This window comes from Populus nigra, chromosome 11, assembly GCF_951802175.1.
Source record: "Populus nigra chromosome 11, ddPopNigr1.1, whole genome shotgun sequence".
In the NCBI taxonomy this organism is placed as follows: Eukaryota; Viridiplantae; Streptophyta; class Magnoliopsida; order Malpighiales; family Salicaceae; genus Populus; species Populus nigra.
In genome coordinates, this window is record NC_084862.1 from 14,011,685 (window position 1) to 14,073,279 (window position 61,595).

At 35.0% G+C, this 61,595-nt stretch overlaps 6 protein-coding genes across 8 annotated transcripts; 2 read left to right on the plus strand and 4 right to left on the minus strand.

Annotated features, from left to right (window-relative positions):
• Positions 1-1,432: 1,432 nt before the first annotated feature.
• Positions 1,433-6,371, minus strand: LOC133668525 (myosin-binding protein 1). Its single transcript, XM_062088431.1, has 4 exons — positions 6,190-6,371; positions 3,381-4,822; positions 1,710-3,211; positions 1,433-1,609 (listed from the first exon to the last, which is right to left on the minus strand). The coding sequence occupies exons 2-3, from the start codon at positions 4,681-4,683 to the stop codon at positions 1,737-1,739; spliced, it is 2,778 nt and encodes a 925-aa protein (XP_061944415.1). The 5' UTR covers positions 4,684-4,822; positions 6,190-6,371; the 3' UTR covers positions 1,433-1,609; positions 1,710-1,736.
• Positions 6,372-12,663: 6,292 nt separating this feature from the next.
• LOC133668510 (uncharacterized) lies at positions 12,664-16,679 on the plus strand. Its single transcript, XM_062088415.1, has 2 exons — positions 12,664-12,968; positions 14,126-16,679. Exon 2 carries the CDS (start codon positions 14,210-14,212, stop codon positions 16,457-16,459), a length of 2,250 nt encoding a protein of 749 aa, XP_061944399.1. The 5' UTR covers positions 12,664-12,968; positions 14,126-14,209; the 3' UTR covers positions 16,460-16,679.
• Positions 16,680-21,321: 4,642 nt separating this feature from the next.
• Positions 21,322-23,741, plus strand: LOC133668319 (glucan endo-1,3-beta-glucosidase 13). 2 transcript variants are annotated; one of them, XM_062088099.1, is made up of 4 exons: positions 21,322-21,605; positions 22,475-22,813; positions 23,217-23,247; positions 23,426-23,741. In XM_062088099.1, the coding sequence occupies exons 1-4, from the start codon at positions 21,581-21,583 to the stop codon at positions 23,523-23,525; spliced, it is 495 nt and encodes a 164-aa protein (XP_061944083.1). In that variant the 5' UTR covers positions 21,322-21,580; the 3' UTR covers positions 23,526-23,741. The 2 variants fall into 2 exon arrangements, with proteins under 2 accessions (XP_061944083.1, XP_061944082.1); XM_062088098.1 differs by having other exon boundaries at positions 21,323-21,609.
• A 4,407-nt stretch (positions 23,742-28,148) lies between these two features.
• LOC133668320 (G-type lectin S-receptor-like serine/threonine-protein kinase LECRK1) lies at positions 28,149-30,601 on the minus strand. Its single transcript, XM_062088101.1, has one exon. The coding sequence runs from the start codon at positions 30,573-30,575 to the stop codon at positions 28,260-28,262; it is 2,316 nt and encodes a 771-aa protein (XP_061944085.1). The 5' UTR covers positions 30,576-30,601; the 3' UTR covers positions 28,149-28,259.
• An 891-nt stretch (positions 30,602-31,492) lies between these two features.
• LOC133668121 (G-type lectin S-receptor-like serine/threonine-protein kinase LECRK3) lies at positions 31,493-33,531 on the minus strand. The gene has a single exon (XM_062087861.1). The coding sequence runs from the start codon at positions 33,529-33,531 to the stop codon at positions 31,540-31,542; it is 1,992 nt and encodes a 663-aa protein (XP_061943845.1). The 3' UTR covers positions 31,493-31,539.
• A 14,944-nt stretch (positions 33,532-48,475) lies between these two features.
• LOC133706276 (serine/threonine-protein kinase ATG1t) lies at positions 48,476-52,075 on the minus strand. Of its 2 annotated transcripts, none has more exons than XM_062131774.1 (8): positions 51,712-52,075; positions 50,163-50,280; positions 50,004-50,062; positions 49,832-49,896; positions 49,561-49,651; positions 49,392-49,472; positions 49,201-49,312; positions 48,476-49,101 (listed from the first exon to the last, which is right to left on the minus strand). In XM_062131774.1, exons 1-8 carry the CDS (start codon positions 51,964-51,966, stop codon positions 49,022-49,024), a joined length of 861 nt encoding a protein of 286 aa, XP_061987758.1. In that variant the 5' UTR covers positions 51,967-52,075; the 3' UTR covers positions 48,476-49,021. The 2 variants fall into 2 exon arrangements, with proteins under 2 accessions (XP_061987758.1, XP_061987757.1); XM_062131773.1 differs by having other exon boundaries at positions 49,561-49,654.
• Between the last annotated feature and the right edge of the window lie 9,520 nt (positions 52,076-61,595).

A 61,595-nucleotide genomic window follows, 5' to 3' on the forward strand; every position in this document is an offset into this window, starting at 1 on the left:
TCTCAAACCCAAGATTTAAATATAGAAAATCAAGAAAAATAGCGTTTTCTTTTAACTACCATACTATTCTTTTTTATTTTTTATAACTTTAGTATTTTTAAGTGAGCTTAAACTGATTTTATTATTTCAAAGTGAATTAATTAATAGGAACACTCAATTGAAGAGGGAATTAATTAATTAGTGGATGTTATAACACTATTAATTCTTAAAAAATTATTAAATATATGGAAGTTATTTATAAATCTCATATAAGAAAAGAAATTATTTGAAAACTACCATGCAGCCTCTAAGCTGTACCTAGGACACTAGCAAGTTTACATTGTCATGCCTGTAAACCGATCTAAGATTCGGTTTGTTTTTGTGATATATTCTGTGTTTTACTCTAATCATATAATTGAAAATGTTTGGCTAATTATTTTTATTAAAAATTATTTTTTGAAATTTTATTTTTTAAAAAAAACTATAATTTATAGTTTTTTCTTAAACCTATTTTTTTAAAATGCAACAGAGCCTTGCCCTCCAACAATCTTCCCTATAATAGATGCAGTTCCCTTTACATCCTACATCATCTTAAGCAGGAACAGAAATGGATAGACTTTTGATGGATCTTCAATAGCATTCCAGCGTAATCAACATCACAGGATTGCCCTTTCTGCTTTACCAACTACGGATGCTGAAAGGTTCAGCATGCTGTATTCAACAGGGATTTCTTTACAAATTGCATGATCATAATGTTCAGCCATTGTTGATTCAAGAAAGAGTTGTTCGCAGAAAATTCTCCAACACACACATCAGCCAGCCCTTGGAGGAAGAATCTGAACTGTTGCTTTGATTGTCCTTGAACTGTAGAAGAACTCATTGTTTCAAAAAGGACAATGGCTGCACTTGCAGGTTCTTTCCTGACTCGTGAGACCACAAACTTGACAGAGTTGTGGAAGTTCGAGAAATTCACATGTATGTTTTGCAGAAACCTGTCAAAGGAATCGGAAGATGTCTATGCAAGTTTTTAGAAGTTCTGCTATATGTAGCAAAAGTTCTTTTGGAAGATCAGTCCAGGGGACTCTGGCTTCGCCTAGCTCTTCCTTCTTTGTTTCTTCCATGAATAGAAAATGCCTAGCTTGACATTGTAATAGCAAATATAAATTGGAAAACCTTTTGTTTTGGATCATGATGCCCTTGATTTAGGGTGTTCGACTGGGCGGTGCAACCAAGTTTTGCCAAATTTACATACAAATCATATTGACATGTTTTTTTTTTTAAAAAAACTTTTGTATTATTTGAATGGTCAACAATATCCACACAAAAATCAACTATGGTACTATGCATTCACTAATCACACTCAAAATCACAAAAATCAAGAACCCCCCCCCCCCCCCCCCCCCCCAACAAGCTCATGTTTGAAGCGAGCAGTGGACTGGTAACTTGTGATCACTGCAAACCAAGGAATTATAGGAAATGACACTGCTCTGACATTCAATCCTATGGATTTTGTCCAAAGAGAAAACAACCTTGTGAGACTGTACACTTGATTGCCAATCTTCATCACCATGTTCGGCAATTTTTCTTTACATTCCGGCGTATCGATGTGTCTTTTCGCATAACTGAGTACCTGGTAAATGAAAGCACAAAAGCATGAATGAGCTGCACAATCAGAGGAACTCGGAATCAAATGTCTCTACTGCAAAGGAAGAACTCATTGGAGTACTCACATTTATCGTTTGTTGTATACAAAAGCCTTAAGCAGTGATTTGCTCTCTTTGTTGTATCCCGATCTTTCGCAATCCTTTCAGGTGAGAAGCTATCTCCTGAATGAATTGAAGCCCTTCCTCTCCATATCTGATTGAGTTAATGCTGTGCTCAAGGAAATTCTGGTCTGCCTCAAGAGCTTCCACCTTCTGACTTAGATCAGAAACTTCATTTACTAGAGAATTTAGATCAATTTCTTGAGTAGAACCTAAAGATTTCTCTAGTAAGGGTCCTTGAACAGGCTCATTTCTTCTATCGGTCATTGATAATTTACTCTCTTCTGCCCCACCATTCTGTTCAGCTCCCACTTTGCTATTCAGATCCCTCATGTCATTTTCCTTGTCTCCTGAATATTCACTGTTGATCAACTCTAAGCTTAGTCCATTATTAGAAAATAGATGAAGCTTCCTTTTCAACTTCTTCAGACTTTGTGTGATATACGACTTTTCATCTTCAAAATCAAGCAATGAACTATTCACAGAAATGATATTCTTATCCGCAAGTGACGTGTTCGTTCCTTCAACTTGTTTTTCTTCAACTGAGTTTTTACTGGTGCTTGCACTATCTTCTATACATCCAGCTTCAGAGTGATCCGCTCTCGTACCTGTTGCCTTTCTGTCAGAAATTGGTGTCTCAAAGATTGCTTCGTTGGGGAACTTACTCCTATAAAACTCAAGTTCCTCTTCTAGATCTTGGACCTCTTTCTCCTTTTCTGTGAGAAGGTCATTCGTTTTTTGCAATGCTTCCATATCATACTCAGCTTGCTCCTCCATCATTCTTAGGCTCTGCAGAGCTTCCATGTGGAGTGTTGCCTTCTCTTCCTGTATTCGAGTAATCATGGCCATAGCTTGATTTACAGCAATTGTGGATGCGTTCCTTTCTTCCTCCAGTTCTTTGTACAAAGCACTCAGCAATTTCTTATCATGCTCAACCTGCCGTTTTAACCGATCAATGTCACTTTCACCTTCAATTTCACTGACAATACTTCCATCCAAAGATAGACCAGACTCATTTCTTTCTAGCGTGATTCGCTTTTGAAGAATTTGCATTCCTATGATACTAGAAGCATCAGAAGTCTTTACTTCGTCACTGTTAATAGATAATTTAGGACTAATAGGTACTCTGGGACTCATAGGGACTCTAGGACTCATATCATTCATTGACTGCTCTCTAGCAGCAGAGAGTTGTGAGAGTAAAAGCTTCAAATCTTCGCTAAGTCTTGAAGTATCCTTTACAGCCCTTTGTTCAGCAAGAACACCAGACAACTGCCTTTCCCTATTCCCAACAGCTAACTTATAAGCATCACTGAGATCCAATAAGTTTGCAAATTGCTGACCATTGTCACTAGAACTAGGGTTTATTTCTGAAGCTGTGTCAGTTCTTCTAGCTGGCTGACTTTCTCCCTTGCAGAGATCCTCACCGCCTGTCACAGATGTCTGCCAAGTTTCCTCTTCTCTGGATACACCTGTATAATGTAACAACAAAGCAACGAAAGGTTACCAAAATATGAATTAGCACCATCCACAATAGTTGAGGCCCTTTGTAGTTCTGCAAAATGAAATTATCAAAGTGCAACCTTTGCTAATAACAGAAATACCAATAGAAGTCCTGTAGGAGGAGGAGTACGAACTTACAGCTCTCTTTTAATCCTTGAACAGGAGTTTCTGCTCCATTTGTTGATGGAAGGAAATCAACAAGCGAAATGAGCTCGCTCTCCTGTGAAAGTTTGTCAGGATTTATCCTCTCTGTTGATGGACGAACACTGTCTACTGAAATAATCCTGTTCTCATCTGATGCTTCCGGTGGAGTTTCTTTCGCATTTGATGATTGAGGAACTTCATCTAGAGAAATAATCTCTCTTTCTTTTGATGCTTTTTGAGGGCTGTCACTGGCAATTGGTGATGGAGGAACGTTATCATGGGAAATGAGCTCAGGAGGTGTAGAGGAATCAGCCTTGCAATCAGCTTGTTGCCAATTAAGCTCCTCCAAATCATGCTCAATAGGAACTCTAGATGCTATTGCTGTGACAGTATGCGAGTTGATAGCATCTGATTGCACCTTTGAAGCCAAAATTGAAGGCTCAGGTGAAGAAACTGGATCGATCAGTTTCTCAGTAACAGAATCATCGAGTAGACTGGTAGTGCAAGGTTCTGGCTTCACGTATCCAACTGAAATATCTTCGTGTACAGCATTTTTGCCATCATCATCAGACAACATGACTTCAGATTCAGTATCAGAGTTGAACTTAAGTTCGGTGTACCCTACATGAGATAAATGATCAAACCCACTAGTTTTCTGTCGAGTACTTCTGATGGGTATAGATTGTTTACTCTTCTTCAGGTTGCTGCAGTCATGTTTAATAGCACCTGATAAAGGGACATCAAGATCAGCAGCCCCAGAATCAACTGATATAGCCCGCATCAGCTTTTGGCAATATCCTCTTGGAATCCATGGTTCATTGCAACAAGAACATTGTCTAGCAACTGAACTATGACCATCAAGTAGTGAGTCCTGATCTAAAACAAAGCTAGAATCCTCCCCCAACTTCCCCACCAACAACCTATACGTTTCAGCATTGGACTTATTGGTTGTGGCAAATGAGAAAAGGCAATTTTCACACATTCCATGGACATTGACAAGATTATTGTGAGCGTGACAGAAAACTAAGGATGAGATCTCTAACTTATGATTGCCACAGATCAAATCCCAATAATATTTCAACTTTTTAGAGCCCAAAATATGATCCAGTCTTGAGCATAGCAAACACGGGGTTTGCAACTCCCATTGACATGCAAATTTTGTAATTAAATACGAGAATATAGCATTGATGAAGAGCATGCACATTAGCAACCATTCCAAAGCAGCAGATGTCAATGCAGGGCTGATACTCCAGGACCTCTTCTTTGATTTAACAGATGAAACCGCGCTGATAGCCATGCTCCAGCAGGGTTAGAAATTTCTGGAATGAGATATTGATTAATCAAACGAGAAGCAACACCGACCCTCCCAAAATGCTCAAGAATCCAAAGCAAGATTCGAAACTGCAATCAACCTGAAGAATATTGGAGACCTGAAACTGATAATATAAAAAGGGTTAAAGACCTCATTTTTTCAGTAATTTTTGTGTGTTTGTGAAGCCACATGAAGTACTGTTTACAATGCAGCAAGCTGACATTCCGAAGAAAAAACAATCTCGAGATGAAAACATGCAAAAGAACTGCTCGCAACTAAAATACAATCATTTCACGTAAAGGAGCTATGGAAATTAGAAATCTGATGGCTGTTCAACATCAAAAGTCAGTAAACAAGACGTGACTAAAACCTGGGAGAGATTAAGTGAGCACTTGCTGGATGCACCTCCCACAGAACCTAAATTAGAAATTAAACATAGATGCATTCTAATAGGGGGAAAATACCAGAAATTCTTGACATACAGCATCAACTAGAAGTTAATAAACTAAATTCTGAAATTTGAGCACATAAATAGACACTTCTTGTGAGTTGTGACACATATATAGCCATGAAAAATACAGCATACACCTCTGCCTCAGAAGAAAATCAGAAAATCATTACAAGAAAATGGAAACTCAGTGCTCCAAGAACATCGTAGACATGTTTCCATACAAGCTAGCAGACCAAATTCAAGACAAAAACTTATCAGAATCCAAATCGAACTTATACTTTGAAGTAAAAGATCAGTCTTTTTTCCTTTCTTTTGATGATTTGGAAGAAAGTTCCAAATGACAATATACTAATTTGCACTCCTAACCTTAACAAGAAAAGACAAACTCAGTGCTCCAAGAACATTATAGACATGTTTCCACACAGAAGCTAGAAGACCAAATTCAAATTCAAGACAAAAACTTATAATCTGATTCAGAATCCAAATCGATCTTGCATGCTGAGGTAAAAGATCAGTGTTTTTTCCCTTCTTTTGATAATTTGGAAGAAAGTTCTAAATCAATGGAAGACAATACTAACTTGCACTCCTAAACTTGACAAGAAAAGACAAATTCAAAGAAAAAGACACATACCTATGTACCAGAAAAAAAAAAAAAGCATGAAAAAGTCCAGTTTATGTGCTAAACCAGACCTAACTAGCCATCTCAATAAAGGAAAAACTTCCCATTTTCACAGCATCAACAACCACAAAACCCCATTTTTAGAACCCAAATTAAGAGCTTACTATAAAAAAAAATATTAGCCAAAATTAGAAAATGTAAGTACCAAAAGATAGACAGCCAAAGCTAAGAAGCTAAAAGTAAACAATTAGGGCATCAATATCTGAACTTGCAGCATGAATCAGAAATCAAAAGCGATTAATTTAAGATCCACAGCAGATTAAAACGCGGAACAAAAATCTCATAACAAGATTGAAAAGACAAACATAACATAAATTATGATCAAAACATAAAAACCAAAGTCAAAGTTTAACAAACTGACCTGTTCACGTAAAGAATCCAAGAATTCAGAGCCAGAGAGTCAAATCAAAGAAACAAATCCCATGTAACAGAAACACAGACACAGAAGAAAACAAAAACAAGACAGCTCCTTCTTCTTCTTTTTTAATTCTTGAAGTATTTGGATGTGGATACAACAGTGCACGTTGCCTTCAGATGTAGACAATTTTAAAATGTTTAAAGAGAAAACAAGAGTGGAAATCCACGCCGACCATGAACCTAAAAGTGGGGCTCAGTTGAAAAGAGACAACAGACCGAAAGTATTGCCCTTTGTAAAAATTAAAGTTGAAAGGAGACTTTTTTGGCATAGGCTTATCAAATAGTAGTATCACAGAAGAGCGAAGATTCCCGCGAAAACTAACTGTCGAAACTGTTTTATTTAGGCTTGTAGTGAGATAGCCTTTACTAAAAAAAAAATTACCGGTTCTCATGGCGTCACGTCCTTGATATGTACTCCAATTTCTTTCATGGATTTAAGAACATATCTCCGATGTCTCCGGAAGATTATTCACTACTTCTGATGTGGAGTAAGAGATTTAGGAGCTTTTAAATGTTATGATTCTTGTATGATGAAATAGAAATAAAGTTGATAGATTCTGATTATCAACAATTCTTAATTCTCTTAAAGATAATATATAAATTGTTTAAATAGTAACTAAATTGACTTCAAATAACATTTTGAATCTTGTCTAGATAAAAAAAAAAATAAAGACAATTTCAAAACAACAACTTTTAGACTTTTTGAACATGATCCTAGGCTTGGCTGGTGCTAGTAGACCGACCTCATAGAAAATTGACGTGCTTGTAAAATTTCAAAACCTGATTTAATAGTAAAATAAAAGTAATGCTTATTTTTATTAAAAAAACTCGTTTAACTCATTCAAACTTTTCTTAAATAAACATCACTCAACCCCAATATGTTTAAAATAAATGTTATCAAGTAGTAAATTTAATGAGTTTTAGATCTTATGATAGCTTGTATTTTTTAAAATATTTTTTAAATAATTATTTTACCAGGAAAAATATCAGATTAATTTTTTTTCTTAGATTTTTTTTTATGATTTTGATATACTAATTTTAAAAATAAAAAAATATTATTTTAATATATTTTCAATTGAAAAGGTATATTTTCACAATATTTTGATACCAAACACATATTAAAAAACACATTATTTTCACAATTGTTCAAGACATTGTTTAATCATAAGGTTTTTAATTATAACTATGATTTCTTTCAATTCAACCCCATGGTTTTCATAAATAGCAATTAAGTCCTTACTATTTTGAATATGGGATAAAGTTCCCTTCCTGCTATTTCATTACAAACTTCTATTAAAGTGAAAATTCTAACATTATGGGCACTGTTGATTGGTTAAGAAGTTTGACTTTGATTGTTAAGTATACTGGAATTGAAGGAAAAGATGAACTTTGTTAAGAAAAATACATTTAATTCATTTTCCTAGGTGTTACTAAGGAGAGTTTGAATTCAGGTTTTTTCAAAAAATAAAAAATAAAAAGGAATACAAATATTAATTGAACAAAGTTAATTATATTATGGTGCATGTAGAATAACTAGCAATAGTAATATTATATTAATTATATTAATTACATTATATATAGAATCCATTCTAAAAAAAAGACAGACACAATAAATAGTAATTAAATTTTGTGTTGTAATTAAATTCAATTTAAACTCATTTAATAAATAAATTAAATTCACATGTTTGGAAGAGATAAAATTCAATTTATTTTATTTTCTATATTACCCTTACCACCTTTATTTTATTCCATCTTTCAAAAAAAGAGAAGGATAAATACATGTTAAAAATAAAAGTTAATTTTAACATTAATTTGTTCCTTTCTAGTGTAATAGATTAGAATAGTTGACATCTAATTTATTTTTATACTAATTTTAGAAATTAAATTCCATCTAAAATTCAATTCTTGACACTTAAAATACTTTTTAACATAAGATTTCATTAAAATTACTAAATTAAATTTAATTCAAAGGGTTACAAATAGTCTTTTAATATTCACATTAATCATCAATTAATTACAACCAATAATTTTAAACAAAGAAATTTCAATCAAAATTCTTTTTAATTGTCAGATTTTTGGGGCTCGTGGAGAATCTTTCCAATGGATGATCCTATCATAGGACAAGGATTTAGGATAGGGTTGGCACATGAGATTTGAAATAATCAAGTGATCCTGCAAGCTTGCGATATTGATGGGCTGCTGGACATGAAAATTTCAGTGGGTGGTCCAGGTAGATATAACATTGCTGTGAAATATATATATATATATATAATGTGTTTCATATATTTTATTTGAATCTTAAGAAAATAACAATTTCAAAATGGAATTTCTTTATATTTATAAAGAAAATACACAAGGAAAATGACATATTATCCCCAAATATTATGATTTTATTTTTCAAAAATACAAGTAATGTAAATTTTTTTCTTACAAACTTAACTCTAAGTTACTAGATATTGATAGTTTTATGAACAAGATAGTCAATAAATCATGATACTAAAATTTCCAATATCCAATATCATATGCTATAAAATCATATTGCCAACATATTAATTAATATTGTTTTATGTTGTAATAGCTCACCATTAAAGGCACAGATTAATTAGGAACTAAAATATATGATAATTATAGATATTTGGCAAGTTAAATCCTCCAAGATATATTATTTAAGAAAATATGTATTGTAAAGTACAAAATTTTGAAAATAAAATATTTAAAATATAGTCTTTTTAGTCATTATTAATATTTTGAATTAGAAAGCACAACCGATCAAATGCCTCTTTGAAAACCTGTGTCAGCAAGGTTAATTTGTTATAAAAAAGTTTAATCTAGTTGCTATTTTTCTTTTTATTGTCATTATTGAAACCGTATTTTCCTAGAAATAAGAAATTTTGTCATAACATTGCTGTGAAATTAACTATGGATATCAATTTACCCCAATCTCATATATTCAGTGGGTTGTTATGGTTTTCATATAAAAATTTAAAATATTAAATTAAAATAGTTATCTGAAAGTAGAAGAAAAGGAGTAGCAAAGTCATTGCAGGACGAACACACAAAAGCTGAATGCCATGATCTTTCTGTTCCTTTGAGGACGAGGGCAAAGGAATTGGAGTAGCTTCCATTTATGCGCTGCTAGAACTTTAAAAAGAAAAAAAGGATCACACGTTCAGAACCAGTAAGATTGTCAAGGCTAACAGACTAGAGTGCCCAAGGCTTCTGCTTTGTCTCGCTGTTCTTTGTTTTCAGACAAGAGATGGAAGGGTTTCACTTGACTTGTGTCGGCATGTTGGATTCGGCCAACAAATATGGAGCTTTGAGAAACCGTTCAGGGCCTAAGCAAACGAGTGGCTGCTTTTTTTTCGGCTTTCTAACTTGACTTTTGTTTCAATATTACTTTACTGTGTAATAAATTACATCATCACTGACCGCAAGGTTGGATTGATCCATTAATGGGTATTAAGAAAACACAGATAGGAAATCTGCTGTTCATTCTACTTTGCATCCACACACAATTGCATTCTGGATTCGCAACCGTGCAATTTTTGTTTTAGTTCTTTCAGCTATGTTGGTTTTTTTTAAAAAATTTTTAATTTATATTGATTTTATTTGAGGTTAGCTTTAATAGTTTGTTTTGACAAGTTTAATGTCGGGTTCTTGAAGAATAATAAAATATTTTTTTATTAGATTGATGCTGGATTTTATGAAAAATTGTTTGGATTTTTTGTTTTTCAAAGAATTAAAAATAAAAAGGATTTTAATTGAAAAATTAGAAAAAAATGCAGCCTTCTTTGTCCCTTAATGGAAGAAGAGAAGAAATCATTGGCAGAAACTAAGGAGAGAAGACACACAAAAAAAAAAAAAAGGGTCGCCGGAGCCACGTTGGAGCTACACCGCCATCAAGAATTGTTAATAAAGGAAGACCCGCCAAGATGATTTTAATTGCAACAGGGAAGGCCACCATTTGAGCTCGAAGAAAGTCACGTGTGCCTCCTCCAATGCGGTGGCCTTCCTCATGCATGCCTTTTCAATGCAGTTTTCTAGATTGTTTTTGAACCTGATAAATAGATTTGGTTATATTAATTAAATTTTTATTTAATTTAATTTAAAACTCAAATTATATAAAGAGCCGGGTCATGATGTTTTAAGATTAATTTATTAAATTAAGTTTAATAATATTATCAAAAAATTCTTCATAATTTGATATTTTTTTTATGTTTCAAATAAACAATATCACTTAAATTTTTTTTTAAGTTTGAACAACATCAATTTAAAATTATTTTTTTTAATTATATTAAATTTTGACCGAGTCAACTTGATATTTTATAAATTTATATTTATTGTTTTTTTAGAAAAAAAACAAAAATCAGCTAACAAGAACATTAATGAAACCTTGAATTCATGCCAAGGCAGGTGACCTAAGACTTCAAACCTAGCTTAAATTAGGATTTTAGATGAATCAGATTAAAGACCGAATCGATAAAATATGGTTGATTTAGTCGGGTTTATTAATTACCTGTTGAATTGAAAATCCTATGGGTCATCACTAAGAATTATTATTTTTTAAAGTCAAAACATCATAATTATAATAAATATATTTAACCTAATGATCAGCTAATTGAACCGATGAATTATGCAAATTGATATCAACAACGACATCTAGCTTTCAAAATAATAAAATAATAATAATTTAACCCTTTTTTTCTTAGGGCTGAAGGATCATGTTTAAAAACCTCCAACGACAACATTCGCTAACAAAATACATGACTTGCCTTAGTTTATTTTACATGAGGCTATTGCTTCATCTCTGGCATAAATAATGCATGCAAATGCCGTTCTATCTAATGAGTATATATTATAAAACATTTCATGATTCAAATAAAACTATGATAAATGTTTGGGAGTATGGTTGCGGTTATTTTTCAAAGTATTTTTCATGCTAAAATACATTAAAATGATTTTTTTTTATTTTTTAAGAATTATTTTTAATATCAGCGTATCAAAACGATCTAAAATATTAAAACAAAATTTAATAAAAAGGTTTTTTGAATTTTTTAAAAACGCGGGCTAACGCTCTCGATAATGTATGACTATTTAATTCAAAAGGGAATTTCACAATTATAGTTTAAACACTATGATTAAATTAATTAAAAGGAAATTTCACAATTATAGTTTAAAGTTTAAACACTTTATGAGTAAATTATTTAAAAGGGAATTTCACAATTATAGTTTAAACACTTTATGAGTAAATTATTTAGCTATTCTCTCAATTCTTGGCATTCAAATTTTATAAAATATTGGAGGAAACTAAATATATCATTTCTTTTAATATAACTGTATATACAAAAATATACTTCAATCATTCAAGAATCTTATTATTTGGTATGAAAATATTAATTTTTCTAGAGAATTTAGATATTCTTATTGAGTAATTTCTATCACTACATTAATCATTCAAGAAGTGATGTCTTTCAAACACAGTAGGAGGAAAGAAGAGGAACACTTGTCATGTTTTGATATATAACTTGAAAACAGAATCAAATGCTGAGATGAAGAGTTTATTGTACTAAGAGCTTATTTATTTTAAAGGTTGAACTCAATTTTTTCTATGGTACCATTAAAAGATTTGATGAAATATAAAATTGAAAAAAATCCAATATTAATTAATCTACCATTATACAACCAAATAAATTTAATAAACTTTATATTTTTTATTTTTTTTTTATTAACATCTTGATTCTTTTGTCACTTAATTAACACTTGTATTTGTTAAATGTCTATCCAATCTAAAACTTTTTTGGAATTATTTATAGATAAATAAATTTAACTATTTATTAAATTAAAGCATTTTATTTTAAAATCTAAATAGGTTTATATAATGCTCGGCAACAATAACAAAAATAGTTTGTTTGATTTTAAAAACACAAATGATAAATCTTAACAACACAAACAATAATAATATATTTTGATAATATGATTAAAATAAAAATAATCAAATATGTAAATAAAAATAATTTAATACTTTTTAAAGTTTAGTCTTTATCATCACAAATATTTAGTATTTATCTACATTTGAATATCTATTTATATATTAATTATCTTTATACTATTAGTTATTCAATATAAAATGAAAAAAAAACAATATATATATATATATCCAAATTTAATAATATTTATATTTTATTAATTATATGTAAATAAAATAATTATAAAAAGATATCAATACCTATCAAATTCAAGTTAAATTGAAATCCCTAAAACTTACCTGGATTTCTTACTTCCCATACAAAGTAAATACCCACAAAGCCTCAATTTCAATTATAAAATTCCCAAAGAAAAAACAGTAATTCCAAAAAACCCCAAAGTGAAAAACACCCTTAAGAAATTTCATTGACATAAATACCCTCTTTCTCTCTTATCCCCAAATTCTGTATTTTCCTTCTCAGCCCTTACAAACCCTACACTCCCTCTTCTGCCCTTCTCTTCTCCTTGCCCTTCTACTCTCCCTCTCTTCCTTTGTTTTTATTTTCCCGATCTTCTCCCTCCTCCCTTACCCGCCAATTTTCAAATTCTACTCCTCAATTTTTCTTTCTCGAAACACATTGATTAACCCTAATTTTATTTGTTTGTTCGATCTGTGCTCTTGGACTTGTCCCTACACTCGACAAGTTCAGATTTTGATCAGTGCCCACTTCATATTTTGCCAGGTTTGCTGTGTTGAAGGTTGGTTTTTTCTCTTCTGGGTTCTGATGGATGTTGATTTGCTTTTCAACTAGGGTTTTGAATTTTGATTGACTTTTGTTCTGTGGGTTGTTATGGTTTATCTCTTGAAGTAATTGTTTGGGGTTATGTTTCCTATAGTTTTGGGCAAAACCCCGTTCTTGTTTATTTTGCTATTAAAAAGGTTTTTTTTTCATGTCCTGGTACCGAGGTTTTTCTCTCTCTCTCTCAGTGTGTTCTTTGATTTTTATTTTTTCTTATGAGTATCTTTAGTCTCAATTATGTTCTTACGAGTGCTTTAATTGATGGGATTTTTTTTTGGTTTTTGCTTCAAATCATTTTTTTTTGCTGATAGTTGTGGAAGGGAATGTGTAAATGATGACTGTTGTTTTCTTCTTTCTCAGTTGGACATGATTTCTGACTGAAAATGTTGAGTTTTGAGTTTGGTGTTCATTAATGGCTCAGGCTTTTTGAGATAATTGAGTTAAACCTTAAAAGAAAAGACAATTATGAAAAGCTCAAACTTGGTTTCCTGTCTTGTTTTGATGCCTAGCAAGTGGGAGTGGTCTTATAACCGAGTTAAGTTTTTGTTTAGCTCCTTTAATTGGCTGGTTCATTAAAATTTTGTTGATTAATGACTTAGGCTTAGTCTCTCTTACATTCACTTCCCATGTTGTTGATATGCGAAGGTTATGGAAGTTAATGTTTCTGTGGGCACTTTGGAGGTGTTGAATTCTTTTGGTTGTGTGGTAATGATATTTTGAGAAGCGAAAGATTGGGAATGCAGTTTAGGTTGTCTGTTCCTTTGGTGTGTGTATATGTATGATGGTCACTCTGCATTTAATTATCACAGGAGAAAAAAATAGTTTCCTTTTCTCATTTTGTATACAATTGCAATCGCAATTTTACTAGGAGGGATAAAAAAGTGACAGTCTTCTTAAAGTTTCTCGTTTGTTTGTGTTTTTTTTTTTTTTTTTTGGGGTGGGGGGGTGTCCGGGGTGGGTGGGTTTACTGATTTAATTTCACTTTTTTGCATGTTTTTTGTGTTTGCATCCTTTTATCTGACTTTTGTTGTGAGTCATGTTTGTACTTAAGCTTTGAGTATGAATGCGGATGATGTTGAATGGACTATTGAAAATATGGTTCTATTCACTTGACAGGGTACCGTATCTGTTTATAATTGATAGTTTGTTCAGGGGGCTGATTTGTTACAGCTGTTGATATATTGTGATTGATTCATTTCGATGGCTAACCATGACCTGATACTTGGGCAAAGTCATAATCTAGGGCTCAGGCAGAATCAACAGCTGGTCCTAGGCCATGATCACAGTTTGGATCTAGGCCAGAACCATGATTTGGAACTGGGGCAAGCACATGAACATCATTTGGGTTTGGCACATGAACATGAATTGGATTTAGGACATCCTCATGATGATGAAATGGGTTTGGGACAGAGCCAGAATGACGAAGGGGAAGCTGTTCACAATTATGGGCATGGGAACAATTTAGGTATTGATCGAAAACCTGAACAGGGAGATCATGAGCTGGCTCTTACTGTACAGAACCATGAGTTAGCTTTATCAGAGAACAATGAGTTGGTTGTTTCAGAAAACCAAGAACTTGATGACAACCTGCAACTAACTGTGGACGAGGATCAGGAAATGGGTTTGGAACATGCTCAGGGTTTGACTATTGAGGAGTCCCAGCTTATAGTCCATAGTCCTGTTATTCAGGCCCGTACCGTTTCAATAGCTCCTAATTATGAGCTTGCAGTGGGGCAAGAGTTCCCAGATGTCTTCAGCTGCCGCAGGGCGTTGAGGGATACAGCAATTGCCCTTCACTTTGAAATGCAGACAATAAAATCTGACAAGACACGCTTCACAGCTAAATGTGCAAGTGAGGGATGTCCCTGGCGCATACATGCAGCAAAGCTTCCAGGTGTTCCAACTTTCACAATTAGGACCATTCATGAGTCCCATACATGTGGAGGAATTTCTCATCTTGGCCATCAGCAAGCTTCAGTTCAATGGGTTGCAAACTCTGTGGAGCAGCGGCTTAAGGAGAATCCTAATTACAAGCCAAAGGAGATATTAGAAGAGATTCACCGGGTACATGGCATCACTTTATCATACAAGCAAGCTTGGAGAGGCAAGGAACGCATCATGGCCGCTATGCGTGGATCCTTTGAAGAAGGGTATCGCCTGCTTCCCCAGTATTGTGACCAGGTTAAACGGACAAATCCTGGGAGTATTGCATCTGTATATGGTAACCCAACGGATAATTGCTTCCAGCGTCTCTTCATATCATTTCAGGCATCGATTTATGGTTTTCTGAATGCTTGTCGGCCTCTCCTTGGGCTTGATAGGACTTTTTTGAAAAGCAAGTACCTCGGTACTTTATTTCTTGCCACTGGCTTTGATGGGGATGGAGCTCTCTTTCCCCTGGCATTTGGTGTTGTTGATGAAGAGACTGAAGAGAATTGGATGTGGTTTCTATCCGAACTTCATAGCCTCCTTGAGATTAATACTGAAAACATGCCGAGGCTAACAATTCTGTCAGACCGGCAGAAGGGCATTGTAGATGGAGTGGAAGCAAATTTTCCGACTGCTTTTCATGGATTTTGCATGCGTCACTTGAGTGAAAGCTTCCGCAAAGAGTTCAATAACACAATGCTTGTCAACCTTCTGTGGGAAGCTGCTCATGCTCTAACTGTCATTGAATTTGAGGCAAAAATTCTAGAGATTGAGGAGATATCACAAGATGCTGCATATTGGATAAGAAGAATTCCCCCTCGGTTGTGGGCTACTGCTTATTTTGAAGGTACTCGGTTTGGACACTTGACAGCCAATATAGTTGAATCATTGAATACTTGGATTTTGGAAGCATCCGGGCTTCCAATAATTCAGATGATGGAATGTATTAGGAGGCAACTAATGACCTGGTTCAATGAACGCCGAGAGACCAGTATGCAGTGGACATCAATACTTGTGCCTTCTGCTGAGAGGCGTGTTGCGGAGGCTTTGGAGCGTGCACGCACTTATCAGGTGCTTCGCGCTAACGAAGCTGAATTTGAAGTTATATCTCATGAAGGAACAAATATTGTGGATATTCGGAACCGCTGTTGCCTTTGCCGAGGCTGGCAACTATATGGTTTACCTTGTGCACATGCTGTGGCTGCACTCCTCTCTTGCAGGCAGAATGTGCATCGGTTTACGGAGAGTTGTTTCACTGTTGCAACTTATCGAAAGACTTACTCACAAACCATTCATCCAATTCCCGATAAAAGTCTCTGGATAGAGCTGTCTGACGGGGACCCAAATTCCAACAAGGCTATTGAGGTTGTCATTAATCCACCCAAATCCCTTCGACCACCTGGTCGTCCAAGAAAGAAGCGAGTCCGAGCAGAAGATCGTGGTCGTGTGAAGCGAGTTGTGCATTGCAGCCGTTGTAATCAGACAGGCCATTTTAGAACAACATGTGCAGCACCCATCTAATCTGTGACTGAATGTGGTGATTGCTTCTGTATCTGGTACGCCACTCCTGTGCAAAATATTCTATCATCTTTTTTTTAGTCCTTTGTAGTCTGTGATAGCTGTTAGATGTGCAAGTAAAAGCTCTATTTATTATCTGCAACAGTTTAATGAATTAAGCTTTATCATCTTAAATGTAAGTTCACCTCAAAAATAAAAAAGTTATGGATGATTGCATTGATAATTGTAGCTTTCAATATCAAGATAGTGATTCTCGGTCTTGTCATTCTGGAATTCCTCCTACATATTTAAGTCTAGTCATGTTCTGATCATGCTATTATGTATTGTAAAATTTTTCTAGGCATGAGCTGGCCACTATTAATGTAGCTAATGATTCTTATTTTTTTTATTATATTTCCGGACTCTCATCTTTGCGTTTTGACACTGTGAAAAAGAGCAGTCTGAAATCTTTGTTTGAACAAGGCTTGCTAACCCCCTGCAACTCCAAGCTGCTTAGATCTGATCTTGGCACAGAAAGTGCCAAACGAAAGCAGAAATGGGCTGTTCGTATGCCTTATGGGTGACAGAAATGTTAATAGCAAGTATTTGATCGGATGAACTCCTGTTATCCTAGGCAACAAGAATTTTTTGTTCTTGATATAGTAGGGTGGCTGAATGACAATCAGTGCCTAAATGCACTTCAACCGCTACTTTCCACATACCGATCCTCTGTTAGGGTTGCGCCAACGGCAAAGCCTTTCATGTAGATTCCCTCAACCGCATCACTCGGCATGTACACGGGCCCTGAAGCATTAATTGACTTCAGTAGCTCTCGGTTAAGCTGGCTTGTGCGTTCGTGATCTGGGATCACTTAATAATAACAATCAGTAATACCATTTTCATTCATCTTATTACTCATTGCAGAAGCAAAGCCTCGAAACACATTTCTAGGAACTTAAAACCATAGTTATAAAACCTGGTTTGGCTCATGATTTGGCTCAAGGTGTGGATCATGGGTTGAGTCAAGATTGTTTTTTAAAAAATCTTGAATCAACATGGTTTGTTTTTTTTAATATGAACTTATGTGTCATTTGAGTTTTGATCAGATTGAATGGGTTGGAAGTTGATCTACTAAGTTGACCAACAATTCTCACCTGATTCTGATGTGACAAGAAATCTTGTTCAAGCCATGTCTTGAGTCGGTAGATCATTGAATTAACTTGTCGGGTTGTATCATTTTTAATAACATATTTTGCATGACTGTAGTGTAAAACTTGGACAAATACCTTTGTTAACATAAATGAAATTACTAACATGTACTAGAAGATACTATTTTATTTTTCTCGTTATTATTGCTGCATGGATAAAAAAAATTGAATATAAAAAAATAGTATATAGATTGTTGAATTTTTTGTTGTTGTTATTATTAAACTCAGTATAATAGTCGAACAATGAAATCGATCTATGTATTTTTTTTAATTAATGTGAGTGTTTGGGTCAGTTTGTACGCACCTTGACTAATTTCACGGGCCCTGAAGTTAATTAACATGTAAGCTTGCAGTGATCTTTAGGTTTAGAAGACTCGAACTAATTTAGAAAATAAATTTAGAATCTAACCAGTTGAATTATATTTTTTTAGGGTTCAATCCATGTATTTTAGTTGTATTGATAATGCTAGAAAACATTCAATTGCTATATATTAATACATTGAAGCAATAAAACCCAAAAATAGAAGAAATATGTGAAGTATGATCGAATTAATTAGCGTTGCCTTTTAACCAAGTGAGACAATAAAATAGTTGATTCTAATCAAACGCTTGACTAGATAAGTGTGATGACTTTGGTTTGTCTACGAAAACATGGAATCCTTGCCCTAGCATGCCCTCCCATTCTGGAGCCAAAGGGCTCCTATACACCATGGATGGGTACTCTAATACTTTGAATTATAATAATGGAATTATGCTTTTGTTCCTAAAAAATTAATTTGAAATGGCTTACAGGGGTAGATTTATATTTTAACAGGGTTTATTTATTATTCTACAATTATTGAGGGATATTTTTGTCATTTTATAAACTTTTTCTACTGTGAATTTATTTTAGTACCCTTAAAAGCAAAATTCCACTTAGGTATGGCTAGGGGGTATTCTTGGTTTTTTATTTAAAAAAAAAACAATGCAATGACTCTATCACCCTTAAAATAATATTTCTCAAAGCATCTTTGCAGGGGGTGAATTTGTAATTTCAATTTGGTATTTTAGAAATAACTATTGGTATCAAGAGTGATGTTGCTTTTGATACATAGAAGTTATAAATAAAAAAACAAAAAGCTGCTAATGTGTGCATAGTACGAATCAACCACTCGGTTGCCTTCGAGTGGATCGTGTGGTTGACTTTGATGGTGGATAAATTTGTTTCGCCATGTCATTTGATGCGTCTCGATGTTCTCTTCTTTCATGGGTGATGCATGTATGATGATTATGTCCAGTTTAACACTAATTTGATTTCCCCCCTTCATTTCCCTCTCATTTGTCTTGGTTTACGTGCTACTCATGAAAAAATCACAGCAACCCTTAAATTTCTTTTCCCTTCAAATTCAATCTATGTTTTACTTGTTTTATTTTGAAAAATCACTTCAAATTGGAAAGTTTTTTCAATTTTATCCTCTTTTAGTTTTTCATCGCTCAAATTTGATCTCCATTTTTTTTTATTTTTTTTTGTTTGAGATGACTTAGAAATTTTATTTGTTTCTTGCAATTTCATTCTCATTTTTTTTTCATGTTTGGTTTTCATTCCTTTTAATCCTTAGAGATTTTATTAGACCCGAAAGCCTCACCAAAGAATCGTGTTGGTTCAAGATTGCACTGGAGAGGCAGGAGATCCGAAATTAATCCCTAGAGATTTTGTGAGGCCTAGAACCCTTATTGTAGATATATAAATAAAACTTGTATGATAGGGATACTATTATTTTATTTTAAAAATAAACTTATTTCCTATTAAAGATAATGCATCTTGAGTTAATTTGTTGAGCTTTAGAAAGCTCAAAGAGTTTGGAGCGGAACAACAAGATTGGTAACTGAGTTCCATCCCGTGGTAGCCAGAGGGAGCGTTTCTAGAGTACTGACTATGTACACGAGTATCACAATGGCGTTAGCAATCCTTGGAAGGACTTGACGAGTGTGGAGGTAAAATAATCTCCTAGTGATCATTTTGCTTAGGCTTTTTTTGGTAGTGTAATTACATATGAGCGCCGGGAGCAGCAAGCAGTAATGATGTTGTGGTCAAGTGAAAATTCATCACACGTTCTGGCTTAGATATGTCATGATGGTGTGTCATGAAATAACCTAGAAATGTTAAAAACAAAGCTTAGAAAGAAATATATGGTTTTTGACTAGTTCTCTACAAATGACGCTAATTGATGATGTACTAAAAAATCCAAGTAACTTAGTAATAAAGTTTATGTTTTGAATAATCGGTTAATCATTTAGAAATCCAATCCATTCTTCCTAGTCAATATGGCTGACAACTTAAAATGAGAAACCAAGATGATTGGTAGCTAGTATATGGTAAGCCAAGGTGGCTAGTAGGTCAAGAACCTATATAAGATCCTCTATGATAAATATAAAACTCTCAGATACTTAAGTAAGTATTGTTGTAATGAGAGAAAGAGAATGCAATGATATTATAGAGAGACAGATTCTGAAAATATACATGCAGTAAATACTAAAGATTATAAACCTAAAGTTTGAAGAATTTATAAGATATTTATAATCCATGAATCTTATTTTTTTTATGAAGAAAAAAGCCCGAAGAATCATTTTAATTCTACAAATTAATATGATATTTTAAGTTATATTTAATATAAAATAATATATATTAAATTAATATGAATTTTTTTAAAGAAATGTTGTGCTAAACAAAGTTGCTTAAGTCCGTTTGAAGTAGAAAATAAGCCTTAGTGCACTGCCTAAGCCCAGCGTTAGGATGTGACCGTAATAGCACTGCGCGAAATGAAAAGAATCCGTGATAACTTGAACTCACAAAGGACATGTCATTATAGCTCGGGAAAGACTCATCTTAAAATGCTTTTTGTTGCAGGACTGTGACTCACCTTTAAAGAATCATACTATATTTATATTTTATTTTGCCCCCTAAGGTTTCCAGAGTTCCTGAATCCCCCCCTGCACTTTTTTCTTTCAATTGTCTCCCTATAAGATAACATATAATTCAATATATTTACACACTATACTTTTGTCCAAATTATAAATGGAACTTTTTGTAATTGAATTTTAATTTTAATTTCAGGACAATTATCCTAAACAATATTGCTCATTCAATAAATTTGCAAGAAATAAAAATAAAATCAATTCATTTGAATTTTTATTTGCTAATTATGTTAATTTTTAAATTGAATGTGGTGTATAATAGGTTTAGATTTTGGTGAAAAAAGTTTTATGAATTTTGATATGATTGAAGGATAGAAGTTACATTAAGTATTCTATCAGTTTAATTGATGAAGTGGGTGTTTGGTATTGCGGTACAAGATATTTTTTAAAAATATATTTTATTTGAAAAAATATCAAAATATTTTTATTTTTATTTTTGACACAACATATTAAAATTATTAAAAAAACACTAAAAAATATATCGATTTGATGTTTTTTCAAGCAAATGAACTCTAAAGTAAAAAGCTACCACACTCCCAAATACTCGTAAAGAATTGAAAGAATTGAAACTTACGGGAAAGTTTTAGGGAGCTAATTGATACAAAACTAAGGTTTAGGGAAGAAATTGAAATTAAATGGATGTGAAAGCCTGAATTTCAGACTAGTATTTCATGCCTGTACAAGCCTCATATGGCCTGTCAAAGGTAGGCAAGTACTTTAGACGCTGAACCATTTCTTACATCACGCTACTTGTGTTAAAGCCCAAAAAAGGGAAAGAACATAATTTCCCTTGAAGAAACTGCTGGATTCCCTTCACTCTCTTGGCAATGCTAACAAGATTTCCTTTATCAGTATTAATATCACTCTCATTAACACTCAGGTACCTTGCGTGTGTGTGTGTGTGTTTGTTTGTTGAGACTTAGTGGTGTCCTCGTTAAGGCTTCGAAGAATTTACGATGAGAAACGAAGTACTGGCTTTGCCATGTCTCTTGTTGCTGCATTGTTATGTAGGTATGTTTTCTTCCTTGTTTTTATAGTTTTTGCCTTGGTTTTGCTTGTTTCTGGTTAGTTCTTGTTATGGGTTTGGCTTGTTGGGCTACTGTTGAATTTCATCATGGCTTCCATGGTGAAGGTTGGAGTAGTAGCTAGTGTCCTCTTTCTTTGGTATTAACCTGATAAAAATGTACTGTTTTAGTATAATTTTCCTCTTTTTTGGCTGGTGGCCCAGGTTAGCTTCAAGATTTCTTTCTCAAGAGCCTGATTACCAGAATGCTTAGAGGATGGCAATGGTGTCTGTCCACATTTTGACTGTTTATCCAAGCAATGTCCCTAGCTAACTCTCTGTGTTTTTGCCTTTTGGGTTTTCTAGATTTCCCATGTCCCAAGCCCATATAAGCATTTTTAATCTAGTTTTATGTGTTTCAAGATACCAGCTACCAAGGAAACACACTTTCTTGAGAACCACAGGGGAGACATCAAACAAAAAAGAGTGTGCAGAAACACTTTGCTTCCTATGCGTGTCTTAGTTGATGCTGTAGGAACCTCTTTGCGAGGCTGCTTATGGTACAAGAACAATTAATAAGTAAAGAGCATATTACAGCAGCTTTGTTCCCCCCCTCTCTGTTGGTCCTGTGGTTAAGGAGACATGCTCATTTCTTTGATGTTTTAGGTTTGATTTCAGGGTCGACGTTTAGAAGAGTTTATTAAATTTTTATGAACGTTGGAGATTGATGTGAAGAATTTGTACTGTGTGTCTTAGATCTCCTTCGCTTCAGGATTATTGATAGAAATCTTGAATTGCATCATTGATGTTTCTGAGATCATCCATTTTTAATTATTTCTTTGTCCCTTTGATTTTCTCTGTCAAAACATTTAGTCCTGACAATGGAGACTATAACGCAAGAGAAAGCAGAGGCTGCTATCCCAGTGACAACATTGTCACCTCCAGAGGGAAACACAACTTTTCTTGCTGGAACCTCATGGTGTGTAGCCCTTTCAGGTGTCTCTCAAATTGATTTACAGAACGCGTTAGACTGGGCCTGTGGTCTAGGCATGGCAGATTGTAAACCAATCCAACAGGGTGGAGCGTGTTTCGATCCTGACACCCTTGTGTCTCATGCCTCCTATGCTTTCAACAACTATTACCAACAAAATGGGAATTCTGATATAGCTTGCAATTTTGGAGGAACTGCTACTCTAACCAACATTGATCCCAGTAAGAAAACACTTATGCCTTCACATTCTCTCTTCTTTTACTCTTCTAATTTTCTGCTATTCTTGCTCGTCATGATGTAGAGAAGAGTAGGATTAAAATTCAATTCCTGTAGCAACTACAGATTTATGCATGAAATATCAGCTTTGTGGGATTACAGAATTCAATTCAACATGAAATATCTTGTTGGAACTACAGAATTCAATTCAATTCAATTCAATTCCTGTTGGAACTACAGATTTACTATAATATCAAACACACATTTACTCGTATTTTTTGTGGGATTGGTATGTGAGTGAGAAAGCAATACACGAAGGATATTTAATTATATCTCTCGACTCAAGTCTGCCCGAAAAGCCAAGTATGCTCTTACCATACCACTAATCAACCCCATTTTATTGTGCAGGTCATGGAAAATGTAACTTTGCTTCACCTGGGTATGCTCTTCTATTTTTCTTTCTAAATAGGATATACATGTTCTTCTTTCACACACTTGGTTTTCTTTTCTTCTTTAAAAGAAAAAAGAAGAGTGTGAGAAAGGGAACATATATACCAAGACAATGAATCAAACATTAACATTCTAATGTCAAACACCTTTTTGGAGGGTTTTTGCAGATCTGTCGGGTCGTCAGCACCTTCTTCACTCAAGTGCAAAACAAGCTTTATATGGGTGAAGTTTGCTGGGATTTTGCTGCTTTTGTACTTGAGAAGATAATTATTGGTCGGTCAAGTTGTGAATGAAGTGGATAGTCAATATTGACTATGTCCTTTTACCAAACTTTATGTTATGGGAAGCCATAAGATTATGGTATTCTCTGTATTTTGCTAAGATTAGTACTTTGTAATTGGGTTTACAAAGATATTATTCATATCTTTGCTTATGGGTTAGGAATCTAATTTTGTTTATGCAATCAAATCTTCTCTTTTTGTCTCCCCAGTGTCTCTGCTTGCTTCCTTTTTTTTCTTTCTTTCAAACTTCCCTAAATTCCATGGGACACTTGTGCTAATTAAGTAGGATGATAATACCTATACCTATATTCTATTAATTACTCAACAAGTAAAGAATTTGAATATTCATATTTTATTCATCAAGAATATTTATATGGGTATTCATAATTTCACTATTATTTAATATATAGAGAGAGAGGGGGGAGGTGTTAGGTCTGGATCAAGTTTTGAATCGGGTTTAATATCCATATCTTATTTATTATTTATTATATATAATAATTATTCAAAAAATACTTATTTATTTAGAACGTGTTATGTTAAATTAGTATTTATCAAGTTTAAATTAAATTATTATTTTTATAATTAAGGTAATGATTGATAAATCACAGCATTAGATTAAAATTTTAATCTTTTATTTTATAGAGGGTAAACTAAACACTTTTAAGTATGGGGTGAATATGGTAGATGTGTCTTTAGCATATACAAGTTAAATCTCTTCTACACTTGCAATGCTTTTGTTTTTTACCTGTTTTCATATGCTTCAAATAAAAACATAAAATCTAAAAAAATATCTTTTTAGTAAATTTAGTTAATTTTAATTATTTTTTTTATCGTTTTTATTAAGAAATAATCATAAAGAGTTAAAAAAATTATAAAAATATATTAAAAAATTTAAAAAATAAAAACATAATTGGGTTGAAATTAGACCAATAATCAAGTATCATGGTTAAAAAAACTAAGTTTGGATCATTTGGGTTATAAATGAAGATTCAGTTGAAGAGAAATTGAAGAAAAAGAACTTCATCTAAATTCTATTTGGCTAAGATTAGAAAAACTAAAGAGCCAATGATGAATTTGAAACACATGGACAAAATAAAAAGTTAATTAGAGATTTATTTGAAGAAAAAAATTAAAATTAAAAGTTAAATTGATTAAAATTGAATAATTCCAAGAACCAAGGATGAATTGTACCAAGTAGTTAAATCTGGAGATCTAAATTGATTTAATTAGGGATATAATTGAAAAAAATATATAATTCAAGAAAAATTAGAAAAATTCAAAAACTAAGTATTCAATTAGTGGTATTTTCCAGCTATTCTTAGTGTTTTTCCAACTGGTCAATTTTAAACCACAAATAATAATTCTTGTTATTTGTGTTTTATTTTTGTTGTGCACTTGATTTATATTTTGTATAAGCCACAAATATTTTTTTAGTAAACATTCTTATAAAAAAAAATATAATAAATAAGAAGGTTAAAATAAAAAAATTATTTTTTTTAGTTTTATAATATTTCGATCATTAGCTCTAATAATTTGAAAGACGCGATCCCATTAAATAAAAGCAATAGTCATTTGACTTGTAATCCGACAAGTCTAGTTAAAACCCTTTTATTTTCTTTTTTAAAATAATATTTATTTTATTATTTTATAAAATATAAAATTTAGATTGATTTAAATTAACTAGATAAACTCTTCTAATTAATAATTCATGATTCAAAACTCATTCCAGATCAGACTTAAAAACTGTGGTGCAGTTTACTTCAACGTCGTCCATTAGAAATAGCAACAACAATTCATTTCCTCCTCGTTTGCTCAATGCAAAGACAATGTCAATCTGCTTGCAAGCTATCATGAGAAATTGGGAGATGATATGCAATGAAGAGAAGCTACAAATGGCAATGAAAGATCAAAGCACTCTCTGCCATGATGGTGACCCGACTCCCTGCTGAACCTAGGGAGTTGAATCAATAGCATGGCCTGCAATCGTTCCAATCTTTAGATCAAAGAGGCACGTTTTTGCATCCTATGTGCAAGATTATTAAAAAAAATACTAAAAAAAAGAAAATTTTACTATATCCCTCTTCACAAAATACTACTCATGTTAGCTTAAGTATTTTTTTTTTATTTTTTTAATTATTTTTTTTATTTTATTTTTTAATACAAGGTTGGTTAAGAATTAAGTTTCGTGATTTGTTTCAATTTATTTTTTAAAAGATTATTTTTATCTCATTATTTAGAACACTAGTTTAATAGATTAAATTCTGTTAATTTAAGTTATATTTTTTTTGTGTTTTTTAAATTTTAAATTTTATTAATGATTAAATTTTATAATTATTCTCAACTTACTTTTTATAAGATTATCGTAACTTGGGTTTACTCTTCCATTAGAAATAGCATCAACAATTCATTTCCTCCTGGTTTGCTCGATGAAAAGACAAGTATTTTTTTTTTAATTTTTTTAATTATTTTTTTTAATTTTATTTTTTAGTATTAAATTAATTCATAATTAAGTTTTGTAATATGTTTCAGTTTATTTTTTATAAAGTTATTTGTATTTCATGATTTAGATAATAAGTTTAATAAGTTAAACCTAATTAACTCGAGTTATATTTTTTTTTGGTATTCTTAATCAATTTTTAAGTTCTAATTTTATTTTTTAACATAAATTTATGGATCTTCATAATTCTTCTCAATTTATTTTTTATAAGATTATTGTTTATGCGTTTACTTAACATCTTCCATTATAAATAGCATCAGCAATTCATTTCCTCCTTCGTTTGCTCGATGAAAAGACAATGTCAAGCTCCTTACAATCTATGATGAGAAATTGGGAGATGATCTGCAACGACGACAAGGCTACAAAGGGCAGCCAAAGAACAAAGCACTCTTTGCTGTGATGGTGACCTGACTTGCAAGTTGAATCATCAGCAGGGCCTGCATGCAATCGTTCAAATCTTTACAAGTTGGAAAAGCACAGGACCAGCGTCTTGCATTATAGCTTTTGATTCACGTTCTGAAATAAGAGGATCGATGGTCCCAAAAGAAAAAAGAAAAAAAGATTTATTTAAAATTGAATTTTTTGTATTTTTCACTTTGCATATATGATATTTGTTTTTCAATGTTATCTTACAAGATTTGCATTTTGTTTTATATCATATCTAACCATTAGACAGCTAAACTTAATAATAAAAACTCATTATTTTTATATTTTTCTTATCTTATATCCAACATGTGATAAATAAATTGGAATAAATAAATCATAGAAGATTAATATATAAATTCCTCATCTTAATATTAAAGTGACATTTAAATCATATGAATAGGAAATAATATATTACTTTAAATTACCATGTAATAAATTACATCATTACTAGCCATGTATTTCCTCAAATCTCCTAGTATTTGACATATGATTTATTTTAAAATAATTGGAGAGGTAAATTTTGTCTTGCTTTACACAAATTAATAGATTGTTAAACATTACCTCCTTTACAGGTGACTTTGAGAATTAAACACAGATTGATTTTTTAGTTGAATCAAATAAAAAATTGATTTAATAAAATGTTATCGACCTAACTAGTGTTTTAGCGACCCGATGATACTAACTAACCGAATCAAATAAAAAATAAGGATTTTTATTTTTTAAAAATATGATTTCAATAAAAATAGTTGACACACACAAATTAACCTGTAATCTGAGAATTGACCCAATAATTTAGTGATGTAGACTTTTTTTGAGTTCTGTTTAGACAACTATACAAGTTAATATTAACAATGGCATCTAACTTTCAAATAAAACTTAAAAAAGAATTAAACAATTTGAAAATAAAAAATAAAAAATAAAAAAATAAAAAAAATATATATAAAAAACTGAATAAAAAGAGAAAATTTAATCATTTCGATATAACTCCATATATCAGAATTAAACAATTTTGTGAACGAAAAGAAAGACATGTGAATTTTATTTTTTATTTAAAATTGATTCTTTGTTAATTTATTATTTAAAAGTAGCTTTTAAGATTTGATTTGTTTTTAATAGATGGGAGATTATTATATATATATATATATACACACACACCTGATGGAAAGCATACCCTTAATTGTATTAGGGTCTTGAACTCATAGAAATCCAATGAAATATATAGGCTGTGTCAATACAGTCCATTTGTTCCATAGGCATACACACCAGCTTCCAAGCCTAAGCAATCCTCCATCCAAAGCCCAAGCTAGCTAGGTTGGTTGTTTATTTTTTTTTATATTAAAAATAATTTTTTAAAAATAAAATATATTATTTTAAAATAAAATATATTTTAAAATATAATTTCTATTACATTAAAACTGTAAATTTAGTATTTATATATGCAACTTTTTTTTCTTATCAAATTTCATGACAGTATTTATTTGTGCAGTTGGATCAATTTATTTTTTAAAAATTTAAAAGTATTTTTAACTTTAAATCATTTTTTTGTATTTTTATATTGATATGTTAATTTAAATAATAATAATAATAATAATAATAATAATAATAAAAAGCTTTGTATATCTTTGTTGTCGCTATCTCTGTAAACATTTTATTGGTACTTGACAGGTCAAATTGGAAGCAGAAACAGATAAAAACACCTCACAAATCACTTCAAATCCACGACCATTTAACACGCAAATACATGGCTACATATTACGTATAGATTATGCATAAAACATGAGGCAAATTATTTGGATACTAAGCGGTGATGCGAAATGGAGCTATAGCTGGTGGAGCTGGAATGTCATCAGACCCTTCAAGCATCAAGATCAGATTCTTGATACAAGGACGTAAAGCTGGATCATGCTGAACGCACAGCAGTCCAATCTTCACCATTCTTTCCAGTGACTCGAATTCTATATCTTCATCCTTCACAAGCTTATCCAACTGTCCAGCTGCAAAGCATTGATATGCCCAACTGGGAAGATTCATTTCATCTGGTGTTGAGACGTCTACTTTTATACTGCTTCTGCAACAGATGATCTCCAGAAGTACAACTCCGAAGCTGTAGATATCAGCTTTTACCGACATCAAGGCGTTATTCTGCCATTCAGGTGCCATGTGCCCTCTACTCTGTGAGAGTGCCATCGAGCTTCTTATTTCGTCTGGATATAATAGCTTTGATAATCCGAAATCGGAGATTTTGGCCATCCAAGAATCATCCATGAGAATGTTTTGAGGGGTTATATTGCAATGGATGATGCAGGCTTGACACTCTTCATGTAGATAGAGTATTCCTCTAGCTATATCTAGAGCAATCCTCACTCTTTCTTTCCAAATGGGGCGCCTCTCAGACTGGAATACAAGATCTGCAAGGGTGCCGTTTCTCAAGTACTCGTAGACGAGAACCCTCCGAGAGCCCTCCACACAAAAACCAAGCAACCGAACCAAGTTCCTGTGATAAGTTTGTCCAATCACAGTGATTTCGGCTCGAAACCTTTTTTCCCCTTCATCTAAAACTTTCTCAAGTTTCTTAACAGCAACAGTTCTGTCACCCCCAGGTATTGTCCCTCTGTAAACTGCACCAATAGAACCCCTGCCCAGCTCTTCCCTGAAACCACTTGTAGCTTTCTCAAGCTCACTATAAGAAAATGACCGCAGAGTGAACTCTCCAGCCAAGCTTATGATTCCTGACAGCTTTTCGTAAAGATAAGCTCGATCCCTGTACACGCAGAAAGTAGAGATTGCAATGACAAAACACAAGAAAGTAACAGAGCCGAATGCTATAGCAAGAAACACAAGTAAACTTTTCTTGCTTTCTATGATGATTGTCAGGCTCATTGGAGGTGCAGCAGGAGTCGGTTTCACTTTGAAGAAGGCTATAGATGATTCGTTTATATCTTTTATACCATATCGAATTGGTGCAGTATACTTTTCACACCTCTCATTCTTATATAGAGCAACATCACAGAGACAATCTTCCAGGCAAGACAAACCACAATTTTCCTTCTTCTCATCTAGGACAGAATAAGGATATCGTTCGAACAATATATTCTCTACGGTTATGACATCGTACATTTGCCCTTCTTTGGTGCCTGTGCAAAAACTTTCAGGGACATTCTTGTAGCATCCACTGAATTTCTCACTGGGGTCATTGAAAGCAAATCCAGGATAACAGGAACAGTCAGCATTAGTGCCCATGCCAGAGCAATAACTGTTGAAATCACAGAAGCCTTGAACATCGCATTGATTATTCAACGCAGACCACTCAATATGCACACTCCGGCTAGTTTTGTTCTCTAAGCAGTGTGAATACAACCTGAAAATCCCATCAGCATCAAGCGTCGCACGAAAGATTGTTGTTTTGTTGTTACAGGGATAAGAACTTCTTGCCAACAAGACTGGTTTTTTAGAGACCGTATCCATGAACAGAAATCCCTGGTGATTGAAATAGAGACTCAACCCCTTTTTGCTGTCTTGATAAGTATTACTGGCCCAGTAAGCATCAACAGATAGACCAGCGCTGTTTGTAGGGTAGGCGACAAGGTTTCCATCTGCCTGCATCGCGAGGAAAAACCTTCCACTGGAGTGATTTGAGCTCGACACACTTGAAACCAATTTATCAGAATAAGTAAGATTCTGACCTACTAATATGGTGTCAGTTGGGTAATCAAAGCTTTGCCAAATAACAGAAGAACCACTGTAAAGCACGAAGTTACCAGAATCAAGCATTGAAGCTGAAGCTGCGACTTCTGAAACATTAGCAATAAGATTTTCATTGCCCTGCTCAGTTCGAAGAAGTAGCTTACCCTCTTCTGATAAGTGAATTGTAGCATTGAAGGAGACTGGTTCATCATCTCGATTTGCAGTCCAGACGACCGTGTTATTAGGTTGACCCATCATCCATATTCCCACAGCAAATCCATTTCCCTGTGAATAGAAGCCAAACGCAAAGTTGCCTGAAGGGGATTGCCATGAATGTAAGTTAGAGATGGGAGATAACTGAGAACCTAAGTGTATTTCACCAAATTGGTTCGGTTGAGTTCTTGCTTCCTCAAAGAGTATCGATAACATTAGAAGCAGAAGCCCTGATACCAAAGCCATGCGGACAGGAGTGTGGTGTAAAAGCCAAACAGATACAGAAAAGCTAGCTATTGTTGAGACTCTACTGCCTAAATGTTAATGTGATGAAAATTCTAGCCAACTTCAAAACTAAAACCGTGTGAAATGAAGGATTTTTTCGCTATCGGTAGTAGCTTGTTAAACCGTCGTAGTCCCATCTTTCCGGTCTAAATCAACGCTTAATGTTTACAGACGTCTGCAACTTTTCTTAGAGTGGCCTAGTGTGGTGTACTCCACAAGAGTCTACCAAACGTGTTAGACCAGTTGGCTGAGAGAAGTCATTATCTTCCTTTACTGATACCCAGAAGCAACCCTCCAAGTCAAGATAATAAAGATTGAATTGTTGTTTTATCATAGTAAATATTATTTTCTCAAGAAATTTCATCAGTTGTACTAGTATTTATATCGTAAAATTCTTATATGCTATAAGCATTTTATATAGGACTGAGATTTATAGTTTACGTTGAATTTTATTTTTGTAATATTATTAATAGATCACCTAGCATTTGGAAATATTAATTATTCCCATATATACAATTTTTTTATAAAATTTCAGCAATCCATCGCTTTCTTTTACTTATCGTAATTTTCAATTTCCTTTATAGTTTTCTTTTTTCTTTTTTCTTTATTTCTTTACTTACATTTTGTAGATTCCTTAGCATTATACACCTTCACCTCTTAATCTCTTAAACCAAGTTAAGAAATTCATTTGATTTGTGAGGCTATTAGAGATTAAATTTCTAAGCTTAGTTTCTCCTCGTAGGAAGAAAGAAAGAAATAACAAGTAACATATTGATCTTCCATCGATCAATCCATCACAACAACATGCTGTAATGTTTTTTTTTTTTTGTTAGAACCACTACAACTATAGGATACAGAATTTTAATTAATAGTTTTCCTGCCTACAAACTTATGCTTAAGCTGAAGTTGGATGTGGAGGAACAGATACATCGGTAATTCCTTCTAACATCAACACTACAGACTTCATAGAAGGACGGATACCTGGTTCATCTTGAATGCACCACATGCCCACCATAACCATTTTTTCCAAATTCTGCAAGTCTACATCTTCACCAAGATCAAGCTTGTCCAATTCTCTTTCAACCAAAAGCTCGTATGCCCAATTAGAAAGTAGAACTTCCTCTGGTCTTGATACATTAGTTTCTACGTTTCTCCTGCAGAAAACAATTTCCAAGAGCATTACTCCGTAACTGTAAACATCTGCCTTCACTGATATTGGAGTGTTCTTATGCCATTCAGGAGCCAAGTAACCTCGTGTCCCTCTGACTATTGTGAAGGTTCTTGTTTGATCAGGCACTAGCAATTTTGCTAGCCCAAAATCAGAGATCTTAGCATTCCAAAAATCATCCATTAGAATGTTTTGAGGCTTTATATCGCAATGGATGATTGGTGCCTCACACTCTTCATGTAGATATAGGATCCCTCTAGCAATATCCAAAGCAATTTTCACCCTGTGACTCCAATTTGGAATTCTTTCAGTTCGGAAGAGAAGATCTGCAAGGGAACCGTTGCTCATGTATTCATAAACTAGGAGCCTCTGGGAGTCCTCAGTACAGTAACCAAGTAGCCGAACCAAGTTTTTATGATGAGTTTTTCCAATTGAACGCATCTCTGTGAGGAACTCCCTTTCACCTTCACTGACCAACTTCTCTAGCCTCTTCACTGCAATAACTTTTTTACCTTTGTATAATGTCCCTTTGTAAACTGCTCCAAAAGATCCTTTTCCCAACTCTTCCCTGAAACCCTTGGTTGCATTTTTAAGCTCACGATATGAAAATGCTCTCAGAGTGAGCTCATGGGCCAAGCCAAGATTTCCGCCTCCCAACCGCATTCTGGCCTTAACAACTCTTGACTTAGAGATGAAAAAAACAGAAACTGCAATGGCAATTGAAGAGCATGTAATGAATGCTACGCTCATAACACAAATGAGCATCACTGTCTTCTTGCTTGTCTTATGGACCACTGGAGGAGGCTTCATTGCAGTGGCAATGGATTGGTTGCGGCTTTCGACACTCTTCAAACCCACCTTGAAGAAAACCTTTGATGAGTCACCTTCCAATCTCTTAGCATATTTCACTGGGAACTTCACTTTCTTGCAGTCCCCAGATTCGTACAGCGCACCAGCACAGTTACAGTCCTGCAAACAGGACTTTCTGCAATCTTCTTCTGACATGGAGTTTCTAAAATAAGGAAAGTCATCCCAAGTCATTTTCTCCATATCAGTAATGTTATAGGAGGATGTTTCCTCTGCAACTTTGCATAATTCTTCAGTGTAGTTCCTCTTACACCCATTATATCTCTGGTTGGGATTGACAAAAACAGTGCCAGGAAGACAGCTGCAGTAAGGTTGATTATCGTTCATGGTGCAGTAGCTGTTGAGACCGCAGAAAGACTTCACTTCGCACTGACTTTTTGGTGCATAATGCATAAGAGATGTAGTGTAGGCACCATTGCTGTCGAAGTTATGAGAATACAATCGAAAAATTCCATCGTACTCCAATGTTGCACGGTAGATAATTGAGCTGTTTTCCGATTCTGAATCAGAGGAAAACACAGGTATGCCACTGGCCATGGTGTTGTTAAGGATTAGCAGTCGTCCTGTATAATTCAAATATAGATGGGTACCGGACCCAAAAGTGGCAGTGTTCCAATAAGCATCTACTGAAGTGTCTATAGTGTCTATGGGATACAAAACAAGATTCCCATCATATTGCATTTTAAGATGAAACCTTCCTGTTGACAAATTGGTTGTAGATGCACTGGAAAGCAGTTCACCCCCTGCATATAGATTCTGGCCTCCCAATATTGTATCTGTAGGAAAGTTGAAACTCTCCCAAATGACATCAGAATGTTCATTGTAGAGCACTAGATTTCCAGAATCAAGCATGCGAGCGTTTGAAGCTGACTTCTCTATCTTAGCAATGAGTTTCTCTTCACCGTGTTGGTGGGAGGAACCACTGGTGGTGGCTTTGAAACACTCAGAGGGGATAAAACACAAAGTTTTATTTCAAGAACAAAAGCTTACAAACACAAAATAAACTTACAACAAGCTTAACAACACACACCCTCTCTTTCTCTCTAGTGTTTCTCTCTATTCTCTCTACTCTCCCACACCTAATAGCATAAGCTCAGCTTGCTATTTATACACGAATTCAAAACAAGATAATTCAACCTTCAAGTGTGAAGGCGGCTGTGGACGGTGGTGTGAAGGCGGCTGGCGGCCAGTCGGTGGCAGCTGGTGGTTGCCTTCCTTGACCATCTAGATTGAGTTTAATATTCAACAAATCTCCCCTTTAAACTCAATAGAGGGATGTCATGCCAAGCATGAACTTCATTCTGATAAATGTTTCCCTCTTCAATGGCTTTGTATTTTTGCACCTTTTCTTTTGCATTCTTCTTTGTCTTATAGACCCCTTTGACACCTATTGCTTTCTGGTGGATAAGTCAGCTTCCAGGTATCATTCTTTTCAATGGCATGCATTTCTTCATCCATTGCTTCTATCTTCTCTTCTGTGATAGCTTTGTTGAAGCTAAGTGGGTCATTATCTGCAAAGAAACAAAATAGAGTTGTATCTTCGATGACTTGCGTGGCATCGTACAACTCGTCAAGATTTCTCATCCTTCTTGGTCCTTCTGACGATGAGGATGTTGCTGGTGGTGTTGATGATGATGCTCCTGGTGTGTTCCTCCTGTTGAATACAGGAAATCTGTGTACCGGACTTTGCGGTTCAGCTGCTGGCACAATCGGTTCTTCGATAAGTACTGTTGGTACTTCTTCACCTTCAAGGATCAAATCAATGTTGATCCATTTGGTTGCTTCTTTATCATCATTCCATTCCCAAGATTTATCTTCTTCAAAGATAACATCTCTACTCATAATCACCTTTTTCATGATGGGATTATACAGCTTGTATCCCATCCTTCTTTCACCATATCCCACAAAGATGCATCTCTCGCTTTTATCATCAAGCTTTCTCCTTCTTGCATCTGGGATCTTTGCATATGCCACACAACCAAAGACTCGTAGATGAGTAACACTTGGTTTGTGACCACTCCATGCTTCTTCTGGAATGACTCCTTGCAAACTTCTGGTTGGGCAGCGATTCAGTAGATACACTGCACATGATACAGCTTCAGCCCAGTATTGCTTGGGCAACTTCTTTGCTTTGAGCAGACTTCTTGCCATGTCAAGAATCGTGCGATTCTTCCTTTCAGCTACACCATTCAGCTGTGGTGTATACGCAGGTGTTGTCTGATGTCTAATGCCTTGTTGTGTACAATAGGCTTCAAAGTCATTTGCTGTATATTCTCCACCTTGATCAGATCTCACGGTTCTGATCATGTAGCCACTTTGCTTCTCCACAATTGCTTTGGCAAAACTGGATCTGTGATGTTTGCTGAGGACACAACTCTCACAGACTTCATCTGGATGATCAATGTGGGGCAAACCTTTGACCATCTTCTTGCTTGCTAGCATCTTCAGACTTGTGAAATTCAGATGTCCAAGCCTCAGGTGCCAGAGCCATTCTTCACTGTTGGTGATGGCACTCAAACACTTTGCTGCATCATACTGGATGTTCAAAGGAAACATCCTATTCTTGGACATTTTCACATAGGCCATTAATCTCCCATTGTTGTCTCTAATTGTCAGATGGCAATTCTTCGAGTAAAAAGTATAACCTCTCTCCATAAGTTGACCTAAGCTGATCAGGTTCTGCTTTATGGCTGGGACATAATAGACATTGGCGATGTAGCTGGAATCGCCGTTCTTCAACTTGATTGGGATGCTGCCTTTACCTTTGAATGGAACCTTTGAGGTATCTCCAAAAGTAACTAGACCTTGCTTGGTCTCATCTAGATCACCAAATAACTCTCGGTAGCCACACATGTGATTGCTGGCTCCAGTATCTAGATACCATATATTCTCCTGTTTCTCGCTAAGTTCTTGTTGGACAAGAAATGCAGCTTCTTCTCTGTCATCCTTCTCTGCATAGTTGGCTTGCTCACGTATCTCCAACGGAGCTTTCCTTTGACATTCAGTGCTATAGTGCCCAAATTGATTGCACCTATAACACTGGATATTTCTCTTATCATGGTTATTGTAACCGCCTCCTCTTCCTCTAGGAGTGAATGCTTGTTGTCTTTGGCCTCCTCTGGTGGTATTTCTGCCACCTCTTCCTCTGAAGCTTGTATTCCAAGAACCTCTTCCTTGGAATCTCTGGAATCCTCCTCTGGATTGTTGACTTCCTGCTTGAGCACTTGTTGAGGTCTCCCCTTGCTCATATCTGTCCTTGAGAGACAGCTTTGCTTGTAAGGCATGCTCAATGGCCTTATCTCCATTTCGCTTTACAATCTTCTGCTCATGAGCTTGCAAAGAACTCATAAGTTCATCCACTGTCAACTTGTCCACTTCCTTGGACTCTTCAATAGCGACAACAACAAAATCAAATTTTGGATCTAGGGATCTCAAAATTTTCTCAGTAATTCGAGAATCAACGATGGCTTCTCCATTTCTCCTCATCTGATTGACTATCACCATAATTCTTGTGTGATAATCAGAAATAGACTCCGAGGACTTCATCTGCAATAATTCAAATTCACCTCGCAAAGATTGAAGACGAATCTTCTTGATTCTGTCGGCACCTTTGTATTTTTGTTGGAGAGCCTCCCATATGTCTTTTGATGTTTCAGCGGAAGCTATGATCTCGAATGTATCTTCATCAAGACCTTGGTAGATGATGGTCTTTGCTTTGTTGTCCTTCTTTCTGTTGACTTTCAGGGCTTGTTTCTGTGCCTCTTGTAAAGCATCTTCTTCTTCTTTGGACTCTGGTTCATCATAACCATAGTGTACAATCTCCAAACACTCTTGTGAACCAAGGAATGCCTTTAATCTGATGCACCAACTATCATAGTTGTCTTTGGTCAGCTTTGGGATGAGTGTTTGTGTACTTTCTGTAGTCATTTTGCTCTTTTAATGACTATATCTCCTTCTGGGAGTTGAATTTGGCAAAACGGACAATGTAGATCGATCCGGAATGGTCGAAATAGTCGGGAACCGGTCTGACTTTGTCGAAATCGGGTCAGAAAATGGGTGAACCGGTCCAAAAACCAATTCTGGGCGTCGGGCGGTTCGCTGGGTTGAACCGGGAATATTCTGTGGAATATTCTATCGGCTCGGCTCCGGCTAATAGCGGCTCGGCTTAGCGGCTCGGCTTGCAAAGGGAATATTCTCGGGAATATTCTTCGGCTCGGCTGGAGGCTTGGCTTGAGGCTTGGCTCGGCTTGGCGCGGCGCGGCTTAAACGGCTCAAATATGGCGCGCGTGGACGTCACTCGTCTTCTTCCTCTGGCGCGCGTGGGTGCGACTGGGCTACAGTTACCGTAACTTCAGGAGGCGCGTGTGTATCACCCCGGTGTCCGATTGAGCTGATTTTTGCGGCAGTGAGTTCGTATGGATGAGCTCTACACGGTGGAATGATCAAAACTTGTTTTTGACAACTTTGAAAATTCGGCTATCCCAGAAAATACTTCTGTTTTCTGACGAACGGGGCTCTGATACCAATTGTTGGTGGGAGGAACCACTGGTGGTGGCTTTGAAACACTCAGAGGGGATAAAACACAAAGTTTTATTTCAAGAACAAAAGCTTACAAACACAAAATAAACTTACAACAAGCTTAACAACACACACCCTCTCTTTCTCTCTAGTGTTTCTCTCTATTCTCTAAGATGCTTTTTTAATTTTTTTAAATTATTGTTGGTGGGAGGAACCACTGGTGGTGGCTTTGAAACACTCAGAGGGGATAAAACACAAAGTTTTATTTCAAGAACAAAAGCTTACAAACACAAAATAAACTTACAACAAGCTTAACAACACACACCCTCTCTTTCTCTCTAGTGTTTCTCTCTATTCTCTCTACTCTCCCACACCTAATAGCATAAGCTCAGCTTGCTATTTATACACGAATTCAAAACAAGATAATTCAACCTTCAAGTGTGAAGGCGGCTGTGGACGGTGGTGTGAAGGCGGCTGGCGGCCAGTCGGTGGCAGCTGGTGGTTGCCTTCCTTGACCATCTAGATTGAGTTTAATATTCAACACACCGGCCTCATTGTTGGCAGAATAAGTTCTTAAAAGAAGCTTACCGTTTATGGTCAACTCCAACGTAGCATTTGATGGCACAGGAGGGTCATCTCGGTATGCTGTCCAGGTGATTATATCAGCTGGCTTGCACACCAACCAAATTCCCACTATAAAGCCACTGCCCTGTGGGTAGAACCCAAAGGCAAATGTGCCAGAAGGGGAGCGCCATGAAGTTGGTTGGACGTTGGTGGAGATTGAAGAACCTAAACTTATCAAGTTCGAGTGGTTCTGCTGGGAACTTACAGGTTTGTAAATACAAATAACTAAAAAAAAGAAAGCTGCATAAGCGAAAGCCATAAGATGAAGTATGGAAGATAGATGATACTGTTGTCACTTCTCACGAGTCTCGAATGACTGTAAATTACAACAAGGAAAATGCTAAAGCTAGCACAACCCAAAGGCAAACGGCTGGTTTTTTTTTTATAGCTTTCTGTTATTAAAAAAATTATTTTAATATATTTTCAAGTAAAATTGTTTTTTATAAAACACCTTAAACCACAATAGTAGACACACCCGGTCTTTCTGCGGGGACATTTCCACGCTGTATTCCAGTAAAAATAAAGACATTATAAGAAGAATCATTTTTCCTTGCAAGGTACGTAAAAGACATAAATTTCTTCACCTGTGATGTAAGAAGAAGAGGTTGCACATATGACTTTAATTACTGCAGAAAGATTTTCAACACAAAAGAGATAAGGATAATTGAATTAAGCAAGACTGATTGAAAGCGGTGGAGAAAATTGTCTATGTTCTCTATTTCCTCCACTTATGGTATAACAGAAAACTGACTTGTGTTGAAGCAAACAACACGGCTTATTGACAAAATAAAAAACCTGTCCCTTCCTGACATGTATGGTCTCAAAAAAAGTCTTTTATATAGTTGATTTTCCAGTATTGTTTGTCTAGCAATAGTGTTTGATGACTCTGTGCCTTGCATGTAGGCCCGTGCCAATAACTCAAGCCACGCAGTTCACTACCAGAAAACCGGAGAAAAGCAACGGAATTACCGACGGAATTTTTCCGTCGGTAATTATTACCGACGGAAATAATTCCGTCTCAAAATCTGTCGGTATATACCGACGGATTTATTCCGTCGGTCATTCCGTCGGTATATACCGACGGAACAATTCCGTCGGTATATACCGACGGTTTCGCCGACGGGGTATACAGTTCGTCTGGAAATATGCAACGGCGTGGTGGCGTCAGCCGATTTTACCGACGGAAAGTACCGAGGGATTCAAACTGAGATAGCCGTACAGTGACGTGGCGCTGTCACCGACGGCATCACCGACGGAATCACAGACGGAAGGAGTCCGTCGGTGATTCCGTCGGAAAAAACCATTATATGCACCTATCTGCCGACACTCTCTTCCTCTGTTTCTCCTTCTTCTTCTTTCCCATCCCACCTCTCCCCTCCCAAACTACAGCTCCCCTCCCAAACTGCAGCCAAACACCCATCCCAAACTCTCCATTATTCTCAACACGAGCACTCAAGTTTCTTATATCTTGTACGTGGTCACAATATCCGTTTCTTGTAGATTTTATCATTTTTTTATAAGTAAATCTATCATTTTTAGTTTTAATATTTAATTGTGAATTTTATTGTTTTAGTATATGTATTTTGTTAATGTTTGTACTTGTTTAATTGTTATTTGTCAAAGAAACTTGTAGTATGAATGTATAATTTTGTAGTTGTTAAATTGTTTGTATGAACGTTGATAGTTGATAATTGATAATGAATATTTAACATAAGTGTTGTTTTAGTTTGTTGGATAATGTCGGGGAAAACCAATATTTTTGTTATGTTTTATAGAGGTTCAATAGAAGTCATGGATGATCGTTCATGGATGTATCGGGACTCACCCCAAGGATTGCGGAGGATGGATTATTGTAACGGTGTCCAGGGTTTTATTAATTTCGCAACATCTATTCCGAGGAATTTTACTGATGGCGGTATTAGGTGTCCATGCAGGAAGTGTAAAAATTTAAAGTTCTGCATCAAGATGTTGTAACGATGCATCTTCTAACCAAAGGGTTCATGGAAGATTACCTGTGATGGTATGCTCACGGAGAACTATTTGTTCCTGATGAGAGCATGGAAGAACAGGTGGTTGGGTCAACTTCTAGTGCTAGCAACATGCATGAAGTTGGAAATGAGAACAGTAATCCTTACAGGAATATGGTTATGGATGCAATGAGAATGAGTGAAGGTAATGTCAGGGAATGTCCAATTGTAGAAGAAGAACCTAATGCAGATGCAGCAAGGTTTTTTGATCTGTTGAGAGATTCTGACGAACCATTATGGGATGGCTGCACGAACCACAGTAAATTATCAGCCGTAGCATAGGTGTTCACCATCAAGTCAGATCACGGGTTGAGTGAGGCCGGTTATGACAAGATTATTGAATGGGCGAGAAGCATTTTACCTGAAGGGAACAGGCTGAAAGAGAACTTCTATGCTGCCAAGTCCATGATGAAACCCCTCGGTTTAGGATACCAGAAAATTGATATATGCCCTAACTTCTGCATGTTATACTACCTTGAAAATGCTGAGATGACCGAGTGCATGACATGCGGGCATTCCCGTTACAAACCCAGAACTGGTAGAGGGAAGACTCTCGTGGCATATAAAAAACTTAGATACTTCCCAATCACACCTAGACTGCAGAGGTTATTCATGTCACCAAGGACTGCTGAGCACATGACATGGCACCAATCACACCATGCGGTTGATGGAGTGATGGTTCATCCTTCTGACGGTGAAGCCTGGAAACACTTTAACAGTATGCATCCTCCCTTTTCAGCTGAATCAAGGAACGTGCGTCTTGGGTTGTGTACAGACGGATTCAACCTATTCGGGTCATTTGCTGCTCCTTATTCTTGTTGGCCGGTCATACTGACGGTTTATAACTTGCCACCGGGGATGTGTATGAGGCCGGAGTTCATGTTTTTATCTATGGTCATACCAGGTCCGAGCAGTCCGGGGCGGAATATAGATGTTTGTCTTCGTCCGTTGATTGATGAGTTGACGCAGTTGTGGTCCCCTGGAGCTTTGACTTATGACATCTCGAGGAAATAAAATTTTGTTATGAGAGCGGCTTTGATGTGGACTATCAATGATTTCCCAGCTTATGGAATGGTTTCTGGTTGGAGCACGCATGGAAAGCTAGCATGTCCATATTGTATGGAGAACAACAAGGCATTCACGCTAACAAACAGGGGTAAAGCTTCTTTTTTTGACTGTCACCGTCGTTTCTTGCCACATAACCACAGGTACAGAAAGAACATAAAGGATTTCTTTGTTGGCAGAGTTGAAAATGATGTTGCACCCCCGCGTCTTGCCGGTGAAGAATTGTTTGATGTTGTGTCAGAGTACGGTGAAATTGTGTTTGGTCTCCAATCAGGTAAGCAGAAGTTTCCTGGTTTTGGTTTGACCCATAATTGGGTGAAGCGAAGTATATTTTGGGAGCTTCCTTATTGGAAGACCAATCTTCTCTGCCATAACCTTGACGTCATGCACATTGAAAAGAACGTGTTTGAGAACATTTTCAACACCGTCATGGATGTGAAGGGGAAGACAAAGGACAACATCAAGGCTAGATTGGATGTAGCGTTGTTCTGTAACCGTAAAAATATGGAGTTGGTTTGTGATGGGTCACGGGTCGCAAAACCAAGAGCAAGCTTCGTGCTAGAGAAAAACGCACAACTACTAGTCTACAAATGGCTTAAGAGTCTGCGTTTCCCCGATGGACATGCCTCGAACATATCAAGGCTGGTTAATACGGAGGAATGCAGATTATATGGAATGAAGAGTTATGACTGCCATGTGTTTATGCAAACACTCATCCCATTAGCTTTTCGTGATTTGTTGCCAAAGGAGATATGGGATGCACTAACGGAGATTAGTCATTTCTTCAGAGACATATGCTCCAGCAAGTTGAATGTTGATCACATTGAAAGGCTTGAAAAGAATATCGTCGAGACAATATGCAAACTTGAGATGATATTCCCTCCATCATTTTTTGACTCAATGGAGCATCTACCCGTACATTTACCGTTTGAGGTAAAAATTGGAGGACCGGTCCAGTACAGATGGATGTATCCATTCGAGAGGTTAGATATTACAGTTGCTATGACATTTATAATTAAATGTTTTTATTTTTATTTTAATGTTTTTAATTGATAATTTTTTATTAATATATATATATATATATATGCAGATACTTGTTCAATCTTAAAAAAAAGGTTAAGAACAAGGCGCATGTTGAGGCGTCGATATGTGAGGCGTATATTGTTGAGGAGATCTCAACATTTATCTCATACTATTTTGAGCCTCATTTGAGAACGAGGATAAACCGTGTTCCACGACATGATGATGGTGGTGAAGTGCATTCAAGTGGGAACTTGTCAATATTCTCCAATCCTGGACGACCCACACCTAAAAATGTCGTGAGGGGAAGATATTTGTCTGAAATAGAGTTCAGACAAGCACACAATTATGTCCTATTTAATTGTGATGAGCTTAGACCTTTTATTAAGTAAGTGGATGTTCGACTTAAACTTTGTCAAGAGTGTACTATTTATGTTTTGTGATACCATACACTCATATACTTTGGAACAACCTTGCAGGCAACATCGACGATACTTACTGTCCAATAACTCACAGCTGACCGAATCCCAGATCTTTCAATTACAAGATGAACAATTTGCCACATGGTTTAGAACACATGTAAGTCCTATCACAAACTCATTATCTCTTGCAATGTAATTAATTGTAGTCAATGTTACATAATATCCGTTTATTGATTATTGTTGTATTTAATTTACAAGCTAGGTTTATCAAATGGGAGGTAGTGCTGCTATTTCACTGTCTTTACTATGTTTGGGCCCTGAAAGAAAAGTCAAGTGCTATAATGGATATTTTGTCAATGGATATGTCTTTCATACTGAAGAATACGGGCATGGAAGAAAGACATACAACAGCGGTGTTTGTATTAAGGGATCGACTTCTAGTGAGTTTGAAGTTGACTACTACGGTAGATTGGAAGAGGTCATCGAATTGCAATATCATAGCGAGCAAAATAGAGTGTTTTTATTCAAATGCTATTGGTATGACACAACTGACAGAGGAATCAGAGTAGATCCTCACTATGGTCTCGTTGAAATCAATTCAAAAGCTAGACACCGCAACGTAAACGACGTCTTTGTTTTCGCAAAGCAATGCCAACAAGTTTATTACACATACACCCCTTCCTTTAGAAAGGACCGATCAAGAGTTGATTGGTTATCCGTTTTAAAAACAAAACCCAAGGGTCGTGTCGAGGTTGTTCAGGATGAGAACGAAGACACAAGTGTGATAGATGAAGTCTTTCAAGCTAGTGAGTTGGTTGAACCATACCGAGTTGCTCCGTCGATTGACTCAGAAGAAAATTCGAATTTTCGTGTTTTCAACGATAGTCTTGTTGATGTTGACGCAGAGGAGTTGAATGTTGTTCTGAGCTCTACTAGTGGAAAAAAGAATGTTGTTGAAGAAGATTATAACGAAATTGAAGAGTGCGATGAAGCTGATGATAACAATTCAATAGAGGACGAAGATGAAAATTCCGACTAACTAAACATGTTATAAAGCCTTATTTTTATAATGTAATAATTTGAAACATGAAATATTTATTCTTCTTTAAGGGTTAGCCTTTGTTATTGTGTTGTGTGTGTTGTAAGATTGCAATTCAAGATTTTTTGAGAGGGTTACATTAAAAAAATAAGAAAAATTTACCTTTTCACCGACGGATTTACCGACGGAATATAAACCATCAGTATTTCACAGAGAGTTGCAAAACAAATTACGGGATTTTGCCACATTCACCGACGGAATCACCGACGGGTTGTCCCATGTCTGACACGTGTCCGTCTGCACGATTACCGACGGACTTTCCGACGTCCAGTACCGACGGCATTACCGACGTATCACGCATGTGTGACACGTGTCCGTCTGCACCCGTACCGACTGAATTTCCGACGGATTTGCCGACGGATCGAAAAGTTTGGCGGGATTTCCAAACTTTTTGGTGCGAATTTCAATTAATTTCTGACGGAATTTCCGACGGACATTAATTGCACCGACAGCAATTAATTTCCGTCGGAAATTCCGTCGGAAATATTGCTTTATATACCGCCCATCCCCCCACTTTGTTCATTTTCTCCTCTTCTCCTCTTCTCCCTTTCTCTTCTCCCTTGCTCTTCTTCTCTCATTTATATTTAGCTTTTAGAAGGATTTTATTGTTTTGGTGGTAGTTTTAAAAGGTATGTATTTTTTTTTCTTTATCTTTTTTTTATTTTTATTTTAATTATGATTATTTTTTTTGGTGTTCTTTGTTTTGTATATTGTTTGTAGATAAAATCTTAAATTCAACACATTATTAAGGTAAGCATTTTTTATCCCCAAATTTATTTTGAATTGATATAATATTTTTTAGTTTTGTGTATTGTTTGTTTTGTGTTTATGTTGTGTGTTGTGTAGTGTTTTTTAGTTTTTTAATTTTATTTATTAATTTTAGTTTTTTAGTTTTGATATTATTGTTTGTATTGCTATAATTGTTATTGTTGAATTTTATGTTAAAAATGTTAATTTATATATATAATTGTTATTGTTGATTTATTTTAAAAATGTTAATTTATATATATAGAATTGCATTTAATTAGTTTATCTTAATTTAGGATATTATTGTTTGTATTGCTATAATTGTTATTGTTGAATTTATGTTAAAAATGTTAATTTATAAATATAATTGTTATTGTTGATTTATTTTAAAAATGTTAATTTATATATATAGAATTGCATTTAATTAGTTTATCTTAATTTAGGATATTATTGTTTGTATTGCTATAATTGTTATTGTTGAATTTATGTTAAAAATGTTAATTTATAAATATAATTTTTATTGTTGATTTATTTTAAAAATGTTAATTTATATATATAGAATTGCATTTAATTAGTTTATCTTAATTTAGGATATTTGTATGACTTAAATCTAATGTTAGTACCAATTTAACAATGAATGTTCATAGTTGTAATTCTATATGATGTTATTGAATAAAATGTTGTGTTGATGATGATGAGTTGGGTTGAGATCCAGGATGATTGGATCGGGATGTGAAATAAAATTGGAAGTGTAATATGATTTTGTCGACAACTTGGGACCCCCCAGTACAGGGGAGACTCTGTCGAATTTTTTTTTAAATAATCGAAGTTAATTATGTAATTATTCGTATACATTTGTGTAGATGCGTAGAATGAAATCTACAGCACGTCGTCAGAAGACGGTTGCAGCTAGTTCTTCTAGCAGCGAGGAGGACGTATCCTTAGGTGCTGATCACAACGAGGAGCACATTGGCGTTTAAATCGTCGATGGAGATTCCATTGTTTCAATGGAGCCAGGTTTCCAAACATCCTGAGTGGAAACCTAATATCGATGCATGGTTTAAGCGATTTCAGGTCGGTGTTAATTTTTAATAAATAATTTTTATAATTTTATATCTTGTACTATTTTTATTTTATATGAATTATTTATATACACAGAACAAATTTGAGTGGGATAGGGCGGACAACAATGTTGTGAGGAGGGTATGAGAGAATCACGCGGCAACTAGGTAACATCGAAAATAATATTTATTTTTGTTTTATAATTTTATGTTTTAAATTCTAATTTGTTACTATGGAAGTAGGTTGCGTGATTTTTGGTATGACACCAAAAAAAAAATCAAAAAGACATGCGAGGGATAACGGTCTTGAAGGATGGAATGAGGTGGCGGTTTGGCAGGAATTCAAACCGCCATTCATCTCGGGGGAAATATGGACGGCATATATTGAGCACGTGACCTCAGAGCGGTTCTCACGGCGCTCACAGTCTGGCGCCGACAACCGGAACCGGCAAATTTATGGTTCGGTGACCACGCACACTAGCGGATCCGTCCCATTCAGCGCACATGCAAAGCGGATGGTAAGATTAATTTTAATGAAATATATCGTTAATTAATTTGTCGTTCCTTATAATATATTTAACTTTCAACCTATTTTTTCCTTACAGGCTGCGTCTCTTGGACGTGAACCTAGTCCAATGGAGCTGTTTCTAGAGACGCATGTGCGGAGTCAAGACCGCCAAAAGGGGGTGCAGCAGTTCGTGGACAACTGTGCTCAGCACTTCGTGGTATGTTCGTTCATTCATTTTATTTTGTAAGTTATTATTTTCTTGAATTGCATCTTGAATTGCATTTGATGATTTTTTTACCGATGGAATTTTCAGGAGACCTATAATAGCCGGTTGAGGGAGAGATATGGGGACAATCCGTCGACCCATCCAGATTTCGATCCAGATTTGTGGATGGAGGCGGGATCATCTGGTGGACCCGATAAAAATAGGGTCTACGGGCTCTTCAACACTACGGCTGACAACTTGCGGTCGACTCGTAGTGTCTCAACTGTTGGAAGCTCTCCATCAGTATCGAACACCCAGTCTGAGGAGTTCATTGCGTTGAAACAACAATATCAATAACTCTCGACGAATTATGATGAGCTCCGTCAAATAGTCATGGAGATGAGATCAAAGATGGGTGACGATACTTGTGCAGCTTCTTTTTGGCCGTATGGTCCCGGGAACAACCAGCCTCCTCCTCCTCCTCCGCCTCCTCCTCCAGCTCCGCCGCTATTCTAGTTTAATTTTGCTTTTTAAACACATTAAATTTGTAATGAATATTATTTAACATTACTTTTACATTATTAATGTTTAATGCATTTCTATTTGTTTATTAAGGTTTTTTACAATTAATAAATTATTTTTTTTATATATTTTAAATAACTACCGACGGATATACCGACGGATACTATCCGTCGGTATTTAACAGAGAGTTGCCGAACAATTACCATCCATGCCATCATTACCGACGGCATCACCGACGGATTATATCCGTCGGTATTACACAGAGAGTTGCAACAAAATTACCAGCCATGCCATAATTACCGACAGATTTGCCGTTGGTAATGCCGTCGGTAATTACCCTTGAAATTACCGACGAATTTATTCCGTCGGTAATGTTCCCGCGGGAAACGTTTTTTTTGGCGCGGGCGTATCCGTCTGTAAACCGTCGGTGTTTCCGTCGGTAGGTGGTTTTTTTTATTTGCGACAGCATTAGCGACGGAAATGGGATTTACCGACGACCGTTTTACCGACAGACGTGGTACGTCGGTGAGTCCGTCGGTATTATTTTCACCGACGGATTTCATTACTGTCACCGACGAAATTGGTCCGTCGGTAAAACTGGATAATGTTGTAGTGGTTTTCTTTCTCTTCTGCCTAGTGAGAGATGTAATTTGAGAACATACATATCAGCAGGATAGTTCCTTCTAAGAGGAAGCCACTGAGAGCTCTCACCAGGTTTTACTTACAAATTGCTTAACCAGTAGTATGAGCATGAGAAGACAATGGATGCATGAAACTTTGTTTCCCTTCTTCTGGTTATGTTGAAGATAGCCAAATAACTACATGGCCCAAGGAATTTTAACAGACATCTCAAGTTTGATAGATTTTTTAAATTTCATAGTGATATTTTGATTTACTTTAAGTGGATGTATAGGTTAGATTAATATGCTTATCAGTTGTTTTTAATTGGGAAAATCACTCTCATAGTTTATTTGTGATTACACTTTGTCTCCACAATTTTAGAAATTACCATTTATATATTGTATCAATACAATGAAAAAACAAAAATCTAATCTAATTCTTCTCTTTTACAAGAACACAAAATCTCACAAAAAAAAAAAAAATAATCTTCTGTGTAACGATGCTATTTTACTTAGATTGCAAGTTGTAAATTAATTATTCTTATTATTTTTTCAAAATTCTAAAAAAAAGAAACCCTAAATTGATTTCAAAACCTTTTTTCACTTTAAAAGCTTTATGAATTGCTTTAAGGGCCTCGTTTATGGGTACTGTTCTCCAAAAAGCATGCAGCTAAGTCCTGGATTCTAGTATTTTTGCGGTAGCGCTCTTGTTTGTTCTTCTGTGCAAATGTGAAATACTATATAATAAACAGTTTAAACGACAAATCAGAAACGCTTTGCATAAACAGAAAAATGCTGCTCCAACCATGTGTTTAAACAGCAATTTTATGATACCTTTCTGTTTAGACAACAAGATGCGCCTCTTTCAGGCAAAAAAAAAAAAAAAAACACCAGACACATTTTCACTGTGCATGGAAACCTCCAACCAAGAAAAACTCCTATTTCTCCCCAGTAAAATTCTCTATATCAAGACACACAGACAATTTCCCAACCCATCTCCTCTTGTCTCTTTTTGTTAAAGTTACAGGGTCACTCTTCCAAATGACATTAAATTTTCAGGACAATATTAATATAATTCCAAGCAAATCCAAACTAAAACGCTAAGAACCCTGGACAATGAGCAATATAGCAGGAGATAATCGGCGACACACTTCATCAAGTTTTCAGTTTCATCTTCTTAATTTCAATAACAACGTAAAATAACTCATTACAGCATCACTAACACAAAATTTATCATTAACTGGCACAAATTCTAAACCACCGACAGCCAACCCACCATTAAGATCTAGTCAGCTCATCTCTGTAACTACATCCCAAAAACGAAGTCCAATACAGTTGTTTATAACAGCTATAAAGAATTCTTCCAAATGCCGTCATAACATATTTTTGAAAAGCTTTTCAGGAAAAAAATGTAGTATATATACAATGACTTGATACACGAGAGTATAAACAATGAACTGCTGCTCAACAAGCTTTTGCACTCCAAAGGCACTGAAACTCATTAGTTACAACACACAAAATACTTCTCGACAAATGCCATTTTAAATTAGAGCATTACCAAGGAAATGTAACACCAAGCAAGCACACAGTGTGCCAACAGAAATGGTGAAACAAGGGGGAAAAAACGGAAAAAATAAACTCAGACAGACCACTTCAATTAGTTGAACTGCATTCCACAGCCATTTAAATCTTCAACCTATAAATATTCCAGGGCCATTGCTATGATCTTGTAGCAGATGGCACAGAGAGATCGCTCTTCCCTTGTAAAATGATGAATATAACTTTGATCTGGGATATGATAGTGAAGCAAAAGCACAGGGGGCTATCTGTGGTAAATGTTTGATGACATATAAGATTGGCATAGCAGACATGAGAGTAGAACATTGGAGAGTGTGTTAAACCTATTATTGACCATGATACTTCCCCACCCCTTTTCTTCTCAAGAACTTATGATGATAGAATTCATCAAAGGACAGACGTTGAACTGCAACAAGAGAGATACAAAAAAATGAATGGTTCCACAAATGAATCAGGAGGGAAGAAAGAAAGATATGTTTTGTTGGGGTCAGGCCATGTGCTAAACCTGGATTTGCAGAAAGAAGTCTTGAGCATATATCAACACAGTCCGGATGCAATCCTGAAAGGATGTGTTGAGAGAAAGGAAGACATGAACTTGACTTGATGTTCTGCAGCAACTGAGGTCAAGAGAACTTCTTTTATTAGAGACTGGAGCGATCACAATTCAAGGATTATAAACTTACGGAAAAGGCCTACCTGGAAATTAGTCCTGCCACGAAAAGGTGGGTAGCCATTAAGAAGCTCAAAAAGAATTACACCAACACTCCACATGTCAACCTATATAATGAAGCACTGATATTAAATAAATTCTATTCTGATGCAAAGAAAGCAATGCACCAAAGGAAAACATTAGCAAAATCTTTACCTTGTAATCATATCTTTGAAATTGAAGAACTTCTGGAGCCATGTAAAATGGAGATCCGCATACTGTCTCCACATAGTTATCAGGAAGCACCCTTCTATTTAAAGATGAGAAAGAAGAAAGTAAAATTAATACATTGCCTGATATGTCTTCAACAAATTTTTGGCATTTTTTCTTAATTAAGGGGAAAAAAATTAGCAACATAGTTTCAAGGTGGTCTCCCTGAAACTTTCCAGGAAACCATCCCATTAACTTTCTTCTACCAAAAAGTTACCTCGATAAACCAAAATCAGCTATTTTGAGCACCACATCGCTCTCCTTGCCAGAAAGGAGAATGTTCTACAACAAATTGACCATTGTAAGCCAGTTTCAAGGCAACTCAATCTTCAGCCACCAATTTTGAACTCCACCATAGGTAAAAGAATTGCATGTACAACACCTCATACCTCAGGTTTCAAGTCTCTATGAATGATATGATGGCTCTGCAGAATTTTCAAACCATCCCCTGAACCATATAAATCATCGAGATTACAATTATGTAAACAGAGATGTGATACAAGCAACTCATATGTTGTACTGTGAAACAGATATCAAATGACCGCTACCCATCTGTTGCGTAAATCTTTTAGCAATCTTCTCTTCAACTCTCCCATGTTGTTGAAGATAAGAAGATAGATTTCCTCCAGAACAAAACTCTAGGACCAGGAACATGCAACATTCATCCTGAGATTGCAGATATTCTGATTTGCAGAAATGAAAAAATATGGAAACAGAAAGCATATAAATCACAGCTACAGAAGGTAGAAACAGATCAAGTTAAACTCGAAATGAGATTCTCCTTTACATATGTCAAGCTTTTAGTTGTATACTTCTACATCATTCCACTTTATCTAGATCAATATCCTCAGTGGTTCAGTCATTTAAGAATTTCAAGGATTCATGTTAATGGAATTAATAATTAGAGTAACTGGCATTTATCTACAATTCTTTAAGAGATGACAGCTTGGATAGAGAGCAGGAAATGAGTTGTATATATTGCTAAATAGAAGACACCTGGGTCAGAGGCCTTCAACACTACATTTGCCAACACAATCAAAATGAATCTAACCACAGTTTCTCATGAGTATCTGGTCTTTGAGGGTATTTAATGGGAGAAACTAAATAAAATCATGCTCTGTCCTTTTTTCTCCTCAATCATGGTGAATGGAGAGCATAAGTTTTTGTTTCTGGTATTCCATGGTCCTTAGTCCTTAGTATGATGTCTGATACAAAGGGTAGATAATGAGGTAGTGAAAAAATGTTGTTGAGGACATTTTGCTTCTCTTATGTGCTTTGCCAATGACACCATTCTGTAGAAAACAGGGGCTTGATGGCATGCTTCCTTTCTTGCAGATTTTGGAAAATGTCTGGTTTAAGGTTAAACACATAGAAGATGAGAATTATGGGTATTTTCATCCAGGACTTGAATTGGTTCTCAATTATCCCTCTATAGCCCAGTGTGTTGCCAGGGTTGGCCCTTGGCATGTTTAGAGGTCCCCATGGTGGCAATCAACATTTTCCAGCCTTTTAGAATTTGGTTGAATCAAATTCTAATCTCTCTTACTTTGCTTTAATATTTTAAGCATGATAGATGCACTACTACTCCATATACTCTTTAGGAGCACCATGTCTAACAACAATGCTTCTGTGAACATCATGCCTAGATTCATCTTCACACTCCACAGTACTCCATCAACTCAACAGTATTTTAAAATTGCATCCTCAATCCAAGACATTAAATTGCTAAGCCACAAATCCCATCTCAAAATGAATAATAATTGACTTAAAAAATAACCCAAGCTATCTTAAGTAAAACAAAACCTGCTTCTAATTCAACATTTACAACAGGAAGGAACCCTAAATACCAAAATCAACCAACTTTTCCATTATTTTCCCTAAATCAACATATTTTCATAAAAGGGTATGCTAAAAATCACCTAAATAATAAAAACCAAGTAAAAAAAAAACAATCACAAAAGAAATTTACAAGAAGGGTTACCCTACAAATCCCCTAAGCATCAAACCAACCAGCTCTACAATCAATCAAACAACACAAATCAGCCTACAACATCAACACCAACAACAAATTTACTCAAAAGGGTATGGAAAACTTACCTCAAAGACATCAAGAAGGCGAATGATGTTGGTGTGATTGACAGAAGACAAGAAATTAAGCTCACAATCTAAGCAGTTCCTCAAATTCTTGTTGAGTTTAGAGAGATAAACTTGCTTCACTGCCACTCCCCCCCCTGTTATTTTGTTCTCTGCTTTCCATACTGTGGAAAAAGAGCTCTCACCCAGTTTTGATTTCAGGATGTAGTTTCCGGTTGTGTGAGATTCTGAGAGATTCTTTGTTGCTTCAAGATCCATTTCTGTTGGTTTTGGATGGTTCGACAAAGAGTACTGAAAACGTTGTCGTAATATTTTGCCTTGGATTTTTGTTCTTCTGTTTTTGTCATGATGCCTGTTTGTGAACGTGGCAGGTAAAGAGATGAGAGTCTAGATTTTCTTTATCGATAAATTATATTTTAGGCACTGTAGCTCGTGCTATACAGATTATTTTTTTGAACTAACGTATTTTTTAATAAAAAAAATAATTATGAATTATGAAAACAATATTTTCTAAAAATAAAGTAATAAGAGTTCATTGCTTGAAATAACATATTAAAATTTCATTTTAATTAAGGAAATAATCACAGTTTGATTAAAGCTCAAAAAAAATATATTTCTTCATTCTTTCTTGGCCAAAAACTCACTCTCATTTTTTTTTATTTTTTTTGTATATGTTAGCTTTCACTCTTAAAAATAAATCAAAGTAGCTTTTTATACAGTCATTTATAATACTTAAACTTTATTTTTTTTCCTTTTTATTCTTAGTTTATATGAATTATGACCCAAAAATAAAGTGATTAAAGCCAATAATTCTCCCCCTTCTTACTCGTTCAGGGGGCTCTACCAAGTCTATTTGTTTTCTACAAAACTCAAAACAGAACTTTATCAAATCTATTTGTATACAGAACTCAAACTTTTCTCTCGATAAAAACTAATCATCATATCCGATATATTTTTATAATTATGAATTTTCTTAATAATAAATAACTTCATCTTCATATAATCTCGAATCGATTAAATAAAAAGTAAAATACTTATTGAGATGTATTGCTCTCTAGCTATCATAACACAACACAAAATTCTATTGCTTCAATTGTTTTGGAGCTTACTTTAACCCATACACACTCTTCTTCAACTTACAAACTAGTTTACCATTGTCTTTCACTTCAAACCTTTGAGGCTATTTTATGTAAATCTTCTCATTAAAGTCACAATAAAGATTTTTAATTTCAAGATTCGAACTAGTAGTTATACCAAGCATAACCTGTTAGTATTGTTTTTAAAAAAAGAGAATTTGTTAGCATCATATTGAGTGAACATTCTCCTTGTGGTATCTTTCCAATATTGCAATAATGTAACAGTGCATGAATTTCGTCTTTTGCTTCTCTGTATAAACAGATTCATTCTTTGTTTTTCTTCCTTTCTACTCTCTGCTCTTTCTTCATTTCTGTTTCATTTATATATAAATATTATTGTCTATCATGGTATCAAAGCTTCCCACTCCTCCGCAAATAACACATCAACCTTGGAAGGATCGGTAGTTGCACTTACCACAAACTCGCACAAGTGTGCAAGGATGTACATGGGAATCGCAGATTACACATTTTCCATCACACTTCTCACAAAGGCGTCCAATAACAATTCATGGCTGCTTCCGGCACATAATCAAATCAGGATGATGCTTGGCCGTGATCTCTTCAAGATCTTAGTGTTACTGCATGCACCTGCTGGAATCGATTTGAGACTCTGTTGCTTCTTTTTCAATAGAGAGAGAGGGAAACCTGGAGAAACTTCTGCACTCTATGATTTTTTTTTTTACTCTTGTTTTTTATTTTGGCTTCTTTCTCATCTTATTCATGAAATTCTTCTGTGTTCGCTGGTGTGTCTATAATCTGTTTGATATATTGTCAAACTGAAACTTCTTCAAATCTTCAACTTTCTGCAAGATTCTTTCTTCTCAATCTTTGATTCTTTTTTTTTCTATCTCTTGCACTCTAAAAATAGCAACTACTTCTCAACTTCAGATTGTTCAACTCTAATAAGAGAATATACACATAAACGTTTTCTTCTTCCTCTACACTGCAGAATTTCTCTCGCTTCTCTTCATCTCTATTCTAATATACACATAAACGTTTTCTTCTTCCTCTGCACTGTAGAATTTCTCTATACTTCTCTTCATCTTTATTCTCTGCTTTTCTTCTCTTCATCTCTATTCTCTGCTTTTCTTCATCTCTATTGCAGTATCTCCCTCTAATTCTATTCACTTCTCTGTTCCTCTCTGTGACGTTTCTTGCTAGCTTTTCAAAATATCTCTACTATCTCCCTTACTTCCAATCCAGTGTTCCATTCCAGGATGAAACATCTCTAGATCAATTATCATTTTGTTAGGGAACGGGTTATCACGGATGATTTACTGATCCAACATGTCTCCTCTACTGATATATCCTCACCAAAGGTCTTTCCATTTCTTTGTTTCAGCATCATTGCTCCAATCTCATGCTTGGCTCCTCCCAGCCTGCGATTGAGGGGGTATGTAAAGATATCAACGGTCCTAATGATGCCAAGTATCAAAAGATTAACAATTAATATTGTTAGAATGTTGTTAGTATTGTTTGTTAGAAAAGAGAATCTATTAGCATTATATTGAGTGATCATTCTTCGTGTGGTATCTTTCCAATACTGCATATATAAACTGAGGATGAGTAATGTAAACACTTAAGCAAAAGCAATAATGTAATCGTGCATGAATTTCGTCTTCTGCTTCTCTGTATAAATAGATTCATTCTCTGTTCTTTTTTCTTTCTACTCTTTGCTCTTTCTTCATTTCTGTTTCATTTATATATAAATATCACTGTCTATCATAACCCGCATTAAAGACATTTGGATTATGGGTGAAAAGATTTCCTCTTAATAAATATCATGATTAAAACCTTTTATAAATAATCTTGTCTTGTACTTAGGTTATGAAAGATTTTCTTTAATTTTTAACATGATCATCTATTTTTTTAAAGAAAGAAAACCTTGTAAAAGGGTTCCAACAAATAGAAAAAACAATAATAACTCTGAATTTTAATTTATCATCATTAAAAGTCTTCCCTCTTCCATATAGAATGTGTTTATATAGATATCAAGAAATTAAACCCTAGTATTCTAAACTAAATATAAATTAAGAATCCTAATAAAATATTTTTAATAATAATAATAACAACACCAACAAAATCCTAGAAATCGACATAAATAATAATAATAAAATTTTAAATGTAAGAAATTACAAACAAACAAGTAAACTTTCCTTTTTCCTACACAACATCATATAATTTGTCAAACGATATGCTAATGATGCTGGATTTATGATTGAGATTGGACTGCTGAAAGCTCTCTGTAAGCTGTTACAGGAAAAATTTATTTGATTTCATAGACAAATGAATCTTACAGTGGTCTATATGAATGGTACGATGGCAAAGCCGGGCTGCGTCATTTGCCAGTTGTGCCGGAGAGAAGATGGGCATCATCTGTGCTTGTTGAATCAATAGGTGGCGATTAATTTGTGGATGATGAGGTTGCTTCAGTTACTCTACTTTCTCCTTAGATCTGCGTTGTTTCAAAATACTCTTTTATGCCGGTGACTATTCTGACAAGAGATAGTGTATAATTTTTCTATTTTCATACAAGATTAATTCCTCAAAGTATAACACTTACCTTCTGTTTATATAATTTCTTGATGGTGTAAGCAACTAAACGTCTTTCTTTCTGATATCCAACTTTAGCTGTCAGACGTATGAAGGTGGTATTGCAGGAGAATCAGGTCACCTTTACACACAAAAGTTGCCTCTAACTATGTGTTCTCTTTTAAATTTATTCTAATTTTGCCTGGATCCCAACACAATACAGGTATCATCTGAGGATCCCAGTCTCAATATCAGGGCTCTAAGTGAAAATCCCGATTTTTAACCTGGATTAATCCCAATACAAACTGGCCATAGCCTTGGCAAGTGTTTTTCCAAGTATTATGGTGTTAGTTTAATTACCTGGGGGCTAGTATGGTGTCATCCAGCCTTTACAACAGAGAAAGTCATGAAAGATTTTGAATTAAGCTCAGTCCAGTTCATATACTCCACCTGTAGTAGATTTCTATATTTTCTATTTATGGTATCCTTGCCTGGATTACATTTTTATTACAGGCTTGCTATGTTTTCCTAACTAAAAATTAGAATCTGTGTTGCCAACTTTGCTCACTCTATGGCGTTATGGTCCTGATTCTTATTCCATGCCGACCTGGGTCTTATCCCAAACTGGCACCTGACTTTAATTAAGCCTCTATCAGAATGTTCACTTCTGAGCTATCTGCATTCATTTCCTTGGAAAGCAAACAATATACTTTCAAGTGGAGTGGAAAGTTGCAAGCCACAAAAGATAACAGGGGAAGGCTAGTTCGGCTTAAATAGCATAATCGTGGTGTACCCCAGCAGAACTGTGGCATTCGTTGTTGTTACTTATTTTTTGACCTTATATGCTGAAAATAGTAAGTATTTTTTTTAAATCAAGTGTAGGAGTATATCTCATGTTTGCTGAAAATATGTGTACCCCTTCAATATCAGAAGTTTAAAATATTCTCATGTAAATATTGAATTTCTTGTTGCATCGGTATTAGCCGTATGCATGAATATATATATATATATATATATATATATATATATATATATATATATATATTTGCTGCATTTGCGTTGAAAATCAGGCATTCTAAATACGAGATTTATATCTTTACAATATAAAAAACACAGAAAAAAACATAATAAATACACATTCAAGTGATTTTGCCTTCCCTAGTTACGGTTAATATTCAAGTAAAATAAAATTTCACTTGAATAGTAACAAATGCAATTAAGAATGCATGCAGAAGCTGGTAAAAGCTTGGGGCCAAGAGGTTTTCTCCCTCTGTGGTCTCAGGTTCGAGCCCTGTGGTTGCTCATATGATGACCACTGGAGGCTTACATGGTCGTTAACTTCAGAGCCCGTTGGATTAGTTGAAGTGGACGCAAGCTGGTCCGGACACCCACGTTAAACTAAAAAAAAAACTGGGAATAAAAAAAATAAAAATAAATACACGTTCAAGTGAATTTGCCTTCCCTGGTTATTGTTCAAGTGAATTTAATTCACTTGAACAGTAAACAAATACAACTAAGGGTTCGTTTGGCTACGCGGCTGCGGCTGCGTTTTAAGTAAAACGCAATTTACAGCCGTTTGGTAAAAGAAAATACACTTTACTGTGTATGGGGCCTACATATTTTAACGTTTGATACGCAGGAAAAGAAAAAGCAGCAAAATGCTGCTTCTTCCTTACTGTGCATGCTAATTGCACTGTTCATTGAACAGTGCAATTAGCATGCACAATGTATATTGAACACTGTTAACGTGAACAGTGCAAGAGAATTGCACTATTCACTTAAAAGTAATGAACAATGCAATTCTCTTGCACTGTTCACGTGACTCCTTTTTTTTAGTTTGATAATTTTTTTAAATGTTTTTTTTTTAAAAAAAACTAGTTTAAAGTGAATTAAATTCACTTGCACTATGATGTGAACAATATTTTTTTTTCCCGAAAAACTAGTATAGAGTGAATTAAATTCATTTGCACTGTAATATTAATTTTAGACCTGATAATATTTTATCTATGCTCAAAAAATTATGAAAACTGTAATTCTTATCGGATGAATTTTGTACGTAATGGAATTATAAATAGTTTAATGGAATAATAAAAAATATTTTATTTAAAATATTTTTTATTTCATGATATAATAGGAGTAATTAATTCTACAATATTTAAATTTAAAACTATCAATATTAATATATATGGTTTTAAATTATTTTATAACCTCAATTTCAAAAGCATTTTTAACCAAACACATTAAACTACTTTTTCTGCAATCTCAATTTCAACTAAAGTTTTAACCAAACACTTATTTTTTCAAACCAACCTTAACTAAAAGTACTTTTTATAAAACAACCACAACAGCTTCCGCAATACCAAACATACTCTAAGAATGCACAGTGCCAATCTCTTAACATGCAAAATGCAAAAACTGGGAGAGTAGAGACACGGCTTACCTGGTCCGCTGGCCACCCCGACTCTTTCAGTCCTCCACTGTCTGCGTTCGTCTGGCGTTCTCCTGTGTTTTTGGTTCTTTGTTTTGCTTTCGTTTCTCTTCTCTCCCTCTCCTCTGTTCTGTTTTCCTTTTTCTTTTCTTTCACAATGACGAAAGGATGAAAGAAAGAAACCCCTCTGATCCCCTGTTATCTGCGAAACCCCTCTGATCCCCTGTTATCTGCGCTGTTCTTTCCTCTCGCTGTCTCTTTTTTTTTTTTTCTGCTTAGTGTTGCCTGCCTCTCTCTTGTTTCTCTTCTGTCTTTTCTTCCCCGTTCAGTGACGGTTTAGACAGTAGTCCCCCCCCCAAGATCAAAGGAAAACTTCCTCTCTACATGCTGCAGATCTCCCTCGTTTCTGCAGGCCTCTCCTTGACAAAACGAATCCCCCTTTCTTTAGCAGCAGTGCCTCCTCTTTATTTGCTGCAGAATTCCCCGTTTCTTCTCCTCCTCTCCTCCTTTTCTCGTCTCTTTTTTTGGTCCCTTTTTTAGGTCAGTAGAGGAGGCTTATATATAGCCTAATATAGCTCTATTTAGGAAACAAAATCTGGGGACACAATCGCAGGTGGCTTGCAATCGAATAAAGCAAATTAGGAAGCCAAATATTCTGATTGATTCTGTGATCTTGATAATTATTCTCCACGTGTAGAATCCCAGCCATTAAATGATGGTGCAGCTCTCCTCTGCGTTCTTCCACAGCTGGCCTAGGTGTTCAAAGCTGTTGCCTTTGGACCAAAGATGAAAAAAAACTGGCGGGGCTTGTTGCCGGGTTCGTTGCGTGCAGAATATTGATTTGTTCTGCATGCAACGTCATTAATTTTGGGTTCCTTCTAATTTCAATCTTCAATTAAATCCCTAATTTTAACACTTTTCAATTCAGTCCCTAAAAAAAAAGTCCAAATCGGCCCGTAATCCCTCGAATTAGACCTGCGAGCTAGAACCCTTCTTGCGGCAGGATTCCCTGCTTTCTCACTAGATATTCAAATGGGAATATCTTGGGCTTCTGATATCGAAATCAGGTGATTCAAAAGTCTAAATTCATCTACACATACAAGACTACAACTTTCATGAAGGATCCAAAGTGAGATAAAATCCTTTTGAAGAACAGAATTGCAAACAAACTCAGGTTAGAAATCTTCTCACAATAGGATTCTCTGCTTTAGCACCAGATATTCAAACGGGAATATCTTGAGTTTCTAATATCTAAATCAAGCAATTCAAGAGCCCAAATTCATCTACACGTTCAGAACTACAAATTTTATGAAGGATTCGAAGTGAGATAAAATCGTTTTAAAGAACAGAATCTGGCCGCAATCTGGTTGGTTAAAAAGGGTCTCCTGATCTGATTCAGAAACTAACAATGCCGAGCATCCCAATATAATTGAGAATATGACCTAAGAACAGGGAACAACAAAATTGTGATGGAAGCAGAGTCTTAAGTGCAAAACTCAGGTCAGAATCCTTCTCGCGGCAGAATTCTCTGTTTTCTCATTAGATATTTACGTGGGAATATCTTGAGCTTCTGATATCGAAATCAGGCGATTCAAAAACCTAAATTCATCTATGCGTACAGTTCTACAACTTTCATAAGGGTTTAAAGTGAGATAAATTCGTTTTGAAGAACAGAATTTGACCGCAACCTAGTTGGTCAAAAGGATCTCTTGATCTGATTCAGGAAACCGACAATGCCGAACATCCCAATTTGACTAAGAGTTTGCCATAAGAACAGCGATCCCTAGGACCCAATAAAGGTATAGGTCAATTTTTCAACATGTCATGAGTGACAAAATATAGCCGGGATGGTCAGATATTGCACAAAACCAAGTCAGAATCTGAGCCTAAGTTGGAACATAAAATTACGACAGCAGCAGAAATCAGTTTTTTTAAAATGCAAATTCTAAAGGATTTATATGAAGACTCCTTATCAACCTAAGAAACTTGACGCTTTTGGCCGCAAAAGGGGAGGATAAAAAGAGTAGAAAACAACTTAAATAGGATTCAAAAAAATATTTCTTTCTCCTCCGCTTTTGTCAATTTTCCAGCAAACATGGGCTACTCTCTTACACTTGGTTCAAAAGGGGTACACACCATCTTCAACACGTGGGGTCCAAAAATGAGTAACAACATTCGTGATGGTGGCATATTGCGTTTTTGAGTATTATATATCCAGCGAAAATAATAAAATAAAATTATTTGAAAGTTTCTAGGATTTTGTTACACATATTTAGAGTTATTTAGTGATTTACTACCTGAATATTTGGTGTTTTTCGACTTTGAATACTTCTTTAAGAGTTAGGTTGTTGCAAACCACAAGTTGTTCAATTGTCCGACCTCTAACGGTAATCCTCTTGAATCACCAGTGAAAAATCTCATAAATCCTTATTTAGAAGAGAGATTGTTATGCCTAGAGTGTTAACTCTCTATTTTGTGACTTACGTAATTTTTTTTCCTAACAGACAACCATATAAAAAAAGAGGCATAACTTACTATTTATAAAGAAATATGAAAAACCCTATAAATTAGAAAAATATCAATTTGCCCATTGAATAATATCCTTATATTAATTCAAGATAATTTTAGAAATTAACTCAATCAAGTCCTTACTTAATTTTTCTACGTCTAGAAATATAATCCATGTATTAATTAACTATAGTCCTTAATTTCTAAAATATATTTTAATCAAATCATACGTAATTAAATCATCCCAATTTAATTTCTAATTAACTAATGGTTCTTAATATGTGTGACTCATTAGGTTTCTAATATATTGACTCAAATATAAATTCTAATTGTAATTAAATAGAATTAAATAAATTAAAAATTTTAATTTATTATCAATTCAAAAATTAATTAATTTATATTTGACAATCAGGTACATCGTTTAGTAACATCTCATAATCTCTAAATATTAAAAAAAATCATTATTAATTTGATTTAACCTTTCATTGATCGATTTCTAAGTGTAATTAATATCCTTTCATCAATAATATTCCGATTTAATATTAAAACATGAAGTATGTCTGCCATGTTAAATCAAGTTTGTTCTCTACATTATAGTCATTAATCGTTTGAATAAGATTTGAAATTCTTTTCAATTCTTATTCCATCTTAGCCAAGAATTTATCAGTCAATACTATTTGAGAATAGATGAAATATTTTTTTTAATTCACTTAGTGTGATGAATCTTCTTTTAATAACTCAAGTACCATCATGTAGTTCATGTTATACTCAATGTCTACCCCTTTATTATCTCAATGAAGATAACATGTAACATGATCAAAGCATAACATTTTATATATAAGATAACTTAGTAATCTCAAATTTAAAAATCACATACACAACCATCGCGTGAGCCTTTCCATAGACATAAGTGATCTCCCTCCCTCCCTCCCTCCCTATATATATATATATATCAAGGTTGTTAAAATCACGATTTTAACACGGCACGGAAAATACAATATAAACTCGGATCGTAAAAACGAATCGTAAAATCGTAAGGAATTTTAAAATACATTAACAAAAAAATCATGCTTCAAATAAAAATTAATATATAGTTCAAGTACCTTAAAATACATGCTTCAAATAAAAATTCATACATAATTCAATCACTTTAAAATACATGTTTTAAATAAAAATTCATACATAATTTAAATAACTTTTAATTATTAATTGTATCAAAACAACTCCATAATCAAATACATCAACTTTAGATATCAATGAGTCTGTGGCAGGTCTAGCCATTG

What these genes read in the sequence shown, in the direction of transcription:
- LOC133668319 (XM_062088098.1), top strand. Translation starts at nt 21,555, where the DNA reads ATGAGAAACGAAGTACTGGCTTTGCCATGTCTCTTGTTGCTGCATTGT. An exon ending in GTTGCTGCATTGTTATGTAG is followed by an intron (nt 21,610 to 22,474) that starts GTATGTTTTCTT and finishes CAAAACATTTAG; the next exon opens with TCCTGACAATGGAGACTATA. An exon ending in TCTAACCAACATTGATCCCA is followed by an intron (nt 22,814 to 23,216) that starts GTAAGAAAACAC and finishes TTTATTGTGCAG; the next exon opens with GTCATGGAAAATGTAACTTT.
- LOC133668121 (XM_062087861.1), bottom strand. Translation starts at nt 33,531, where the DNA reads ATGCTTGATTCTGGAAATCTAGTGCTCTACAATGAACATTCTGATGTC.
- LOC133706276 (XM_062131773.1), bottom strand. Translation starts at nt 51,966, where the DNA reads ATGGATCTTGAAGCAACAAAGAATCTCTCAGAATCTCACACAACCGGA. An exon ending in AAGATTTACGCAACAGATGG is followed by an intron (nt 50,063 to 50,162) that starts GTAGCGGTCATT and finishes TATATGGTTCAG; the next exon opens with GGGATGGTTTGAAAATTCTG. An exon ending in ATAGAGACTTGAAACCTGAG is followed by an intron (nt 49,897 to 50,003) that starts GTATGAGGTGTT and finishes AATTTGTTGTAG; the next exon opens with AACATTCTCCTTTCTGGCAA.
- LOC133668510 (XM_062088415.1), top strand. Translation starts at nt 14,210, where the DNA reads ATGGCTAACCATGACCTGATACTTGGGCAAAGTCATAATCTAGGGCTC.
- LOC133668320 (XM_062088101.1), bottom strand. Translation starts at nt 30,575, where the DNA reads ATGTTATCGATACTCTTTGAGGAAGCAAGAACTCAACCGAACCAATTT.
- LOC133668525 (XM_062088431.1), bottom strand. Translation starts at nt 4,683, where the DNA reads ATGGCTATCAGCGCGGTTTCATCTGTTAAATCAAAGAAGAGGTCCTGG. An exon ending in TCAAGGATTAAAAGAGAGCT is followed by an intron (nt 3,212 to 3,380) that starts GTAAGTTCGTAC and finishes TACATTATACAG; the next exon opens with GTGTATCCAGAGAAGAGGAA.